Raw genomic sequence first — 72,089 nt, forward strand, 5'->3', positions numbered from 1 at the left:
AGAATGTGATGCTTTTGGTGTTGGGATTTGTTGTAGTATTGAGGCAAGATAAGAGACCTTTAGCATATTTTAGTGAGAAACTTCATGGGGCCTAACTCAACTATTCAACTTATGATAAGGAATTTTGGTTCGAGCTCTCGAGGTATAGCTGCTGGAAAAAATCTTATGTAAAAAACGATTTTCTTACACAGTAGAAAATAAAAAATTTAAAAACCAGATCAATTTGTGATCTTTATAGCAATAGACTCTAGACCGAAACAATTGCTCAACCAATAAAAAGAAACAAGAAACTGAAAAAGTGATTTGAATATATCATTTTTTGAGCATTGGAAATGGCATAATATAAGGTCTGGTTAAGCTCCTCTTTTACTATTCCTCACTTTCACAGTCTCAAATGCAAACACATATACACATGATCTGTAAGCAAGAAGTGAACTCTAGTTTTGTGTCTTAATCTAAATGGTACATATTAGGGAAGTCGAAGTTTGGGTTTTAGAATCTAGACGACTGCAAAGTCTACTTCTCTTCACCTAAATTCAAAACCCTAAAATTCACCCCATTAGCTTCCATTATAGAAAAAATCCTAATCTTTATCTCCCATTTCTCTCCCTATTAAATATTCAAACCCTAACACCAAAACCCCCCAAATTTACCCCCTTAACTTTCATTACATCACCTTGTAACAATACCCATGCCCAAACTTGGTCCCCACTTAATGATTCAATTCAAACCTTCAAAACCTTTTTTTGAAACAAATTAACCCTTTTTGAAACAAATTTCATGTTTACTTGAAACGAAATCTATCCTCATCCTCTATAAAGCCAAAATGACCCCTTTTCAAAATTATATTGAAAAGGGTTTTAATTAAATAGAAAAAGAAACATAGAAGAAACAAAATTTGGGGTTGAAGGAAGAAGAAGAAGAAGAATAAAAAAAAGGAACAACATTAATTGGGGAAAAAGTCAAAAAAAGAAAAAGTTTTTTCTTTAAAATATATATATTATGACATCACTATGACGTCATCTATACCATGTGTCACAATTATATTCTAGCACTTGTCCTAAACTTAACTACGCTAGGCTCAAGTAACGCTTTAAATGATAAGAAAAAAGTTCGGGTACCAATCTAAGATAAAAAAGACTATAAGTATCAATTTTGGAGAAGTGGATAAATTTTGATACTGATTTTATATTGAACCCATTTTTTAACAAATGACCATTTTTCTCTTTGATCTAATGAATAGGGATTAATTTACCTATTTTTGAGTAGAATGAACAAAATATAATCCGACTTCTAATATTTGAACCTCTATGATATTTTTACTGAATCCTACTCATTCTTTAATTTCATGTCACTTACATAAAAAAAAGTTTAAAAATAAGTCAAATCATCCCTTAGCAACAACTATGGATAAAATTTTTATTGAAATGACTAATTTACATGTTTTTTGTAACATATAATGACTAATTTATTAATTTTTAATATAAGGGGTAAAATACAATCTATCTTTCAATATAAAGGGTTGATAGTACTTTTACATGTAGATATCTAAAATTGTTTCTATGACACTTTAAATTCAAAAGGCTATAACAAATAATATCTTATGTTTATGAATAGCCTATAATGTTGACGTAAAGACTTCTCTTTAAAAAATAATAATATTTGTACAAAAAAAATATTGAACCAATAAGAGATTAATTTTTTAAAATAAAATCTTGATTTAAGCAGAGAAAATGTTGCAATTTTACCTCTTAAATACGATTGTTATGTTAAGTCTTTTATGAATGGTCATTTAAATAATCATAGCTACAGTCGAACAAAAATAATAATAACAATCATAGCTACAAATTTTCAAAACCGAAAAGGTACTCGCTTTGCTAGTTGCTTCACTCGGTATATAGATGATGGCCCTCTTTTCTCTAGCAAGAAGGCTCCAAAGAATTCACTCTCAGATCCTATCCCCATTTTTCCTTCAGTATCCTGCCACTGTTCCCTCACCTTTTCCTTCTCCCTCAGTTCAACAACTTTATTTGTTCTCTTTGGCATTTCATCAAACATTCTTCATATCCTCTCAAACCCCAGTAGTGACCTCTAATTTCTCCACGCTCCAATCCCTTTCAAGCCAGACTCTAAACTACCCATTCGAGACCACTCCACAACCAAACCATGATCCTGGTCCGCAGGAACCAGCTCTTCTTCATTTGCTCAAACGGGTTGCCCATTTTAGCTCTGAAACTGAGGCCATGGCTTCCCTTGACGAGTCTGGGATCAAGGCAACTCTAGGCTTGGTGTGTTCAGTGATTTGGACATTGAGAGAAGAGTGGAGACTGGCGTTTTTGGCTTTTAAGTGGGGTGAAAAATGGGGAAGTAGCGGTGAAAAAACATATGAGTTGATGATATGGGTGTTGGGAAATCATAGGAAGTTTAACACGGCCTGGTGTTTGATTCGCGACTTATATCGTTCTTCTATGGATACAAGACGGGCAATGTTTATTATGATTGATAGGTGAGCCTCAGCTTGCTTTTCCTTTCATTGACTAGACTTGGTTTTGTGGCTATGTTTGTTTAGCATGCAAGTGGTTGTAAATATTCCTCTGTTCTTTGGATACACAAGATTTTTCTTTACAATATTACATGTATGACACAAATACTACATCAAGGTGAAAGAGCAAAACTATGACAAAGCCCTGTATTAAGTCAAGAATAACCATCTAAAGTTGAACTTACTTGAGACTGAAAGGTCCCAAGCCTCCATCTTACTGCTTAAGGCCTCATTCGCACATTTAGGATCTTCATCAATGTGAATTAAGTTGCGAACTTAGTTATAACTTTGCTAATAAGCATAGTGATTGTACTTGTATATTATAAATATCTCGGTAACTCTATGTTGCAACGCTTTCTAAAAATGTGCGCTTTTCAGGTCAATAAATCTATAATTATAAGCTTGTTGTTGGTACTAAATTCCTTGTGATCTATCCGGAGTCATTAAGGGCGCAAGGTGCACTCAAGGCACTAGAAACCTTATGTTTCTTCCGAGACAGAAGGCACAGCAAAAAAACTCTTGTTTGAGTGAATACTATGCATATTTATATTTAAAATTCCTTTTTCCTTTATTTTAGCCAGTGTGCACCTTACCACATAGTCTTAAAGTTATTGTTGAAATCACTAGAGAACTAGAGAATTTAATATTGTCCAGTTTTTACTATTAGACCTAAGAGTTTTAAGGGTCAAAGATGAAAATAAAAGAAATGCAAGTGAAATTCCATCAGACCAGCTTCTTCTTCATTTTTTTTTTTGCCTATTGCCTTAAAGAAATGCACACCTAGGTGCACCAGACATACATATGATCAAGTGTGCCTTGCCTGAAAAGGACAGGCACTTTTGTTGTGTAGCTATGGAACAGCGCTGTGACTAACACATGCCTTAACAACACTGGATCTATTTTGTTGCATTCATTCCCTCCTTCCATCCCCGTTTCTTCGCTTTTTGGTCATGTTCCCCTTTGTATTCATTTCAGTTAATTTAGTAATAGGTTGCATTGATAACAGTGTTCCAATTGATTGTTTCTGTTATAGTTTCTAAACTTCATAATTTGTTTATTTTTCTCCTTTCAAGTTCTGATTTTTAACCACTTGAGTCCTCTGCAGTTTGTCTAGTGAATTCTCCTGTATTGATGTCCTATCTTGGTGGACTGAGATCCTTGCTTCTTTTTTCTCCCACACTTTTCAGTGTGCATTTGCAATATTTTAAAACTGTTGTAAGTTAGATATCCAAAGGAATCAAGGCTTCCTAGGGTTTCCACAGGACTTAACATTTTACTCTCCATGATATCATTTCACAAACATTCATGCAAGGCATATAATTTGTTAACATTTTGTTCTTATATACTGTTTGTTCCTTTTTCATTTCATTTGGCGTCAATTAGATATGCAGCTGCAAGTGATCCATGCATGGCTATTCAAACTTTTCATACTATGGAGAAGTTCAGAATGAGTCCGGACGAAGAAGCGTTCAGTACCCTCCTAAAGGCTCTATGTAGATATGGCAACATTGAAGAGGCTGAAGAGATAATGCTTGTAAATAAGAAGCTCTTCCCACTGGATGCTGATGGCTTCAACATTATTCTCAATGGTTGGTGTAATGTTTTGGTTGATGTAGTTGAAGCAAAGAGAGTTTGGAGAGAAATGTCAGAATACTGCATTATACCAAATGCTACCTCTTATACTTACATGATTTCTTGTTTCTCAAAAGTTGGAGATCTATTTAACTCACTGCGGCTCTATGATGAAATGAAGAAAAGGGGCTGGGATCCAGGCATTGAGGTGTACAATTCACTGGTGTATGTCCTGGCTCGCGAAAATTGCTTAAATGAAGCTTATAACATCCTCAAGAAAATGAAAAAATCTGGGTTGCCGCCAGATTCTGCCACTTACAATGCAATGATACGTCCTCTTTGTGAATCAGAGAAGGTAGAAGAGGCAAGAAATATTTTGTCCATCATGAAAGAAGAGAATCTTAGCCCAACCATGGAAACCTACCATGCATTTCTTCATGGTGTAGGTTTTGAAGGAACTTTGGAAATTCTTGACTGTATGAAGGCTGGCAGTGTAGGTCCTACTGGTGATACCTTCCTCTTTATTCTTGGGAAGTTTCTCAAAGTGGAGCAACCTGAGCATGGGTTGAAGATTTGGGCAGAAATGAAGCGTTTTGAGGTACTCCCTGATTCACGTCATTATGTAATATTAGTGAAAGGGCTAGCAACATCTGGATGGCTAGTTAAAGCCAGGGAATACTATGATGAGATGAGATCTTGTGGATTTTTGGACGACCCCAAGATTAAGAAGCTATTGGAGGAACCAAAGCAACATAGTGGCAATATGAGACAGAGAGGTCGAATAGAGATTAAGAGAAGTAAACAATTAAATGAAAGGAAAGGCAAGAAATCAGGCCAGAAGAAAAAGGTCAATGCTGATAAAAGATGAAGAAGACGTGAGGAAATGGTACTATTTGAAAGTCTAAATGTGTGAAAGTGAAAATTTCTTCCATGCTCTTAATATGTTTTAAATCTGAAGGTTGACCATTCGTGGATAGCGATTGCTTCTTTGAAATAGATGGAATCTGTAAAAGGGATACTGGGGCTATTTCAGATGTAGAGAGTGAGGACTGACAGTGGTAGATGTGTGGTACAGCTTGAGGTCTAAGGATGATATAGGAAGATCTTTAATCCACCATGAGCTCCACCAAATCTTGGTGAAGCCTAAAAGAAAAGAGTTCCAGGGCGGGTGGCTAAAAACAGCATCATAGCAGGTGAACTCACATAATTTGTGTTGATCTGTCTGCTTTAAGAATCGTTTTTTTTTTTTTGACAGAATTGGGTTTAATACATAATAACCATTTTGGACTTGAGAAACAAACTATTAAAACCGAGGTGATGAGGTTGCTCAAAGCGCTTGATTATAGAATGTTCCCAACATTTGAAAGATGCGTTTGAGATATTTATGGAGATGGCTTAGTCTCAAAGGTGTAGAATATTTGGGACTACCTGTTCAATCAGTGTGGCTTATACAATGGATGCTAGGGAAAACTGAATGCTTTTTAGCACTGACCTTATAGGCCTCCTATGCAGTTTTGTACATTTATTACCTAGCTAAACTTCATAACAGAATTACATGGTAATTGACACTTGGGATTTCTTTATATATTTAGTCACCTAGAAAAAATGGAAAAAAAGGAATTGCATCCCTAGGTTCCCCTGGATTGGATTTTTTCTTTTCTTGGACGAGAGCAAGCTCAACTTCAAATAAACAAGACATTGTAAATCATAATAGATAATTTGAGACTTGAGGTTACCAATAATATACCTGCTGCTTCTAACTGAAACCTGTTTTTCCTTTTTTTTTTTGGGGGATGATTTCTTTTAACTTCCCAACTATATTAAATTTGTGAAGAATATTTTGAAAACTTTTCAAGATTATTACACCATAATGTGGGAAAAACTATTTGTGTAATAAAATTGAAATGTATAAAAATATTCAAATAGAACTTTGGTTAAAAGAAAAGATTTTATAGATGTTCGTAGCATAGTGTAACTTTTTTTCAAATAAGAAAGCGACAAAAGTACTATTGTAATCATATAACTTATTTAAAATATGTAAGGTTATTTTAGTAATTTTTTAATTGAGTTGGTGTTAAGTTAACTCGTAACATCAATTTAGTCACACACTTAAATAATAGTATAATATATTTAACGTGTTAAAATAATAAATAATGAATATTTAAGAAGTGAATCAAATTTTGATATTTATCATTTAAATTTTTAAATCTATACATATTATTTTTAATAAATGTAATAAGGTATATGTCATATATACATGTGAATATATCTATATATATATATATAAAAGAGTTTACGAGAGCAAATATATATTTATAAAATTATAAAATTTAATATTCAAAGTTTTAAATATTAAATAAATAAAATAAATATAAAAACCAGTAGCAACATAATTTTTAATAATGCTCAATAGTATAATTTAATAAACATATTTTTTTGAAAAGAAAAAAATCATGATAGAAATGTTAAAATGTTAAATACACCTCGTCGCATTTGCTAAAAAGTACTTTTGGCGATTATAACTCATGGATTTATATATGAGAAGCAAAATTGGGTTGAGAAAGGTTGAAAATATACCTTAAACGATCTAGAAAATATTGGCATGGAGTTGGTGTTGAAATACGTGTTGAAGCCCCATATATTTTGGCATAATTTTTAAAAGTTATTTAGGTAGCTAAATATTAGAATAATCAATTAAGATTTAAGATATTTTAAGAATATTTTATTTTATCTTTTATTAGTTCACTAGAATAAGGAATTATTTCCCAGTTATTTTATGAGACTTTTCTTTATTTATATTCAATTTTTTACTTAATAAAATGAGAACAATTTGATTATACTCTCTTAAAAATTTTCATGGCATCTGAGTTATGTTAAATCTCCAGTAACACCATGGCTAAACAAACTTAACTGGAGATAATAGATCCAGTAACCAAACAGAGATAGAAAGTTTTGCCATCAAAACAACTACCGAGAGTGGAAATTGTGAACAGCAAAGTTCTCTGGAAGGGTATTCATTCATTAAGGAACAACTAGAGCATCTATACAACCTTTTTCAGTCACCACGGTTTCGGATGAATTCTTCTATTCCTAATTCATCCAATAGTCCTTCTTGCTCCTTTGCTAAATCAGGCACTGATTCTTCTGTTTTTTTCAGTGTTAAGCCTTGTAAAACAAACACGTGGATCGTTAATTCTAGAGCTAGTGATCACATGACTAATAGTCATTTCCTTGTTTCAACTTACACACCTTGTGCAGGAAACAAAAAGGTCAAAGTAGCAGATGGGTCATGTAACACCCCTCATTCGTATTCAACGTCGGAATAGGGGTACGGAGCATTACTGGACTTACAAAAAAATTAAATATCCATTTAACATACATTTTATCAATTCAAGCATTCATCATTTAATGTCAATCAATTTTTTCCTAAAATGAGCCTACGAGGCCCTAAACATGCTTTGGAAATGATTCGGGACTAAACTGATAACTTAAGAAAATTTCATGAAACTTTGAAAATTTTCTCAAAACAGGGGACACACGTCCGTGTGACCAGGCCATGTGTTTCACACGGCCACCAGATATGCCCGTGTCGCAGGCCGTGTGAACATTCGAAATGGGAGCACATGGCCGTGTCCCAGCCCATGCCCAACCCTGTGTAACTGTAACAGCCCTAATTTGACCCTAGTCGGGATGTGGTTTCGAGACCACAAAACCGAGTCATAAAATTTAGTTAAAATTTTATTTGCATACCTTATATGTGTGGTAGTACTTGTATAAAAATTTGATGATTCAATTTTTATCTTAGGAATGTGAATCTTGCTCGAAAGGATTTAGTTGAGAGACTTAGAAAATTTGATAGGTAAATAAGTGAGGACCAAATAGTATGGATGTAACACCCCTTACCCGTTACCGTCGCCGGAACAGGATACAAGGTATTACCAGAACATAACATATACCAAGATAGAAATATGTCATCCCATTTGATAATGCATCGTATAACATATATCTTGAACAATATTAGCCAACTTTTATGGCTTGTACAAAAGTAACCGGTCGAAATCTTGTAACTAATATTTTAAACCTAGACAAATATGACACATAACAAAATAATTTTTGCCTACTATACATGCCATAATTCAAAACATTTAGTTCAAATACCCCAAAGTATGATAGTGCGGGTAGATCTTCACGATCCTTGACTCTGAGCAAGCTGGAGAACACTATAAGACAAAAGAGAGAAAGCGAAGTAAGCTTATAGCTTAGTAAGTAGTATGTAAATACTAATTTAAGAATCTAACATCTTTACACAACAATTCAAGTATGTCTACTTTAACTTCACTACTTATTCCACTTGATTAAGCTGTCTCTGCTGTGTCATATTCACTAAATAAATCATAACTCGAGTTACAAAACTCGAAATTCATATCCGTAAAATTTCCTGAATCTAGACTCATAAAGCTTCTTGCTAAATTTTTTTATAATTTTGGTTCAGCAGATTAGTACAGTTTATTAGTTAAAGTTTCCCCTGTTACACAGCTCGACTGGCCTGACCTCTGTCCACTACGAATTGAATTTCTCTCAGTACATAACTCAAACAACCCTGAAGTCTGTTGTATTTAAAACTAGTCTCAATAAGGAATTTAGGCATGTAAACTATATTTCTTAGTTTGCTTTGTACAATTTTTAATGATTTTTCAAAGTGGAAACAGGGATCACGTATTCATCCTGAGCAAGTCAGTTACAATTGTAAATATCTCAAAATATAGAATTCCTTTGCTTGCCCTGCTTCTTTTATATGAAAGTAGACTCATTAAGCTTTAATTTCACATCTCATTCAACCTCTAATTATATTCCTCCTATTTTTGGTGATTTTTCAAAATCACGTCACTGCTGCCATCTAAAAACAGTTTTAATACTAATTTCACTCTTTCACACATTCTTTATGCTAACCTCATTTTATCGTATATATGTATATGCCACAATTCATTTTCACCACATTTCATTCACTATAAGTGTAGGTCCAAACCACAATGTCACCACAAAACCATCCCGTTGAACAATTCGGATCAATCCTCGATATTTAACGGTTTCAGCACACGGCCCCACCATCATACTTCATTTAGTTCGGCTCTCTTGTACACATGGGGAACACTTAGTACCACTCATGCGACCTAGCCGATTTGTCTCGTAGCTCTCTTGTCTACATGGTGTCCTTCACTTGGAATCACGCATGCGACCTAGCTACATTTATCTTTCACGTAGCTCTCTTGTCTACATGGTGTCCTTCACTTGGAATCACGCATGCGACCTAGCTACATTTATCTTTCACGTAGCTCTCTTGTCTACATGGGATACATCTCGTATCACGCATGTGACCTAGCTACTACAGGGTGTCTCGTAGCTTTCTTGTACACATGATGTGCACTCAGCATCATACATGTGACCTAGCTACGCTCTCTCTATTTCATTCGATCTCTCCGAATGTTCAACCGGGATCTCTCTCTCTGTATTTATTTCCATTCTTCCCATAGTCAATTTATATTTTAACATCAGCTAGTATATTTATATAATAGGCTGAAATATAAGAATGTACATAAAATTATTGTAATATTTACATACAACTTACCTTGGTGCAAAATATGGAAATTTTGCAATTTAGTCCAAAACTTTTTCTTTCCCCCGTTCGAGGTCAGTTCCGCGCCTTTCTTGATCTATAATAACACATTTAGCTCATTTAATACTCATACTATTTATTTCAATCCAAAAATCACATTGTAGAAAAATTACATTTTGCCCCTAACTTTTACAAAATTACAATTTTGCCCCTAGGCTCGGAATTTAATTTCAGCCCTTATTCTTATGTTTTATGATATGCTGAACATTTTCTCTTCTACAACAACATCAAATTCCCACTCTATCATATAGTTATGAACATTAGGTATTTTACTGATTATGCCATTTTACTCGTTTTCACTTAAAACCGAGTAGCACAAATTATTTAACACAATTTAAAACCTCATATTCTATCATAAAACATCAAAATACACAAATTTCACTTATGGGTATTTTTCCAAATATGAACCCTAGGTTAAATTATTACTAGCATAAGCTTAATCGAGCTTCCGGATTCCAAAAGCGTAAAGAACATTAAAAGCGGGCTTAGAATCACTTACTATGGAGCTTGAAAGTTGAAGAATCCTAGCTATGGAGAGAGTGAAGTTTGGCAGCAACTAAATGGGGAAGATGACTATTTTGTGTTATTTTTCCCATTTTATTTCATTTAATATCAAAATGACTAAAATACCCTTACTACTAAACTTTCCAAAAATTCCTTCCATGTCCTAAATTTGTCCATGAACTTAAAATTGGTAGAATTGCTATTTAAGACCTCCTAATAAATATTTCAAAACAATTTCATACTAAAATTTCTAGTATGCAAATTTTGCAACTTATTCGATTTAGTCCCTACTTTCAATTTAAACACTTTAGGCATAGAATTTCATCACGAAATTTTCACACAATCATGCAATCATATCATAAACCCCAAAATATTTATAAAACAATTATTTCTATCTCGGATTTGTGGTCACGAAACCACTATTCCGATTAGGCCCTAATTCGGGTTGTCACAATTCTCCCCCTTTAGAGATTTTCGTCCCGAAAATCTTACCCAGAAAGAGGTTTGGGTCTTGTTTCCTCATAGCTTCCTCGGGTTCCCACGTAGCCTCTTCTATCCCATGTCGTGCCACAATACTTTCACTAAGGCTATACTTTTGTTTCTTAAGCTGTTTAACTTCTCGAGCCAAAATCTTTATTGGTTCCTCCTCATAGGTCATATCCGATCGAATCTCAATTTCATTGGGAAATCACATGTGAAGGATCGAACGATAACGTCATAACATTGATACATGAAACACGTTATGAATCTTTTCTAACTCTGCGGTAAGGCCAACCTATATGCCACTGGTCCAATTCTCTCGATAATCTCGTGACGCCCAATAAAACGCGGACTCAACTTGCCTTTTCGACTAAATCTCGAATCTTTTCCATGGTGACACCTTCAAGAACACTTTATCACCCACTTGAAATTCAATCTCTTTTCTTTTAAATTTGCATATGACTTTTGTCGATCTGAAGCGACTTTCAAGCAATCCCGAATTACTTTTATTTTCTCTTGGTTTCTTTAACTAGATCAACTCCGTGAATCTGTTTCTCACTAAGCTCGGTCCAATATAAAGGAGTCCGACACTTACGACCATATAAGGCTTCAGACGGTGCCATTTGTATACTTGATTGATAAGCTGTTATTGTAGGCAAACTCAATCAAAGATAGATATTTCTCCCAACTACCTCCAAATTCTAAAACACAAACATCTAAGCATATCTTGAGTACGGATTACTCTTTCCGTTTGACCATCTGTTTGTGGATGAAATGCGGTACTAAAGTTCAATTTTGTACCCAAAGCTTCTTGTAACTTTTTCCAAAATCTCGAGGTAAATCTTGGATCTCTATCGATATTATAGACATAGGTACTCGTGCAACTTCACAATTTCAGCAATATATAATTGGCTAATTTATCAAGTGAGTAATCGGTGCGTCTTGGTATAAAGTGGGCTGACTTTGTTAATCTATCAACCACTACCCAAACAGTATCCTTCTTTTAGGAGTTAAAGGCAAACCGGTTACAAAATCCATGGTAATCTTGTCCCATTTCCACTCGAGCACCATTACCGGTTGAAGTAATCACGAAGGTACTTGATGTTCAAACTTTTACTTGTTTGAGATCAAACACTTAGTTACAAATTGAAATGTCCCTTTTCATACCGCCACCAATCTGACTTCTTTAAATCATTATACATTTTGTGCTACCGGTGAACGATAAATGACCATTGTGCGCCTCATGTAATATTTTACGAATCAATTTATCATTTTTGGCACACATATTACGTCTCGAAACATCAAGCAGTCATCTGGTCCAACTCGAAAATCGAGTCATAACCTAATTCGCATTGAGTTCTCTTGATCCGCAACTCACTATCATTCTTTTGAGCATCACAAATCAAGCTGGAGAAATAACGGTTTAGCTCATCTCTCGCTAAAATTGACCCGTCATCGACAATGCTAACCCGTGTTCATGGCTCTCAAAGTGAAAAGAAATTTTACGCTCAGGCGTCAAGCAACTACATTTGCTTTTCTCGGATGATAATCAATCACTAGATCATAATCCTTTAATAATTCAAGCCATCTTATTTGTCGCAAATTTAGGTCCTTTTGATTCATCAAGTACTTCAAACTTTTGTGATCGGTAAAAATTCGGCATTTTTCACCGTATAAATAATGTCGCCAAATCTTCAAGGCAAAAACAACAATGACGGTTCCAAATCATGTGTAGGATAGTTCTTCTCATGCGGTTTTAAGCGCCTCGAAGCATAAGCTACTACTTTGCCCTCTTGCATCAACACACATCCAAGGCACATCAATGATGCATCACTATAAATTACGAACTCCTTTCGACTCGGCTGTACTAAAATTGGTGCTTGGTCAATCGTGCTTTCAACTTTTCAAAACTCTGTTGACATTTATCAGTCCATTCAAACTTAACATTCTTCTCGCAACAATTTAGTCATAGGAGAGGCAATTATCGAAAATCCTTCAACAAAACGCCTATCATACCGGCCAAGCCTAAAAGCTTCTAACCTCAGATACATTCTTGGCGGTTTCCAATCAACGATCGCGAAATCTTGCTTGGATCCACGAATACCATCACGAGACTATATGCCCCAAAAATCCGACTTCACGAAGCGAACTCACTTTTACTAAACTTGGCAAACAGTTTCTTTTCTCTCAAGATCGCAATATAGTTCTCAAGTGTTCGGCATGTTCAAACTCATCTCGAGAATAAATTAAAATGTCATCTATAAACACTACTACAAACTTATCCAAATATGGCGGAAAATCCGATTCATTAAGTCCATAAATATGGTGGAGCATTTGTTAAGCCAAAAGGCATCACCGAAACTCATAATGTCCATACCTTGTCCTAAAGGCGGTTTTTTCGGCACATCGACTCCTTAACTCTCGGTGATAGTAACCGGACCTCAAATCAATCTTTGAAAACACTGTGGCCCCTTTAAGCGATCGAATAAATCATCAATCCTCGGCAATGGGTACTTGTTCTTTATAGTCACCTTATTAAGTCGGCGGTAATCAATGCAAAGTCTCATTGAACCATCCTTCTTCTTCTGAATAATCTGAGAGCACCCGGGAGAGAAACTCGGTCTCACAAATCCCTTGTCATTAACTCCTACAAGCGAGCCTTCAATTCTTTTAATTCATTGAGCCATTCTATATGGAGCAATCGAGATCGGTGCGATGCCGGCAACAAATCAATGGCAAAATCTATCTCTCTGTTTGGAGGCAACCTGCAATTCCTCGGAAATACATCCGAAACTCACAGACTATAGGTCTTGATTCAAATTTCAGTTGAGACATCTCAACATTCATTACATAAGCTAGATAAGCTTCACACCCTTTTCTCATGTATTTACGTGCGGACATGTGCGAAATCACCATAGGCAATTTATTTGATTAAATCTGTTTCAACCCACGAATTTCTCCATTTTCACATTTTAACTCTAGTGTCTTTTGTTTACAATCTACCTTAGCATCATACAATGTTAACGGTCCATTCCCAAGATAACGTCAAACTCACCAAATGGTAACTTGACATCAAGTTGGCGGAAAGCAGTGACCTTGAATCATTAATGGGCAATTCTTGCAAACCTTGTCAACTAGCACATATTGGCCTAAGGGTTCGACACTTTAATCGTAAACTCGATAAATTCAACAGCAACTTTTTATTGGATACTAAATTCATGCAAATATAGGAATGGGTGGACCGGGATCAATCAATGCAATAACAATAGTATCATAAAGAGAAAATGTACCGATAATGACATCGGAGATGATGCATCTTCTCGACACGTATAGCATAAGCTCTAGCAGGTGCTCTAGCTTACGATCTTGCCGTTAAATCTTTCATCACAGTTCTACTACTAGTCCCACCTCCAGTATTTCTCGGTGGTCTACCTCTACTAGCGGTGGTATTACATCTAACACTCTGAAATCTTTCTTCTTTAACCTTCTCCGGACAGTCTCTAATAAAATGCTCATGAGAACACTTTGAAACAAGCTCGCTCGGTCCCCAACACTCACCATAATGTTGCTGCCACATTCTTGACACTCGGGCTTTCTAGGTCGCACATTACCCACACTTGCCACCAAGTAGCTTGAGCTTTAGACCCGAATATGCTCTACCACGATCTCTGTAAATCCCCAATTGAAGCTGTCATTCGAGGGTTTGTCTCTTTGGACCTCTTTGGTTGAGATTGAAATGGCTTACTTATCTGTCTTTTTCGACATCTCGAGCCTCAATAGCGACTTTTCTTCTTTCTTTGTTCAATTCTTGACTTTAAGAGCTCGATCAACCAATACTACAAATTCTTTCAACTCCAAAATCCTACAAACACTTTAATGTCCTCATTCAGCCCATCTTCAAATCTTCTACACATAATGGCCTCGGTGGACACACATTCACAGGCATACTTTTGAGTCTTACAAATTCGCGTTCATACTCTGCGACAGACATTTTCCTTGCTTCAATTCAAGGAACTCCTTCCGTTTTGATCAATAAATCGTGACTTATGTATTTCTTTCTAAATTCTTCTGGAAGAAATCCCAAGTAACTTTTCTTTTGGCACCATGCAACCAAAGTCTTCCACCGGTGGTAGGCGAATCTCTCAAAAGTGATCTGACACTTTAAGCATTCCTCAAGTGTACATGAGAGCTCATCAAATACGGGTAGAATTTTCAAGCGAATTCCGCTTTCTCGGGATCATCATCAACCTTTGCTCTAAACTCTTGCCCCTTGTTTTGAATCTTGTCAACCGGAGGCTTGTTCATTCTTACCAAATTTATACCTTGGCTGACTCTGAGAATCGTCGAGGTATAGGAGGGGTGGAGGAGGTTGAGCATTTGGATTTGCTCGAATAAATTCAAGATATACCAATTGTTCATCATTTGGAGAAAGGCGTCCGAGCCTCATCTCCTTGTCCCAATGTCTCAGTCTACTTTCCCAGTAGCGGTCCCTTGTGCGGAGCGGCGCATTACTAAACATCATCACCGCAGTTCCTTGAGGATCCATTACTATATTAAAACAAAACACGTTTAGAATAATCGAGTCACCACACTATCACAATATTTTTATGGCATGTATAGCTAGACTTTTACACACACTTTATTAGTCCGAGAACCGACTAAACCATAGCTCGATACCACTAATTGTAACACCCTTACCCGTTATTCGTCGTAGGAGCAGATACAAGGTATTACGAACATAACATATACCAAGATAGAAATATGTCATCCCATTTGATAATGCATCGTATAACATATATCTTGAACAATATTAGCCAACTTTTATGGCTTGTACAAAGTGCTTGGTCAAATCTTGTAACTAATATTTTAAACCTAGACAAATATGACACATAACAAAATAATTTTTGCCTACTATACATGCCATAATTCAAAACATTTAGTTCAAATACCCCAAAGTATGATAGTGCGGGTAGATCTTCACGATCCTTGACTCTGAGCAAGTGGAGAACACTATAAGACAAAAGAGAGAAAGCGAAGTAAGCTTATAGCTTAGTAAGTAGTATGTAAATACTAATTTAAGAATCTAACATCTTTACACAACAATTCAAGTATGTCTACTTTAACTTCACTACTTATTCCACTTGATTAAGCTGTCTCTGCTGTGTCATATTCACTAAATAAATCATAACTCGAGTTACAAAACTCGAAATTCATATCCGTAAAATTTCCTGAATCTAGACTCATAAAGCTTCTTGCTAAATTTTTTTATAATTTTTGGTTCAGCAGATTAGTACAGTTTATTATTTAAAGTTTCCCCTGTTACACAGCTCGACTGGCCTGACCTCTGTCCACTACGAATTGAATTTCTCTCAGTACATAACTCAAACAACCCTGAAGTCTGTTGTATTTAAAACTAGTCTCAATAAGGAATTTAGGCATGTAAACTATATTTCTTAGTTTGCTTTGTACAATTTTAATGATTTTTCAAAGTGGAAACAGGGATCACGTATTCATCCTGAGCAAGTCAGTTACAATTGTAAATATCTCAAAATATAGAATTCCTTTGCTTGCCCTGCTTCTTTTATATGAAAGTAGACTCATTAAGCTTTAATTTCACATCTCATTCAACCTCTAATTATATTCCTCCTATTTTTGGTGATTTTTCAAAATCACGTCACTGCTGCCATCTAAAACAGTTTTAATACTAATTTCACTCTTTCACACATTCTTTATGCTAACCTCATTTTATCGTATATATGTATATGCCACAATTCATTTTCACCACATTTCATTCACTATAAGTGTAGGTCCAAACCACAATGTCACCACAAAACCATCCCGTTGAACAATTCGGATCAATCCTCGATATTTAACGGTTTTGACACTGACCCCACCATCATACTTCATTTAGTTCGGCTCTCTTGTACACATGGGGAACACTTAGTACCACTCATGCGACCTAGCCGATTTGTCTCGTAGCTCTCTTGTCTACATGGTGTCCTTCACTTGGAATCACGCATGCGACCTAGCTACATTTATCTTTCACGTAGCTCTCTTGTCTACATGGTGTCCTTCACTTGGAATCACGCATGCGACCTAGCTACATTTATCTTTCACGTAGCTCTCTTGTCTACATGGGATACATCTCGTATCACGCATGTGACCTAGCTACTCTGGGTGTCTCGTAGCTTTCTTGTACACATGATGTGCACTCAGCATCATACATGTGACCTAGCTACGCTCTCTATTTCATTCGATCTCTCAGAATGTTCAGCAGGATCTCTCTCTCTGTATTTATTTCCATTCTTCCCATAGTCAATTTATATTTTAACATCAGCTAGTATATTTATATAATAGGCTGAAATATAAGAATGTACATAAAATTATTGTAATATTTACATACAACTTACCTTGGTGCAAAATATGGAAATTTTGCAATTTAGTCCAAAACTTTTTCTTTCCCAGATTCGAGGTCGGGTTCGCGCCTTTCTTGATCTATAATAACACATTTAGCTCATTTAATACTCATACTATTTATTTCAATCCAAAATCACATTGTAGAAAAATTACATTTTGCCCCTAACTTTTACAAAATTACAATTTTGCCCCTAGGCTCGGAATTTAATTTCAGCCCTTATTCTTATGTTTTATGATATGCTGAACATTTTCTCTTCTACAACAACATCAAATTCCCACTCTATCATATAGTTATGAACATTAGGTATTTTTACCGATTATGCCATTTTACTCGTTTTCACTTAAAACCGAGTAGCACAAATTATTTAACACAATTTAAAACCTCATATTCTATCATAAAACATCAAAATACACAAATTTCACTTATGGGTATTTTTCCAAATATGAACCCTAGGTTAAATTATTACTAGCATAAGCTTAATCGAGCTTCCGGATTCCAAAAGCGTAAAGAACATTAAAAGCGGGCTTAGAATCACTTACTATGGAGCTTGAAAGTTGAAGAATCCCTAGCTATGGAGAGAGTGAAGTTTGGCAGCAACTAAATGGGGAAGATGACTATTTTGTGTTATTTTTCCCATTTTATTTCATTTAATATCAAAATGACTAAAATACCCTTACTACTAAACTTTCCAAAAATTCCTTCCATGTCCTAAATTTGTCCATGAACTTAAAATTGGTAGAATTGCTATTTAAGACCTCCTAATAAATATTTCAAAACAATTTCATACTAAAATTTCTAGTATGCAAATTTTGCAACTTATTCGATTTAGTCCCTACTTTCAATTTAAACACTTTAGGCATAGAATTTCATCACGAAATTTTCACACAATCATGCAATCATATCATAAACCCCAAAATATTTATAAAACAATTATTTCTATCTCGGATTTGTGGTCACGAAACCACTATTCGATTAGGCCCTAATTCGGGTTGTCACAATTCTCCCCCCTTTAGAGATTTTCGTCCCGAAAATCTTACCATAAAGAGGTTTGGGTCTTGTTTCCTCATAGCTTCCTCGGGTTCCCACGTAGCCTCTTCTATCCCATGTCGTGCCACAATACTTTCACTAAGGCTATACTTTTGTTTCTTAACTGTTTAACTTCTCGAGCCAAAATCTTTATTGGTTCCTCCTCATAGGTCATATCCGATCGAATCTCAATTTCGTTGGGAAATCACATGTGAAGGATCGAGCGATAACGTCATAACATTGATACATGAAACACGTTATGAATCTTTTCTAACTCTGCCGGTAAGGCCAACCTATATGCCATGGTCCAATTCTCTCAAGAATCTAAATGACGGCCCAATAAAACGCGGACTCAACTTGCCTTTTCGACTAAATCTCGAATCTTTTCCATGGTGACACCTTCAAGAACACTTTATCACCCACTTGAAATTCAATCTCTTTTCTTTTTAAATTTGCATATGACTTTTGTCGATCTGAAGCGACTTTCAAGCAATCCGAATTACTTTTATTTTCTCTTGGTTTCTTTAACTAGATCAACTCCGTGAATCTGTTTCTCACTAAGCTCGGTCCAATATAAAGGAGTCCGACACTTACGACCATATAAGGCTTCAGATGCGGTGCCATTTGTATACTTGATTGATAAGCTGTTATTGTAGGCAAACTCAATCAAAGATAGATATTTCTCCCAACTACCTCCAAATTCTAAAACACAACATCTAAGCATATCTTGAGTACCGGATTACTCTTTCCGTTTGACCATCTGTTTGTGGATGAAATGCGGTACTAAAGTTCAATTTTGTACCCAAAGCTTCTTGTAACTTTTTCCAAAATCTCGAGGTAAATCTTGGATCTCTATCGATATTATAGACATAGGTACTCCGTGCAACTTCACAATTTCAGCAATATATAATTCGCTAATTTATCAAGTGAGTAATCAGTGCGTCTTGGTATAAAGTGGGTGACTTTGTTAATCTATCAACCACTACCCAAACAAAGCATCCTTCTTTTTAGGAGTTAAAGGCAAACCGGTTACAAAATCCATGGTAATCTTGTCCCATTTCCACTCGGGCACCATTTAGGTTGAAGTAATCCCGAAGGTACTTGATGTTCACTTTTACTTGTTGATGATCAAACACTTAGTTACAAATTCGAAATGTCCCTTTTCATACCGCCACCAATACTGACTTCTTTAAATCATTATACATTTTGTGCTACCGGTGAACTGATAAATGACCATTATGCGCCTCATGTAATATTTTCGAATCAATTTATCATTTTTCGGCACACATATTACGTCTCGAAACATCAAGCAGTCATCTGGTCCAACTCAAAATCGAGTCATAACCTAATTCGCATTGAGTTCTCTTGATCCGCAACTCACTATCATTCTTTTGAGCATCACAAATCAACTGGAGAAATAACGGTTTAGCTCTCATCTCGCTAAAATTGACCCGTCATCGAGACAATGCTAACCCGTGTTCATGGCTCTCAAAGTGAAAAGAAATTTTACGCTCAAGGCGTCAAGAACTACATTTGCTTTTCTCGGATGATAATCAATCACTAGATCATAATCCTTTAATAATTCAAGCCATCTTATTGTCGCAAATTTAGGTCCTTTTGATTCATCAAGTACTTCAAACTTTTGTGACCGGTAAAAATTCGGCATTTTCACCAGTATAAATAATGTCGCCAAATCTTCAAGGCAAAAACAACAATGCCGGTTCCAAATCATGTGTAGGATAGTTCTTCTCATGCGGTTTTAAGCGCCTCAAGCATAAGCTACTACTTTGCCCTCTTGCATCAACACACATCCAAGGCACATCAATGATGCATCACTATAAATTACGAACTCCTTTCGACTCGGTACGTACTAAAATTGGTGCTTCATCAATCGTGCTTTCAACTTTTCAAAACTCTGTTGACATTTATCAGTCCATTCAAACTTAACATTCTTACGCAACAATTTAGTCATAGGAGAGGCAATTATCGAAAATCCTTCAACAAAACGCCTATCATACCCGGCCAAGCCTAAAAGCTTCTAACCTCAGATACATTCTTGGCGGTTTCCAATCAACGATCGCAGAAATCTTGCTTGGATCCACCGAATACCATCACCGAGACTATATGCCCCAAAATCCGACTTCACGAAGCGAACTCACTTTTACTAAACTTGGCAAGCAGTTTCTTTTCTCTCAAGATCTCGCAATATAGTTCTCAAGTGTTCGGCATGTTCAAACTCATCTCGAGAATAAATTAAAATGTCATCTATAAACACTACTACAAACTTATCCAAATATGGCGGAAAATCCGATTCATTAAGTCCATAAATATGGTGGAGCATTTGTTAAGCCAAAAGGCATCACCGAAACTCATAATGTCCATACCTTGTCCTAAAGGCGGTTTTGCACATCGACTCCTTAACTCTCGGTGATAGTAACCGGACCTCAAATCAATCTTTGAAAACACTGTGGCCCCTTTAAGCGATCGAATAAATCATCAATCCTCGGCAATGGGTACTTGTTCTTTATAGTCACCTTATTGTCGGCGGTAATCAATGCAAAGTCTCATTGAACCATCCTTCTTCTTCTGAATAATACAGAGCACCCGGGAGAGAAACTCGGTCTCACAAATCCCTTGTCTCATTAACTCCTACAACCGAGCCTTCAATTCTTTTAATTCGATGAGCCATTCTATATGGAGCAATCGAGATTGGTGCGATGCCGCAACAAATCAATGGCAAAATCTATCTCTCTGTTTGGAGGCAACCTGGCAATTCCTCCGAAATACATCCGAAACTCACGGACTATAGGTATTGATTCAAATTTCAGTTGAGACATCTCAACATTCATTACATAAGCTAGATAAGCTTCACACCCTTTTCTCATGTATTTACGTGCGGACATGTGCGAAATCACCATAGGCAATTTATTTGATTAAATGCATTTCAACCCACGAATTTCTCCATTTTCACATTTTAACTCTAGTGTCTTTTGTTTACAATCTACCTTAGCATCATACAATGTTAACCGGTCCATTCCCAAGATAACGTCAAACTCACCAAATGGTAATGACATCAAGTTGACCGGAAAAGCAGTGACCTTGAATCATTAATGGGCAATTCTTGCAAACCTTGTCAACTAGCACATATTGGCCTAAGGGTTCGACACTTTAATCGTAAACTCAGTAAATTCAACAGCAACTTTTTATTGGATACTAAATTCATGCAAATATAGGAATGGGTGGACCCGGATCAATCAATGCAATAACAATAGTATCATAAAGAGAAAATGTACCAAGAATGACATCGGAGATGATGCATCTTCTCGACACGTATAGCATAAGCTCTAGCAGTGCTCTAGCTTCGATCTTGCCGTTAAATCTTTCATCACAGTTCTACTACTAGTCCCACCTCCGGTATTTCTCGGTGGTCTACCTCTACTAGCGGTGGTATTACATCTAACACTCAAATCTTTCTTCTTTAACCTTCTCCGGACAGTCTCTAATAAAATGCTCATGAGAATCGCACTGAAACAAGCTCGCTTCGGTCCCCAACACTCACCATAATGTTGCTCGCCACATTGTCGACACTCGGGCTTTCTAGGTCGCACATTACCCACACTTGCCACCAAGTAGCTTGAGCTTTAGACCCGAATATGCTCTACGATCTCTCTGTAAATCCCCAATTGAAACTGTCATTCGAGGGTTTGTCTCTTTGGACCTCTTTGGTTGAGATTGAAATGGCTTACTTATCTCTTTTTCGACATCTCGAGCCTCAATAGCGACTTTTCTTCTTTCTTTGTTCAATTCTTGGCTTTAAGAGCTCGATCAACCAATACTACAAATTCTTTCAACTCCAAAATCCTACAAACACTTTAATGTCCTCATTCAGCCCATCTTCAAATCTTCTACACATAATGGCCTCGGTGGACACACATTCACAGGCATACTTGTTGAGTCTTACAAATTCGCGTTCATACTCTGCGATGACATTTTTCCTTGCTTCAATTCAAGGAACTCCTTCCGTTTTGATCAATAAATCGCTGACTTATGTATTTCTTTCTAAATTCTTCTGGAAGAAATCCCAAGTAACTTTTCTTTTGGCACCATGCAACCAAAGTCTTCCACCGGTGGTAGGTCGAATCTCTCAAAAGTGATACAGCACACTTTAAGCATTCCTCAGGTGTACATGAGAGCTCATCAAATACACGGGTAGAATTTTCAAGCCAGAATTCCGCTTTCTCAGGATCATCATCAACCTTTGCTCTAAACTCTTCGGCCCCTTGTTTTCGAATCTTGTCAACCGGAGGCTTGTTCATTCTTACCAAATTTATACCTTGAGCATTCCAGAGAATCGCCCGAGGTATAGGAGGGGGTGGAGGAGGTTGAGCATTTGGATTTGCTCGAATAAATTCAGTATACCAATTGTTCATCATTTGGAGAAAGGCGTCCCGAGCCTCATCTCCTTGTCCCAATGTCTCAGGTCTACTTTCCACAGGCGCGGTCCCTTGTGCGGGAGCCGGCGCATTACTAGCAGCATCATCAGCCGCAGTTCCTTCAGGATCCATTACTATATTAAAACAAAACACAGCTTTAGAATAATCGAGTCACCACACTATCACAATATTTTTATGGCATGTATAGCTAGACTTTTACACACACTTTATTAGTCCGAGAACCGACTAAACCATAGCTCGATACCACTAATTGTAACACCCTTACCCGCTACTGTCGGCGGAACAGATACAAGGTATTACGAACATAACATATACCAAGATAGAAATATGTCATCCCATTTGATAATGCATCGTATAACATATATCTTGAACAATATTAGCCAACTTTTATGGCTTGTACAAAGTAATCGGTCAAATCAGTAACTAATATTTTAAACCTAGACAAATATGACACATAACAAAATAATTTTTGCCTACTATACATGCCATAATTTAAAACATTTAGTTCAAATACCCCAAAGTATGATAGTGCGGGTAGATCTTCACGATCCTTGACTCGAGCAAGTGGAGAACACTATAAGAAAAAGAGAGAAAACGAAGTAAGCTTATAGCTTAGTAAGTAGTATGTAAATACTAATTTAAGAATCTAACATCTTTACACAACAATTCAAGTATGTCTACTTTAACTTCACTACTTATTCCACTTCGATTAAGCTGTCTCTGCTGTGTCATATTCACTAAATAAATCATAACTCGAGTTACAAAACTCGAAATTCATATCCGTAAAATTTCCCTGAATCTAGACTCATAAAGCTTCTTGCTAAATTTTTTTTTATAATTTTTGGTTCAGCAGATTAGTACAGTTTATTAGTTAAAGTTTCCCCTGTTACACAGCTCGACTGGCCTGACCTCTGTCCACTACGAATTGAATTTCTCTCAGTACATAACTCAAACAACCCTGAAGTCTGTTGTATTTAAAACTAGTCTCAATAAGGAATTTAGGCATGTAAACTATATTTCTTAGTTTGCTTTGTACAATTTTTAATGATTTTCAAAGTGGAAACAGGGGATCACGTATTCATCCTGAGCAAGTCAGTTACAATTGTAAATATCTCAAAATATAGAATTCCTTTGCTTGCCCTGCTTCTTTTATATGAAAGTAGACTCATTAAGCTTTAATTTCACATCTCATTCAACCTCTAATTATATTCCTCCTATTTTTGGTGATTTTTCAAAATCACGTCACTGCTGCCATCTAAAAACAGTTTTAATACTAATTTCACTCTTTCACACATTCTTTATGCTAACCTCATTTTATCGTATATATGTATATGCCACAATTCATTTTCACCACATTTCATTCACTATAAGTGTAGGTCCAAACCACAATGTCACCACAAAACCATCCCGTTGAACAATTGGATCAATCCTCTATATTTAACGGTTTCAAAGACACGTACCCCACCATCATACTTCATTTAGTTCGGCTCTCTTGTACACATGGGGAACACTTAGTACCACTCATGCGACCTAGCCGATTTGTCTCGTAGCTCTCTTGTCTACATGGTGTCCTTCACTTGGAATCACGCATGCGACCTAGCTACATTTATCTTTCACGTAGCTCTCTTGTCTACATGGTGTCCTTCACTTGGAATCACGCATGCGACCTAGCTACATTTATCTTTCACGTAGCTCTCTTGTCTACATGGGATACATCTCGTATCACGCATGTGACCTAGCTACTACAGGGTGTCTCGTAGCTTTCTTGTACACATGATGTGCACTCAGCATCATACATGTGACCTAGCTACGCCTCTCTATTTCATTCGATCTCTCCAGAATGTTCAACCGGATCTCTCTCTCGTATTTATTTCCATTCTTCCCATAGTCAATTTATATTTTAACATCAGCTAGTATATTTATATAATAGGCTGAAATATAAGAATGTATATAAAATTATTGTAATATTTACATACAACTTACCTTGGTGCAAAATATGGAAATTTTGCAATTTAGTCCAAAACTTTTCTTTCCCCGCTCGAGGTCGGTTCAGCGCCTTTCTTGATCTATAATAACACATTTAGCTCATTTAATACTCATACTATTTATTTCAATCCAAAATCACATTGTAGAAAAATTACATTTTGCCCCTAACTTTTACAAAATTACAATTTTGCCCCTAGGCTCGGAATTTAATTTCAGCCCTTATTCTTATGTTTTATGATATGCTGAACATTTTCTCTTCTACAACAACATCAAATTCCCACTCTATCATATAGTTATGAACATTAGGTATTTTTCTGGATTATCTTGCTTTTACTCGTTTTCACTTGAAACCGAGTAGCACAAATTATTTAACACAATTTAAAACCTCATATTCTATCATAAAACATCAAAATACACAAATTTCACTTATGGGTATTTTTCCAAATATGAACCCTAGGTTAAATTATTACTAGCATAAGCTTAATCGAGCTTAAGGATTCCAAAACGTAAAGAACATTAAAAGCGGGCTTAGAATCACTTACTATGGAGCTTGAAAGTTGAAGAATCCCTAGATATGGAGAGAGTGAAGTTTCGCAGCAACTAAATGGGAAGATGACTATTTTGTGTTATTTTTCCCATTTTATTTCATTTAATATCAAAATGACTAAAATACCCTTACTACTAAACTTTCCAAAATTCCTTCCATGTCCTAAATTTGTCCATGAACTTAAAATTGGTAGAATTGCTATTTAAGACCTCCTAATAAATATTTCAAAACAATTTCATACTAAAATTTCTAGTATGCAAATTTTGCAACTTATTCGATTTAGTCCCTACTTTCAATTTAAACACTTTAGGCATAGAATTTCATCACGAAATTTTCACACAATCATGCAATCATATCATAAACCCCAAAATATTTATAAAACAATTATTTCTATCTCGGATTTGTGGTCACGAAACCACTATTCCGATTAGGCCCTAATTCGGGTTGTCACAATGGAATTATGAAAAGTTGGGTTTGCATGTCAAAATGCCCCAAACTAAGTTGAGTGGCCGGCCAAGCATGGCTTCATCTTTCCAAGATCATGTTGTTATTATTATTTAATGTTGGTAAGATATTAAAATAGAGGAAATAAAGATTAATGATAAGAAAATGAACAAAAAAAAAAAATAGGTGTTCATCCTTGCTACCCCTTAGCCGAAAAACCAAGTGAAAGAAAAAGAGAAAAGCTTTGGAGAAGTCGGCCATACTAGTATCTAAGTTGAGGTATGTTGAAGTTATTCCTTTAAATTCATGTGTATTGTTGGTTGTTAGTTTGAATTCTATCTATCCCATGGTGGGATTTGGGGTTGTTGGAGAGTTGGAATTTGACAAGAAGCTTAAAAAAAATTTTAGTAGATACCTTGATGCTATTGACATGTTAGTTGTGTGGATGAACTAAGTTGCTTGTTATGTTAGCATGAAAGTGAAGATGTTAAGTCATTTTGTTGGAGGTGCCGAAGTTGGGACTAAGAAGGGGAGGAGTATTCGGCTAACATAGTTGAAAGGGGATGTTGCCGATATTTAGAATTGGGTTAGGGGAGTGGCTATAATGGGCATAGAGATGTTGAACCTAAGAAATGTAGCAACATGCAAATTTATATGATATCACAAATGGAGGTGAAGCTATGCTAGATTGGGAAAAAGGTTGGTCAAGTGTGCATTAGAAGAATTTAGGTGTTTAGATGATGTTATAGATGACACTATACATATATATATATTCGGCCATCAAAGGGAGTATGTAGGTGATGTTGAGTCAAATTTTTGGTGCACAATCGGGTATATATATATATATAAGTATGCCCATTCATGATGTTACCTTTAATCATGTGTATAATCGACTAAATGAGTAATTAGTAAGAGGGTTGCGAATATACAAATATACATATGCATGTGTAATTGAACTATAAATGTATAGCAAGATGATTGAACTAGTTTATTTATCTATTAAGCCCGAGAAGTTAAAGAAGGAGAAACAAGCAAGGGCAAAGCCAAGGACATCGAGTAGCCGGGTCGGAACCGTTATACTCAACGCAAGGTAAGTCCTTAAGCACTTGTTGTGAGAACTCCTTGGATAGATATTTTTCGGAGTGATTCTCCTATTTATTAATATGACCATATGTACAATTTGAATTTAGTAAATTGCTTTACCATGATGAATTGACATAGGACACAATGTGTGCAAAGATTATGTGGCACTATGTGTGCCGATTGGGAGGTTGAGGCATGAGGCTATCTCAAATGCACTATGTGTGCGATTTACTATGGCACTATGTGTGCGATTTGCTATGGCACTATGTGTGTGAACATAATAAGCACTATGTGTGCCACATTCGGTTATTGAAATAAATTGTGCATGAACGAGGTAAGTGATTGAGCTACTAACTAAATATCGAAATTGAGATTGTGCGGTGTATGCATAAAATTATCTAGTGCATCGTTGTTCCAACTTGAGGAAACGGATCCAAATCGATTGGGCTGACTTGGCATTTGATTTGGTTGAAGGACTTGGCATGAGATCGAACCAAAAATTTAAGAAATTGCAGCATAGTTTGTTATGGTTGGAAACATCGATTTTGTATCATTTGTTTATTCACTTATGATTGTTATTGTTGGATGGTAGAGTAGTGCTTACGACTTACTGAGTTATGTACTCATTTGGTGTGCTTATTTGTTGTTTATTTAGGTTCTTGATCCATTTTGCGTGCTCGGGACCGTCGTCGAAGTCATCACACCGACTAGCGACTTTTTGGTATCTTCTTCTTAGATGGTCTAAGAAAACATTTCGGCATGTATAGGCTATTATGTTTTGTTTGAACTTGGTATGTAAAATTTTGAATAGCCATGCGAAAATGGCTTATAAATGTTTTGAGCATAATGTTATAATCATTTGGTATGTATATGCTCATTAAGAGGCATGGAAATGTTTGGCAATGACCAGCCATTAGAATGGGTCATCATGATTATATTTTGGACTATATATGAAAAAGGGGTGGTTGAATCATAGAAACTATGTGTTAGAGAAAGTCTACCCTAGAAATAGATGCTGGCAGCAACAGTGACGTGGATGTCAAAAGTCACTAAAAATAGTAGGAATGGAATTAAATAGTTAATAAATTATGTAAATGAACCTTGATGAATCTATTTTCATATGGAAGAAACGAAACGGTCATATGAGTTGTATGTTAAGAGATATTTGGGTTTTCGTGAAACAGGGCCAGAACGGTTTCTGGATTCCCTGTTCCGACTTTGAAAATTCATTATAGATTAACCAGAGATAATTAGGAGTCATACCATATATGTATAAATTCCTCTTTGAGTCTAGTTTCTATAGAAACAAACGGCATCAGTATTGAAGCCCTGCACAGGGAGTTATTCGAGTTGTAACGCATGAAGGTCAGTGTAGTCGGCCCCTGTAACATGGGAGCCTTTAACTAATAAACTGTACTAATTGGCTTGACCAAAAATTCTAGAAAAAAATCTGTAGATGGAAATATGAGTCTAGTTTCAGGTAAAAATTACAAAACTGATTTTCGAGTTGTAAAACTCAAGTTATGATTTTTGAAGCGACTAGTACACAGATTGGCAGCTTGTCTGGAATTTCTCAATAAGTGGTTTGAAGTCTGTTAACACCTCGTGTTCGACTCCGGCGACGGTCTCGGGTTCGGGGTGTTACAGTAACTCTCTGACTTGGGTTACATGGCCAACACACAAGCCCGTGTGCCCTAAAGATGGCCATACACGCCTGTGTACCAGGCCGTGTGCTAGGCCGTGCCAATCTTGTAGGGTATATTGACTTATGCCACACGGCCAAGTCACACGCCTGTCTGTGAGGTCGTGTGGAGAATACTAACTTGATTTCAAATTCAACACCAGGGGACACACGGCCGTGTAACATGACCGTGTGTCACACATGGTTGAGACACACGTCCGTGTCTCTGCCCATATGGACAAAAATAAGCTATTTAATAAGCCAAATTGTCACCCAAATTTTGCATGTACCAACATAACTCAAATGATACCATTTCAAGACACAAATATGCAGCCAAAAGTCATCGACCAATAAACAAATCATACTATATCTATTTCAACCATTTCAATACTCAATTCAATACCTATCAACTCAACTTGCTTTACTAGACATAACTCACATATATATATCATGTACCATAATTCATCATCCAAAACGAATCCACAACAAATATATCTCAACCAAATAAATATCTCATACCATAATAAACATTTGAGTATCATAATTCAACATCAACCTTATCACATGGCAATATTTATAACAAACTACATAACTTTCATAAGCTACCTCTAATGGCCAAAATACATTTCCATCAAACACACGAAAATGACCAAAGCCTATATATGCCATATACCATAAATACACAACTCAAAAGTAGCAAAATAGATATTCGATAGTCTGATAAAGTCTCTAACGATCCCCGAATCCGAGCTAGCTTCGCAATACTATAAAACATAGAAAAATAAACCAAGTAAGCTTTAAAGCTTAGTAAGTTCGTATTTAATTATGAAATAATCTCATCATTCATTAGCATTTCAAAATAGATAACATAAATTGCATTTTAAACATCAATCAATGAGTTAACGCAAAGTTTAACCACACAATAACTCATAAGTTCTCAACTTCTTTTATCTCGTTACATGAACAGTTTTCCGTACATACCTGTATAAATATGTATCTATTTTTCACCAATTCTACTACCAAATCACTCTGGGATTATAAATGCTTATGGTACGAGTACATCGATTTTCTGAAGCCATAGTCCAACTATGGTCTTACACGTACATTGCCATGGCCCTGCCGTGGTCTTACATTTACATACCATAACCCAGTTATGGTCTTCTTTTCTGATTGCCATAGTCCAGCTATGGTCTTTATTCAACAACTCGTCTTATTTAACAGTACATTTAATTTAAGACCTCCAGATTAACTAATAGGATAAATACAATCTCAATTCCATCCATCAATTAAATAAATACACATTTAAATTCAATTATATGAACTTACCTTGTGTACGAAATGACGAAACAAATCGACTATTCAATTACTCTGCTTTTTCCCCGATCTAAGTCCGAATTCCTCTTTTCTTGATCTATAAATAATCAAAATCAACTTATTTATTCCTCTATTTATTCAATTCAATCCAAAATATGCATTTAGGCTATTTTACTCATTAGCCCCTAAACTTTCATATTTTTACAATTTAGTCATTATTACACAAAATTACAAATTCATGAAATTTAAGACTAACCCATGCTAGCTGAATTACCATTATACCCCTAGCAGTCCATATTTTTCATTTATTTCACATTTCTAGCACCCAATTTACACATTTCTCAATTTAATCCCTAATTTGCATTTTTCTCAAAAATCACTTAACAAAACTTGATATCTATCACCAAGCATTCATAATCTATCAAGAACTTAAAAATACACATGTGTTCATCAATAGCATCATTCAAAATCTTTAACAGTTTTACAAAATAGTCCCTGGGCTAGCTAGTACTAGTTGCAATGATCACAAAAACATAGAAATAATTAAAAATCGAGCTAAACACATACCTAATTGCTTGAATTTAACTTGGCCGAATGAAAGGAATAACAATGGCTTTCTCTAGCCCTAATTTTTGGTTCTAATCACTTAAGGAAGATGATGATATTATGTTACTTTATTTTTAACTTATTAATTAACCAAATTACTAAATTAACCTTGGTTATAATTCATTAAAACCATATAATACATGCCCATCTATAACAACCCAATTTTGGGCCTAGTCAGAACAGTGGTTTTATAATCACTAACCCGAGGTGGGAGAAATTATTTTTAATATTATTTTATGTGTTGTAGCATGATTATATGTGTAACATCCCAAAATAAGGCCTAAATGGAATAGTGGTTGCGAAACCATGAATCCGAGATAGAAAAGTTTATTTCGATTAATTTTTATAATTTACCAAGTGATTAGATGCATGTGTTAGAGTATCGATGGAAAATTTTATAGATAACATGCTTAATTTGCCTACTAGGGCTTAATTGCAAAAGTTGATAAATATGAGTTTTAGATGCTAAAGGATTAAATTGAAAAGTATAATTGAAGTAGAGGTCCTTAAATGGTAATTAGACCATTAGGTTTTCATGGAAAAAAATGGATATACATAGATAAAAATAACTAAAGTTTTAATGAAGGGTATTTTAGTCATTTGGTAATTAAAAGATTAAAAAAGGGAAAAAGATGGCAAAAAGTGCCCATCTTCTTCATTAGGCCTAAATTTCAAGGGTTCTTCATAGCTAGGGTTTTTTCAAGCTTCCAAGCTTCATAGTAAGTGATTTCAAGCCCCGTTTTTAATGTTCTTTATGTTTTTGAAGTCCCGGTAACTTGACTTAGCTTATTCTAGCAATAATTTAACCTAGGGTTCATATTTAGAAAAATACCCATAGGTGAAATGTGTTTATTTTGATGTTTTATGATAGAATATGAAGCTTTAAATTATGTTAAATGACTTGAGCTAAGCGATTTTAAGCGAAAACGAGTAAAACGACATAATTGGTAAAAATACCTAATGGTCATAAGTACATGTTAGAGTGGGAATTTGATGTTGCCGTAGGTAAATAAATGATCAGCATGTCATAAAACATAAGAATTAGGGATAAAGTTTCATTTTCGAGCCTTGGGGAAAAAGTTGTAAATATGCAAAAATTTAGAGGCAAAATCATAATTTTTCTAAAGTTAGAGTTAAGGACTGTTTTGATAAATGTGAATATTAAATAAGTTAAATTTTCTATTATAGATCAAGAAGAACGAAATTCGGGGTTAGACCGAGGAAAGAAAAAGGTTGAGGACTAAATCAAAATATTTGATTGTATTTTGTATCGAGGTAAGTTTGTAGTAAATAAATGCAATGTTTTATTATTTATAATTAATGATGTTATTTTTCAGCATCTATATATTTATTTTGTAAATTTATTCTTTGATGATTCAAGCAAGAATTGACGGAGAAATGATATTTAAAAGTCCCAGTTGAACCTTAGGAATGTGTAGGATACAAATGTCATGGCCTTAGGGTTTAAGGATACCAAGTAAGACCATGCCAAGGCATGGCATTGGTAAGTTTTACAAGGCAAGGAAATCATGTAAGACCATGTCTAGACATGGCATTGATAAACTACTATAAGGCAAAGATCCCATGTAAGACCATGCCAAGGCATGGCAATGGTGAGTTCATAAGGTAAGGATACCACGTAAGACCATATCAAGACATGGCAATGGTAAGTTTAAAAAGGAAAGGTACCCGTGCATCCTTAGTATTCCAAATGGTTCAACGAAAAATTCAAAGAGTGTACCAAAGGGAAGGTAAGATAAGTCCATGTTCGAAAGGTTCAGGTTATCTTGATAATTCATTTAGAATGTTGTTATTTATTTACATGCAAACTTACTAAGCTTTATGCTTACTCCCTTTATTTTCTCTCTTTTTTTATAGTATCGCAAAGCCAACTCGAAAAATCGTAAGGACGTCGGAGATCGCCTCACACTATCAATGAGCTATCTCGGTATTTTGTGACTAGAAATACTTTAAGTTATGGCATGTATAGGGACTTGGCTATTGTGTGTGTATGTCCTTATGATATGATTAAAGAATGGCATGTGAATACTTGGTAATGATTAGCTTATGATATACTAAATAAGAACATGTTTTGGTATTATGTATGCCTAAATGAGGTTTGATGCAAAGAAATTATGAAAGAGTAAGAGTTGGCCATGGAACAGTTAGGAAACAACAGTAGTGATGTGGTTTTGAAAAATAACTAAAAATTGTATAAATGGAAATATATAATTAAATCTTATTGAGTTTATTTTCATAGGAAAGAAACAAAGCAAGCAAAAGAAGTCTATATTCTGAGATATTTAAATTTCTGTAAGACTGGTTCAGAGTGACTTCGTGATCCCCTGTTCCAAATTTGGAAAATCACTAGAAATTGTAAAAAAATAATTATAAGTCATAGTTTATATTTCTAGGTTCCTTAGTGAGATTATTTTCATTAGAAACAAACAGAAACATTATCAGATTTCTGTATAATAAGATAACTGATTTTTAGTGAAGAGAGGTCAGGTCCACTGAACTGAAAAATAGGGGAAAATTTAATGAATAAACTGTACTAATTGGCCAAACTAAAAATTCTAAAAACATTATGGTAAGAAGATATATGAGTCTAGTTTCAGGAAAATTTTACGGATTTAAATTTCGAGTTTCGTAACTCGAGTTATAATTAATTTAGTGACTATTACGCAAATGGACAATTTTATTATGAATAGTGAAATAAATTGTTTTGATTTGTGTAAGTAATCGAAAATTTTTTAACGTTCCCAGTTTCGTCCCGAACCATTCCAATTGCATGTTTTAAGGCCTCGAGGGCCCTTTTTAGGGATTTATTGGATGAATGTGAGCAAATTATTATTTTTTTAAAGTAATTTTTTTTATGCCCCGAACAGGTAAGATAAGTCTAGTAACGCCTCGTGCTCGACTCCAACGATGGTCTCAGGTAAGGGGTGTTACAATATGAATGCATGAAAATTTTGGTGAAATAATTTTAGCGATTGAATGTCAATTGTGAAAAAGGACTAAGTCGCATAAAGGGAAAAAGTATTGTTTTTCTAACAAATGGTGTTAAATAACTAAAGAATCATAATTAGGGGTCTTTAAGGGGCAAATAGACCCATTTCAATAGGGTGGCCGGCCATAGAGACAAGAGGAGTCAAAAAGTAAAAAAATTAGTAGGGTTGGTATTTGATGACATTAGCTAATTGAATAAAAATATAATAAAAATCAAAAGGGATCATATTTCTTCTCCATATTTTCCATCGAAAATTCAAGTGAAAAACCCTCAAGGGAGCTTGAAAATTTTCAGCACAATAAACCCTTACATGTAAGTCATTTTGATGGTTATTTTTGTTGAATTTTGTACTTTTGGGACTCTTGTAGGTTAATTTAGCTAATGGAGGGGCTATTTTGCAAAATGGTTGAAAGTATAGGGTTTTTCCATGAGAATGTTCATTTTTTTGCTGAATTTTTATGGAAGAAAATGAATCATGGTTGTTAAACAAACAACTTTTGTGAAGTAGTTTTCATGAAAACCCTAACTAAGGGCCATTTTGCATAAGTTATAAATTATGTGGTAAATGTGTGAAATAATGGGAATTGTGGGCTGCTTCTGGTATAAAAAGAATTTGGCTAGTCTTGGATAGTGATAAAATTTGATAAAAATCGATTTACGAGCCTAGGGGTAAAATAGTAATTTTGTGAAAGTCTAGGGGTAAAATGGTCATTTTGCCAAAATATGAATTATGAAATTCATTGATTAATATGATGATTAAATTAGTGAATTTTTATCATTCTAGACCAAGAAATACGAAATCCAGACCTAGACTGGGGAAAGGCCAAACAAGTAGACTAAATCCAACTAGTCACCCACTTTTTGTATACCGAGGTAAGTTGTACGTAAGTAAGGTAACTTTATCTTTATTATGTGTTTAATGATTTATTTTGTATAATATGGTTGAATATGATTATGAATAAGGCATGATGAAATTAATGCGGTAAATTCCCAGTTGAACCTAGAAATAGATTGGATATCCATGCCATGACATTTGGGTGATATGTGTACCAGTGTAAGACCATGTTTGGGACATGACATCGGCCATGACTAGAGCTAGTGTAAGACCATGTTTGGAACATGGCATCGACGATGTTGTGAGAGCCAGTGTAAGACCATGGCGATATTGTGAGAGCCAGTGTAAGACCATGTCTAGGACATGGCATCGGCATTGATATGTACGCTAGTGTAAGACCATGTTTGGAACATGGCATCAGCCACATCATGAGGGCCAGTGTAAGACCGTGTCTGGGACATGGCATCGACAATGAGACGAGAGCTAGAGTAAGACCATGTCTGGGACATGGCATCGACCTCGACATGTGAGCCAGTGTAAGACCATGTTTGGAACATAGCATCGGCAATTCACCCTTTTGTGTAATCTTGTCTGATATCCTTTAGTATTCCAAATGGTTTCATGGGTTATTTTAAAAGCTTATGAAAATGATATGGAATGATATAATCATGTTGTAAGTGGTACAGGTTCTTATTCAAAACTCTTGAGATATGAGTCTAGTTATGTTGCCTTGATGATAAGAATGACATAAGTAAGTTCTAGCTATTAAAATGATTTTGGGACGATATTGAAATCTTTGGTTTATACTTACGATATATATAAGCATGTAGTGATATTTACCCATGTTCACTCAAGAATTTTGTGTGGATTTATAATATGCATGGTTGATGTAGTTACTTATTTATATGCAACTTACTAAGCTTTATGCTTACTCCCTCTCCTTTCCATTTTCTTATAGTGCCATCAAGCTAGTATCGAGGATCAAGGGACGTCGGAGGCATCAATCACACTATCACCTGAAGCTTTGGTATGGCTAGTTTAACATGAGATTTTGGCATGTATAGGGACTTGAATCTTTTTTTTAGTGTCCTGTTAGTTTAGCCACAAGGGTTGGCTCATATGATGGATGTGATATTCATTTTTTATAGGCCATTAATGTTGGCTAATATTGATTATTATTAAATGCATTTGATGCTAATTTCTCATGGTTGTGGTTGATTTGGTTATATGTGTTATGCTTAGATTGGTTTTGGTTGATATTGCATAGGTTAGTGCAAGTAAGGGTGGCAAAAAGGCTTGGTAAATTGCCTTATTTTTGTCCACACGGGCAGACACACGGGCGTGTGTCTAGGCTGCGTATGACACATGGGCAGCCCTACGAGCATGTAGTCCGACCGTGTTTCCCCTGCACCTCAATTTTACAAGTCAGTATGCATGGTAGTAAACACACGGGCAGAGACACAGCCATGTGTCTCAGTCGTGTGGAGGACACAGCCTAACACATAGGCGTGTGCCTTGGCCTTGTGCCCTTAATTGGTTGATGAATTTAAAAATAGAATGTTAAGGTTTTTGTACACGGGCTGAGACACCGCCGTGTCATGGCCGTGTGAAGGACATGGACCATGGACACGGGCATGTGCTAGGCCGTGTGAAAACCCCTGTAGGTTCAAATCAAAAAATAAATTCACACGGGCTAAGGACACTGGTGTATCCCGATATGTTTAGGCCGTGTGAGTCATACGGGTCTTCAACATGGCCATGTTAAGAAGACAAACGGGCGTGTCACCCTTCCATACAGGCGTGTGCCTCTGTCAGCTTGAAATTTGACAAAGTTTTCTGGAGTGCACAGATTAGTCTGAAATAAATTCCAAAGTGTGTTCGGGGCCTCGTAAGCTTATAGTAGGGACATTAAGGTATTATGAAAAGTTTTAATTTGGAGCTAAATTTCATATCTAGGAAATATATGTTTGCATGTGTTTAAGTCCTCCAGTGTCGAACTCGAGTAAGGGGTGTTACATTTAGTGGTATCAGAGCTATGGTTTAGTCGATTCTTAGACTAACCTGCATGAGTACGAGTCTAGCTATACATACCATAAGTATATTGTGGTAGTGTGACGACTCCTAAAAAACTTAAATTGTATTTTTATATAGTAAATGGATCTTGACGGAGCTATGGTGGATGACGTGGAAAGTAATGCGCTAGCTCCCGTTGAAGGGACCGCGCCAGTCAAAAGTGGGCCCGTGACATTGAGTTAGGGCGGAGGGGCTAGAGAAGCCTACCTCCATATGATAGATGCTTGGTACTCGGAGTTCATTCGTGCAAATCTGAACACTCCGCCTCCCCCTCCTCTTCCGATTCCTCAACTTGCTCATATGGCTCCCCAAGGAGTAGAAGTGGTTAGGAGAGAAAAACCTCTGGTAGATAAAATTCGTAAGCACAGGGTCGAGGAATTTTGGGCTAAAATTGATGATGACCCAGAGAGAGCAGAGTTCTGGTTGGAAAATACCATTAGGGTATTCGATGAATTATCTTGCAACCCTGAGAGTGCATGAAGTGTGTTGTGTCACTCCTGCGAGACTCGGCCTGCTAATGGTGGAACACCCTTGTGTCGGTTGTACCAAGGGAAAGGATTACATAGGAGTTTTTCCAGGAAGAATTTCGAAAGAAGTATATTAGTCAGAGGTTTATAGATAAGAAGAGGAAAGAATTTCTAGAATTGAAGCAAGGTTGAATAATGGTAACAGAGTATGAGCATGAGTTTGTGAGACTCAACAAATACGCTAGGGAGTACGTATCTACTGAAGCTACTATGTGCAAGAGGTTTGAGGATGGTTTGAACAAAGACATCCGATTGTTGGTTGGTATTTTAGAGTTAAGAGAATTTGGAGTACTTGTTGAGAGAGCGTGTAAGGCCGAAGAATTGGCCAAAGAGAAGAGGAGAGCTGATATTGAGTCACGTGGCTCGAAGAAAAGACAAATGGGAAGATCATTTCAGACCTCATCTAAGAAATCGAGGGAGTTTCCTACTCGAACAAATGCGTCGAGAGGATTCTCAAGCAGAAACAAGAATAAGCAATATGTAGCGTCTAAAGCTCAGACCACCTTCATTACGAGCGTTGGTAGTGCTCGATCGAATAGACTGGAGTGTTCGCAGTGTGGTAGATGACACATCGGTGAGTGCCGAGGTAATGATAGAGGCTTGCTTCAAGTGTGGTTCACTAGACCACTTTATTCGAAACTGTCCTGAGATGGAGGAGAAAGACAAAAAGGAAGATGTGAGAGCGAGTAATGCTCCCTCGAGGGGTAGACCATAGAAGAACCCTGGGAGTGGGGCTGACAGCAGAGGTACGCTTAAAGATCCTACTGTGAGGTTTGAGGGTAGAGCACCTGCAAGGACATACGGCATTCGCACCCGCGAAGATGCAATGTCTCCCGATGTGATTACGGGTACCTTTTCTATAACGCCCCGTACCCGAGACCATCGCCGGAGTCAAACACGAGGTGTTAACAGGCTTAATTCATTACTTAAACAGCTCAAACAATTTACTTTTAAAATTTTCAGTTAAACTAGCAATCTGCGTCACAGTCGCTTAAAAATTCATATCTCGAGTTACAAAATTCAAAATCCAATTCCGTAAATTTTCCCTGAAAATAGACTCATTTATATATTTACTAATTTTTTATAGAATTTTTTGTCTAGCCAATTAGTACAGTTTATTAGTTAAAGTCTCCCCTGTTTCAGGGTTTGACTGCTCTGACCTCTGTGTATTACGAATCAGATATCTCTCTGTACAGAATTTCAATGACTATGAAGTTTGTTTCTCTTAAAACTAGACTCAATAAGGAATCTGTAAATATAAAAAATGACTTCTAATTATATTTGTACAATTTATGATAAATTTTTAAAATCAGAACAGGGGATCCAGAAATCACTCTGGCCCTATTTCAAAAAAATTCAAATATCTCATAAAATATAATTCATATACCTGTTTTGTTCAATCCATATGAAAATAGACTCATAATTCTTCAATTCCATATATTATTCATCATCTAATTGTATCTCTATTATTTTTAGTGAATTTTCAAACTCACGTCACTGCTACTGCCTGAATCTATTTTATGGTAAATTTTACCTATTTCATGGTTTCCATGGATTAGCTAGTAATTTAGCATACATAACACCAAATATGATCATGATTAGCCATTCCAATGGCTAATCATTACCAAGCATTTCCATACCACTCAATAACCATATCATAAGACCATATACACAAAATGGTTATAATGCTATACATGCCATACTCAAAATATACAAGCCATTATGCCAAGATGGTATACGGATAGTGTGAGCGTGCCTCCGACCGTTTTCGATTTCCGAGCTGGCTTGTCAACACTACAAGGAATGAAAAGGAGGGAGTAAGCATAAATGCTTAGTAAGTTCACATGCAAATAGCAAGTAACATAACTATATAAGCAAACATAAAATACCATTTGCATAATCATCACCGAGACATTCATATCACATTTTAATTTATCATCTTACCATATTGTTGTTATATCGAGTTTTCAACGCGAGGGTTAAGTACATACCTGTTCAAAGTATTCATTTCACAACACTTACCAATACGTCCCTTTCATCTCGAGTATTCCTCCGCTTGAGTAGAATTTTACCCGTTGAACACATCGGAATATAATTCGGATACATGGAAAGTTTGCACATAAGTGCTACATATGTAGCCAAGCTACCATGTAACCCGCCCATAAGTGAACTCGGACTCAACTCAATGAGCTCGGGCGTTCGCATCCATAAGTGAACTCGGACTCAACTCAACGAGCTCGGATGCCTAGTTATATCTCTCGAACTCGGACTCAACTCAACGAGTTCGAACATTCGCATCCATAAGTGAACTCGGACTCAACTCAACGAGTTCGGATGCCCAAACATCCTAGTGACATGTCACTTGTATCCTTATCCATTCCTAAGGTTCAACGGGACCTTTTTCCCAATCATGTGTCTCAACCATCTTCTACGGAATGCCAATACCGATACTCGGTAGTATTTCACATTTTCCAAGTATATCACACAATTTGACATATTATCAAACAATTATCACAGTATAATATTTCATAATAATTATCATATCATTTAAATAACATAAAAACATTTAAAATAATAACTATGTTACCAACATTTACATATGAACTTACCTCGTATCCGAAAATGGCTACTTTTACCATTTCGTCCACAACTTGGTATTTTTCCATTTTAGCCCGAATTTTAGTTTTCCTTGCTCTATCATTTAAAATATAGTCTAATTAGGACTCACATTATTCAAATTGACCCAAAATCATATTTTGGAAAAATTACGCTTTTGCCCTAAACTTTTGCATATTTACACTTTTGCCCCAAAGCTTGTAAATTAAACTTCAGCCTATTTTCTTATGTTTTATGACATGCTGATCATTTTTCCCTCCTATGGCAACATCAAATTCTCACTCTAACATGAACTTATGACTATTAGGTATTTTTACCGATTAAGCCCTTTTGCTCGTTTTCACTTAAAACCGAGTAGCACAAGTTGTCTAACATAATTTAAAACCTCATATTCTATCATAACACACCAAAATACACAAATTTCACCTATGGGTATTTTTCCAAATATAAAACCTAGGTTAAATTATAGCTAAAATAAGCTAAATCAAGTTACCGGGACTCCAAAAATGTAAAAATCATTAAAAACGAGGCTAGAATGGACTTACAATCGAGCTTGGAAGCTTGAAAAACCCTATCCATGGTTTCTCCTTGCTATATTCGGCCATGGGGTTGAAGATGAGCAAAATTGGCTTTTAATTTTGTATTTTAATTCATTTTACCCCTAAATGACCAAAATGCCCTTACTACTAAACTTTCCAAAAATTCCATCCATGTCCAATTTTTGTCCATAGACTTATAAATTGGTAAAATTGCTATTTAAGACCTCCTAATTAATATTTCAAAACAATTTCATACTAGAAACTTCTAGAATGCAAGTTTTGCAAATTATTCGATTTAGTCCCTAATTTCAATTTAAGCACTTTATGCATAAAATTTCTTCACGAAATTTTCACACAATCATGAAATCATATCATAGACCTTAAAATAATCATAAAATAATTATTTCTATCTCGGATTTTGTGGTCACGAGACCACTATTCTGACTAGGCCCAAAATCAGGATATTACATTTTCTATCTATGATATATCTGTAGTTGTTTTGATTGACCCGTGTCTACCCACTCTTATATTTGCATGAAATTGGTACCTAGTACGAATATGCTAGTGGAGTCTATTGAATTTGTGATAAAAGTGTCCAACCCGTTAGGCAAATATTTAATAGTTGACAAAGTGTGTATAAATTGTCCTTTAATGATTAGAAGCCACTATTTTTCGGCTAACCTCATGCTACTACCGTTTGATGAATTTGACCTAATTCTTGGATGGATTGGCTGACTGTTCATAATGTGTTAGTAAACCGTGGTAGTAAATTTATTGAATTGAGATGTGAAAATGGGAATATCATTCGGGTTGAATCCGGTGAATCGGACAGTTTACCAATACTGATTTCTTCTATGACTGCTGAGAAATACATGCGAAAAGGGTATGAGTCCTATCTTGCATTTTTGTTGAACACCCAAGAGTCGGGAGTAAAGATTGAGTCAGTGCCAGTGGTATGTGGGTACCCAGATGTGTTTCCGAAAGAATTTCCCGAATTACCTCCAACTAGGAAAGTTGAGTTTGGTATCGAGTTAGTCCCTGGTACGGCACCTATCTTGATTGCTCCGTATAGGATGGCTTTGACGGATTTAAAGGAGTTAAAAGTACAGTTATAAGAATTAACAGATAAGGGTTTTACGAGACTGAGCTTTTTCTCGTAGGGTGCTCTGGTACTTTTTGTGAAAAAGAAAGATGGGTCGATGAGATTATGTTTAGACTACATACAGCTCAACAAGGTGACGGTGAAGAACAAGTATCCCTTGCCGAGGATCGATGATTTGTTTGATCAATTAAAGAGAGCCATGGTGTTTTCTAAGATAGACTTGAGATCTGGCTATTACCAGCTAAGAGTTAAGGAGCAAGATGTGTTGAAAACTGCATTTCGGATGAGATACGGGCACTATGAGTTCCTTATCATGCCCTTTGGCTTAACAAATGCTCCCGTCGTGCTTATGGACTTGATGAATCGTATTTTCTAGCCGTACTTGGATAAGTTCGTGGTTGTTTTTATCGACAATATATTAATTTATTCTCGTGATGAGATTGAGCACACAGAGCATTTAAGAACCTTTTTGAAGACATTACGAGATAAGCAGCTATATGCCAAGTTTAGTAAAAGTGAGTTTTGGCTCCGAGAGGTTAGATTCTTGGGACACATCGTGTCGGGTGATAGGATTAAAGTTGATCCGAGTAAGATCTCGGCTATTGTTGAGTGGAAACCAACGAGGAATGTATCAGAGATTAGAAGCTTTCTAGGCTTAGCGGGTTACTATAGAAGATTCGTTAAAGGATTATCCACGAGTACTACTCCGATGACAAGGTTGCTACAGAAGAATGTCAAGTTCGAGTGGACGAAAAAATACCAACAGAGTTTTGAGAAACTGTAGGCGTTGTTGACTGAAACCCCAATTTTAGTGCAACCAGAACCGGGAAAATAATTCATAGTGTATAGTGATGCATCCTTGACTGGATCAGGATACGTACTCATGCAAGAAGGCAAGGTGATAGCATATGCCCCGAGACAACTGAAACCATATGAGAAAAATTATCTGACTCACGACTTAGAGTTAGCAGCCATAGTGTTCGCACTGAAGATTTGGAGACACCATTTGTATGGTGAGAAATGTTAATTATTCATTAACCATAAAAGCTTAAAATATTTGATGACTCAAAAGGACTTGAATCTACGGCAACGAAGGTGGATGGAGTTGATTAAAGATTACGAGTTAGTAATTGACTATCACCCGGGAAAGGCAAACGTGGTCCCTGATACATTAAGTAGGAAGTCGTTGTTTACCTTGAGATCTATGAATACTCAGTTGTCTGTAATCGAGGATGGTTCGATTCTAGCGGAGTTAAGAGCTAGACCTATGTTTCTCCAAGAAATTTGTGAGGCTCAGAAGAGTGATAAAGATTTGCAAGCCAAGATGACTCAGTGTGAGACAGTTGACATATTTGATTTTTGGATTAGTATCGACTGTTGTTTGATGTTTCGAGATAGGGTCTGTGTACCTAGAGATGATGAGCTTATTGGGAAAATTCTTTACGAGGCACATAGTAGTTGTATGTCAATCCATCCGAGTACTAAGATGTATAATGACTTGAAGAGATTGTATTGGTGGCCGGGCATGAAAAAGAGACCTCTCAGAGTTTGTGTCAAAATGTTTAATTTGTCAGCAAGTGAAAGCCCAACACCAAGTACCTTCGGGTTGATTTCAGCCTGTGATAGTTCCCGAGTCAAAATGGGATTGAATTACCATGGATTTTGTGACAGGATTGCTGTTGTCACCAAGAAAGAAAGATGCAGTTTTGGTCGTAGTCTACGGATTAACAAAGTCGACTCACTTTATCCTGGTATGTACTGACTACTCGCTTGATAAACTAGCCGAGTTGTATGTTTCTGAAATTGTGAGACTTCACAAAGTGGCCTTGTCGATTATTTCAAATAGGGATCTAAGGTTTACTTCACGATTTTGGAAAAAGTTACAAGAAGCTTTGGGGATAAAGTTGAATTTTAGCACGGCTTTCCATCTGCAAACCGACGGCCAGTCAGAGAGAGTAATTTAGATTCTTGAGGACATGTTGCGGTGTTGTGTTCTTGAATTCCAAGGTAGTTGGGAAAAAGTATTTACCACTGGTAGAGTTTGCCTACAACAATAGCTATCAGTTGAGTTTGAAAATGGTGCCTTATGAGGCTTTCTATGGGTGTAAGTGCCGAACGCCCTTGTTTTTGACTGAACTCATATAAGATTAGATTCACGGGGTTGATTTAGTCAAAAAGACTGAAGAGAAAGTTAAGGTAATTCATGATTGTCTAAAGGTTGCTTCAGATAGACAGAAATCCTACGCGGATTTGAAACGAAAGGAAACTAAGTTTCAAGTCGGTGATAAGGTGTTTTTAAAAGTATCCCCGTGGAAGAAAGTCCTCAGATTTGGTAAGAAAGGAAAATTAAGTCCATGTTTTATTGGACCTTATGAGGTGACAGAGAGAATAGGACCGATAGCTTATCGACCAGCCTTTCCATCTGAGTTAGAGAAGATCCACGATGTTTTCCATGTGTCAATGTTGTGCCGTTACTGTTCTGACCCTTCACATGTTCTTTCACCAACAGAGGTTGAGATTCGATCAAACATGACTTATGGAGAAGAACCGGTTAAGATCTTAGCCCGAGAGGTTAAGCAATTGAGTAATAAAAGTATAGCACTGATGAAAGTATTGTCACATCGACATGGGGTTGAAGAGGCCACATGGGAACCCGAGGAGACTATGAGAAATCAATACCCTAACCTTTTCACTGGTAAAATTTTCGGGGACGAAAATCCCTAAGGAGGGAGAATTGTAACAACCCGATTTTGGGCCTAATCGAAACTTTGGTTTTGAAACCACTAACCTGGGGTCAGAGAAATTATTTTTAATATTATTTTATGTGTTGTGGCATGATTATATGAGTGCATGAAAATTTTGGTGAAATAATTTTAGCGATTGCATGCTCAATTGCGAAAAAGGACTAAATTGCATAAAGGGAAGATTTTTTTTTCTAACAAATGATGTTAAATAGCTAAAGAATCATCATTAGGGGTCTTTAAGGGGCAAATAGACCCATTTCAATAAGGTGGCTGACCATAGAGACAAGAGGAGTCAAAAAGTCAAAATTTAGTAGGGTTGGTATTCGATGACATTAGCTAATTGAATAAAAAATAATAAAATCAAAAGGGTCATTTTTGTTCTCCATTTTTTCCACCAAAAATTCAAGTGAAAAACCTCCATGAGAGCTTGAAAATTTTCAGCACAATAAACCCTTACATGTAAGTCATTTTGATAGTTATTTTTGTTTATTTTTGTACTTTTGGGACTCTTGTAGCTTAATTTAGCTAATGGAAGGACTATTTTGCAAAATGGTTAAAAGTATAGGGTTTTTCCATGAGAGTGTTCATGTTGTTTGCTGAATTTTTATGGAAGAAAATGAATCATGGTTGTTAAACAAACAACTTTTGTGAAGTAGTTTTCATGAAAACCCTAACTAAGGACCATTTTGCATAAGTTATAAATTATGTGGTAAATGTGTGAAATAATGGAAATTGTGTGCTTCTCCTAGTATTAAAATAAATTTTCTAGGCTTGGTTAGTGAGAAAATTCGATAAAAATTGATTTACGAGCTTAGGGGTAAAATAGTAATTTTGTGAAAGTTTAAGGCAAAATAGTCATTTTGCCAAAATATGAATTATGAAATGCATTGATTAATATGATGACTACATTAGTGAATTTTTATCATTCTAGATCAAGAAATATGAAATCCGGACCTAGACCAGGGAAAGGCCAAGCAAGTAGACTAAATCCAACTAGTCGCCCACTTTTTGTGTACCGAGGTAAGTTGTACGTAAGTAAGGTAACTTTATTGTTATTATGTGTTGAATGATTTATTTTGCATAATATGGTTGAGTATGATTATAAATAAGGCATGATGAAATTAATGCAGTAAATTCCCAGTTGAACCTAAGAATAGATTGGATACCCATGCCATGACATTTGGGTGATATGTGTGCCAGTGTAAGACCATATCTGGGACATGGCATCGGCCACGATATGAGAGCTAGTGTAAGACCATGTTTGGAACATGGCATTGGCAATGTTGTGAGAGCCAGTGTAAGACCATGTCTGGGATATGGCATCGACCACATCATGAGAGCCAGTGTAAGACTGTGTCTGGGACATGGCATCAGCAATGAGACGAGAGCTAGTGTAAGACCATGTCTAGGACATAGCATCGGCCTCGACATGTGAGCCAGTGTAAAACCATGTTTGGAACATAGCATCGACAATTCACCCTCTTGTGTAAAGCTTGTTAGCTATCCTTTAGTATTCCAAATGGTTTCATGGGTTATTTTAAAAGCTTATGACAATAATATGGAATGATATAATCATGTTGTGAGTGGTACAGGTTCTTATTCAAAACTCTTGAGATATGAGTCTAGTTATGTTGCCTTGATGATAAGAATGACATAAGTAAGTTCTAGCTATTAAAATGATTTTGGGACGATATTGAAATCTTTGGTTTATACTTACGATATATATAAGCATGTAGTGATATTTACCCATGTTCACTCAAGAATTTTGTGTGGATTTATAATATGCATGGTTGATGTAGTTACTTATTTATATGCAACTTACTAAGCTTTATGCTTACTCCCTCTCCTTTCCATTTTCTTATAGTGCCATCAAGCTAGTATCGAGGATCAAGGGACGTCGGAGGCATCAATCACACTATCACCTGAAGCTTTGGTATAGCTAGTTTAACATGAGATTTTGGCATGTATAGGGACTTGAATCTTTTTTTTAGTGTCCTGTTAGTTTAGCCACAAGGGTTGGCTCATATGATGGATGTGATATTCATTTTTTATAGGCCATTAATGTTGGCTAATATTGATTATTATTAAATGCATTTGATGCTAATTTCTCATGGTTGTGGTTGATTTGGTTATATGTGTTATGCTTAGATTGGTTTTGGTTGATATTGCATAGGTTAGTGCAAGTAAGGGTGGCAAAAAGGCTTGGTAAATTGCCTTATTTTTGTCCACACGGGCAGACACACGGGCGTGTGTCTAGGCTGCGTATGACACATGGGCAGCCCTACGAGCATGTAGTCCGACCGTGTTTCCCCTGCACCTCAATTTTACAAGTCAGTATGCATGGTAGTAAACACACAGGCAGAGACACGGCCGTGTGTCTCATCCTTGTTGAGGACACGGCCTAACACACATGCTTGTGCCTTGGCCTTCTACCCTTAATTGGTTGATGACGTTAGAAATAGAATGTCAAGGTTTTTGTACACGGGGTGAGACACGGGCGTGTCATGGCCGTGTGAAGGACACGGGCATGGACATGGGCCATGGACACGAGCGTGTGCCAGGCCATGTGAAACCCCTTGTAGGTTCAAATCAAAAAATAAATTTGCACAGGCTAAAGACACGGGCATGTCCCGATATGTTTAGGCCGTGTGAGTCACATGGGCCTTCAACATGGCCATGTTAAGAAGACACATGGACGTGTCGCCCTTCCACACGGGCGTGTGCCTCTGTCAGCTTGAAATTTTATAATGTTTTCTAGAATGCACAGATTAGTCCCGAATAAATTCCAAAGTGTGTTCGGGGCCTCGTAAGCTTATAGTAGGGACATTAGGGTATTATAAAAAGTTTTAATTTGGAGCGAAATTTCATATCTAGGAAATATATGTTTGTATGTGTTTAAGTCCGGTAAGACCTTGTATCCTATTCTGACGTAGAACTCGGGTAAGGGGTGTTACACCATATTTGTCTAGTCATAATTAAAATGGTCCAATTACAGCATAAGGACCTTAACTTTAATGTTCTATAACTATTAGACACCTTTAGCTAATAGAAATCACTTTTGCATTTTACGCGATTTAGTCTTTTTTATCAAATTCACCAATCAAATGATGAAATTTCTTAATGAAATTTTCACACCAACATAATATCATTCTGTGAACATTAAAATAATAATAAAATAATTATTCTGGTTTGAGATTTGTGGTCCCAAAACTACTATTCCGATTTGACTAAAATTGGGCTGTTACATGTCATTCTCGGTAATAGCCAGGAAAGACACTATTAAAATTTCACCTTCCTTGGTTTTACATGTGCCAAATCTAGCTTGTAATCTCATATCTATCACAAAATTATCCCAGTCCTCGAATTGTTGTGTTATATTTGACTCCTCTATGTGTAAATTTTAGGACATGATTTCGAGGAGGATTATTGACAGTGCTAAAGAATCTAGTGGAATTTACTTTCTTTATGACGACCATCTAAGTCGACTAAAAAATACTCTATGTTTGAACTTCGTTTCTGATTTTGATAAGGTTATGATTTGGCATTATAGGCTTGGACATCCTAATTTTTACTATTTAAGGCATTTGATACCTCATCTGTTTAAAAAGAAAAGTCTTTCATATCGTTGTGAATTTTTTGAATTGGCTAAACATCATCGGTCATTTTTTCCACTTCAAAAATATAAATGTAACACCCCTAGCCCATATCCGTCGTCTGACCAGGGTTACAGAGTATTATCAAAATTTAGAGAAGAAATACAATTAATTCATGTCATTTACTATTCATATCTGAAACAAATCATAATTCAATTATGTTTTCCCTTAAATGGACCCTCGAGGTCCAATTTATACATTAGAAACAAGTCTGGACCAAATCAGAAACTCAAAGAATTTTTCACGAAATTTCAAAAATTTTCCTAGATGTAGGGGACACACGCCCGTGTCTCAGGCCGTGTGGGCATTCGATGTGAGGCACACGGTCGTGTCCCAGCCTGTGTCCATTCCCATTTAATTCTCTGACTTATGTCACACAGTTAGCCACACGCCCATGTGCTAGGTCGTGTGGACAATCTAATTTTTGAAAATTAGGTGCAGGGACACACGGGCAAACCACACGTGTGACACCCCGAATGTGACCCTAGTCGGAGAGTGGTTTCGGGACCACGAAACCGAGTCACAAGAATAATTAAGTGTTATATTCCGTACTTATTGTATGTGGAATTGGTATGCATAAATATTTCGTGTCTCGATTTTTATTAATTAGGTGCTAAATTATAAGAAAGGACTTAGTAGTGAACTTTGAAAGTACGATAGGGAAATAGGTGATGACTAATTAAAGCATGCATGCAAAATAATGGACTTGCATGTCAAATTCCCCTTTCTACAAGTAATGGCCGCCATGACAAAGAATATGGGTCAAACATGTCATGAAACATGTTTTGTTGGGCATTAGGGAGAAATAGTAAACAAATAAGCATGGGTAAGAAAAGAATGAAAAAAAAATGTGTGTGAGAGAGTGGCATACCCCATTGCCGTGAGTTGTAGAGAAGGAAAGAAAAAATTTTGTTCATCCTTTCTTTGAGCCAAAACTAAGGAAGAAGGAGGATTTTTGCTTCATGCTTGGTTTGGAAGAGATCTAGAAGGAGATTTGGCTAAGTTTGCATCAAGATTAAGGTATGTATGAGGTTGTGTTGGGAGTTTCATGCATGTTTTGGTTGCTAACTTGATGTGCATGTTAGCCATGGCTCAAATCTTTGGTATGCCATGGAAATGGTATTTGGCCAAAGTTGTTATAGTGATAAAGCCATTGCATGCTAAGTGTGAAGCTTGATGATGATGCATGCAATGATGGATTTTCTACTCATGAGTAAGATTTTGAGTTTCTCTTTGTTTTATCATGATTAAAGTTGAAAAGGAGCATGATTGTCATACTTGGCCATGATGCATTCTTGAGCATGATTCATGCTTCTTGCATGTTAGTTAAAAGTTTGTGTTTTGGATGGCTATGGACACCTTGAAAATTCGCCATGCTCATATATGCATATATATGATTGCACATTATGTTTGGTTATGAACTAAGTGCTGAATATATTGATTTAAAGAAGAAAATGTGGAAGAATGCTTGTGAAATTGCAAGCACAATTGCCTAGCACACATATAAGTGCTTGATGCTATATTATAAGTTTTGGGCCACAATGTGCAAAGCATAAATTAGTAGATTGCATGCTGTTTTGTGAGGTATTAAGTGCAAAATTGACCTCAACATGTACATGAATATTCGGCCTTGGGTAGCCTATTGAAGGCCTTAGCATTTCCTTGATGCTCAAATAAATTGTATTGAATTGCTTGATGTAGTATAAAATGTGCATGACCATTGTGTATTCAAGCTAAAGAGTGGCCATATGACCATTTAAAATCCTTGTCATATTCGCCATAAGCAAGCACAATGAGGTTTTAATAAATTGAATTTGTTTGAATTAGCTCAAGAGCTAAGAGGGCCACAATTGGACAAGGGAAGGAAAAGGTGATCGAATAGCCGAAAAAGCCGTTCGACAACATCCGAGGTAAGTCCTCAAGAAGTGACCTTACTTGAATTATGTGAGATGAAATATGGATGTGTATGATTATTGATTATGTGTGTATGAGTATTTGAATTCCACCGGGCTAAGTCCCGGCGAATATGCTAATGATATTAATTGTGTTTGAGCCTTAGTAACGAAAATGAAATATGTATGTCCAATGATTATTGATGTATGTGTGCATGAGAAATTGAATGATATCCGGCTAAGCCCAAGACAATTATGCTGGAAATTATATCCGGTTAAGACCAAGGCAATTGTGCTAGTGGTTATATCCGGCTAAGGCCCAAGGCATTCGTATGAAGTTATTCTATCCGGCTAAGACCAAGGCATTTGTGCACGTGATTATATCCGGTTATATTCAAGAATCTTGGGCTGGAGGTGAGTGTTGGTTGCTGAAATGAATTTAATTAGTACACTCGGACAGCCCAAAGGATAAGGTACGTTATATGTGCATTGGAAAGTCGACGTGTTTGAGCAACATTCGCTCAATCGACTAATGAATTTCAGTTATTGAATTGATTGATGCTTTGCGAACTTATACAATGATGAAGTATGAAGTAAGAATGTGTATTAATGAAATGATGCATTTGGCTATGTGAATGTATTGCTGTAAATTATAGTTCATTATATTCCTTGAGACTTACTAAGCATAAAAATGCTTACCCGCTGCTTTGGCTCTTAGTTTTCTAGATTTCGCTCGAGGCAATCGGATTTGGGATCGTTGAAGTCAAGTCATCCACACTATCAAGCCTCCATTTTGGTATAAATTTTGGTTGAACTTGAGATGGCATGTATAGGACTACCTCTTGTTTGTTAAATACGTTGTAATGTAAGTATGTATGGCCATGCTAAAATGGCTCAAAAAGGGAGCATGAACTTAGACTTATTGTGGGTTGTATGTATATATATTTGGGGTCATGATGTGGCTATTGTTTGGAAATGGGAATGTTGGTCATATGATCAGCCATTGGCATGGTTAAAATGATCATATATGAACCTATGTATGGCAAGATTAGTTGAATCATGGAGACTACCAAATAGGTAAGTCCTACCTTAAAACAGATGCTGCCAGCTGCAGTGGCGTGAATGTGAAAAATCACCATAATTCATAGGAATGGAATCAAATAGTGAATAAGCTATGTAAATGAACCTTGATGAGTCTATTTTCATATGGAAGAAACGAAGCGGTCATAGGAGTTACAGGTTAAGAGATATTAAAGCTATTGTGAGACAGGGCCAGAATGGTTTCTGGGTTCCTGTCGCAACTTTAAAATTCACTATAAATTATCCAAAAGAATTAGGAGATATACCTTATATGTACAGATTCCATTTTGAGTCTAGTTTCATTAGAAACAAACGACACCAGCATTAAAGCCCTGTGCAGAGAGATATTCAAGTTATACCGCGCGAAGGTCAGAGCAGTCGATCCCTGTAACTTGGGTAACTTTAACTAATAAACTGTACCAATTGGCCCGACCAAAAATCCTAGAAATAAATCCATGGATGTATATATGAGTCTAAATTCAGGGAAAATTTACGAAACCAGTTTCCGAGTTTTGAAACTCGAGATATGATTTTTAAGGCGACAGTGACGCAGTTTTCCAGCCTGACTGGAAATGTCAAATTGGTGGGCAAAAACATGTGAACTTGGTTTGTTAACCCTCGGTCCGACACGGCGATGGTCTCGGGTTTGGGGTGTTACAATTTTATTGGTATCAGAGCCATGGTTTAGTCGATTCTAGGACTACCGTGATGTGTTTGGGGTCTAGCTATACATGCCATTAAATGATGAATCGATAGTGTGATGAATTCTGACAATTTGACTTCATGTTTGTTTATAGCAATGGATCCCGATCCCAACCGAAGCGATAGCTGATGATGTGGAGAGTGTGGCGCTGCTCGCGCAAGGGACAGCGCCGGACTCTCAACCTATGGCCAGCAATCCTAATGACGAGGCTAAGCAAGCCTTTTATAGTGTGATGAACGAATGGTTTAATCAATACATTCAACCAACACTACTGTTCCACCACCTCCATTCCCGATTTAATGCAACCCAAGACCTACAATACCTCCGGTGGACTGACCCAATAAGGTCGTAAGCCCCAATCGATAGGATTCGAAAACATGGGGCCACTGAATTTAAGGCTACGGATGATGATGATGCCGAAGCGAGCTGAATTATGGTTAGATAACACTATCCGGTGCTTGATGAGCTATCCTGTACACCGATGAGTGCTTAAAGTGTACCATCTCCTTGTTACGCGAGTCCGCCTACTATTGGTGGAGTACTCGACTTCGTGGTGCCTAGAGAGCAAGTGACTTGGGAATTCTTTCTAACCGAGTTCAAAAAGTATATCACCGAGATTCATCGACCAAAAGCGGAGGAGTTCCTTGATCTTAAGCAAGGTTCTATGTCCGCTATCGACACGAACGAAAGTTTGTGAGGCTTAGCCAGACGCTGCGAGAATGCATTTCGTCCGAAGCTATTATGTGCAAACGCTCGAGGATGGGTTGAACGATGATATAAGGATGTTTGTTGGCATTCTCGAGATACGAGAGTTCGTAGTACTTGTTGAGCGAGCTTGTAAAGTCAAGAGCTTAGAAAGGAGAAACAAAAAGTGATGTGGGATTGAGAATTCGAAAGAGGTCCTCGGAAAGTCTCTTCAACAAGCATCAAGAGATTTCGAGATGATGCGAGCCGGTCTAGAGGCGTTTGGGATTTTCTAGACGAGGACGCGATCGACCCTCGTGACCACACGAGTCACCTCGATTGCCGGTGGCGGAAATGATCGCCGAGAGAGGACGGAGTGTCCACATTGTGGCAAATGGCATTCGGGAGCTGTTGGTTTCGTGATCGCCTCGCTATAAGTGTGGATCGGCCGACCATTTTATGAAGGATTGCCCGAGGATGCATGAGCAGAATGCAAGTCGAGTGCAAACCCGGTGCTACCATCGCCGAGGTAGGCCACCTAGAAATATGGGCAATGTCGGTGGCGGTCGAGAGGATCTAGAGATGCTACCATCGATCTCGAGGCTCGTGCTCTGCTAGGACTTATGCCATACGCCGCACGCGAGGATCCGCCTCTCGGATGTTATTACGGTACTTTCACTCTTTTCAATACAAATGTAATTGCTTTGATTGACCCCGGTTCTACTCATTCTTATATATGTGAAACCTTAGCATCCAAAGAAGACTTTGCCCATTGAGTCTCATCGAGTTTGTAATTCGGTGTCAAACCCTTGGGTCATTACGTGCTTGTTAACAAAGTGTGCAAGAAAAGTCCCTAGTGTTCCGAGGTTCTTGTTTTCCGCGGACTTAATGCTTTTGCCATTCGATGAGTTCGATGTTATTCTTGGTTTGGATTGGTTGACCATGCACGATGCGGTTGTAAATTGCAAGAGCAAGACTATCGATTTGAGGTGCGCGAATAATGAAATAATTGAGTTGAGTCCACGGACTTAAAGGGTTGCCACCGTAATATCGCGATGTTGGCCCGTAAATATGTAAGAAAAGGGTGCGAAGCGTACCTTGCGTATGTACTCGATGACAAGGAATCGAGAAGAAACCCGAATCTGTGCCCGTGGTTTGTGAATACCGGATGTTTTCCCAAGAATTGCGGGTTTACCACTGCTCGAGAAATAGAATTTGGCATCGAATTGGTACCGGTACCACCCCAATTTCGATAGCTCCGTATCGTATGGCACCAACGAATTGAAGGAGTTGAAAACTCGGTTGCAAGAATTGGTGGATAGAGGTTTTGCTCGCCGAGTTTTTCGCCTTTGGGTGCGCCGGTGTTGTTCGTGAAGAAGAAGGATGGAACCATGCGACTATGCATCGACTATCGCCGCCTTAACAAAGCGACGATAAAGAACAAATATCCGCTGCCACGTATTGATGACTTGTTCGATCAATCAAGGGAGCCTCGGTGTTCTCGAAAATAGATTTGAGATCGGGCTACTATCAATTGCGAATCCGAGATTCAGACGTGCCCAAGACTGCCTTCAGAACGAGATATGGTCACTATGAGTTCCTGGTGATGCCGTTTGGGCTCACTAATGCCCCTGCGGTATTTATGGATTTAATGAATCGAATCTTTAGACCATATTTGGATCGATTCGTAGTCGTGTTCATTGATGACATCTTGGTCTATTCAAGAAATGAGACCGAACATGCTGAACACCTGCGGTTAGTGCTGCAAATTTTACGGGACAAGCAATTATATGCTAAGTTCAGCAAGTGTGAGTTCTGGTTAAGAGAGGTAAGCTTCTTGGGTCATGTGGTATTCAGACGGGTATTCGAGTCGATTCAATAAAATTTCAGCCATACTAAATTGGAAGCCTCCTAGAAATATTAACGAGGTTCAAGCTTTTTGGGGCTTGGTTACTACCGACGATTTGTAAAGGCTTCTCAACGATAGCCACGCCGATGACGGTTACTCCAAAAGGATGTTAAGTTCGAATGGACGGAGAAATGCCAAAAAGCTTCGATCAATCGAAAACTTATTTGATGAAGCCCCAATTCTAGTGCAACCCGAGTCCGTAAGGAGTTTGTCATCTATAGCGACGCCTCTCTACTTGGGTTAGGTTGCGTATTAATGCAAGAAGGTCGAGTTGTGGCCTATGCGCCGAGGCAATTAAAGCCACATGAGAAAAATTATCCGACTCATGATCTCGAATTGGCCGCCATCGTATTCGCCTTTAAAGATTTGGCGACATTACTTATTTGGTGAAAGGTGCCATGTATACTCGGATCACAAAAGTCTCAGTATTTGATGACCCAACGAGACTTAAATCTGCGACAAAGACGTTGGCTCGAGTGTTAAAGGATTATGAGCTGATCATTGACTATCACCGGGAAAGGCGAATGTAGTTGCGGATGCCTTGAGTCGTAAATCGTTATTCACTTTACGAGCGATGAATGTGCACTTGTCTATCCGATCCGACAAGGTGTTAGTGGCTGAAATGAAAGCCAAACCATTATTGACACACCAAATTCGAGAAGCTCGAAAGTCGATGACGAGTTGGTTGCAAAACGGGCTGCGTGTGTTCGAACAAGGACTCGGAGTTTCAAATCGACGATGACGATTGTTTGAGGTTCAAAAGTCGTCTGTGTGTCCCAAAGAATTGAACTCATTTCGATAATTTCAATGAAGCCCATTGTAGCCGAATGGCAATCCACCCGGAGTACGAAGATGTACAATGATTTGAAACGTCAATTTTGGTGGCATGGTATGAAGCGAGACATCTCCGACTTTGTTTCAAGATGTTTAATATGTCAACAAGTGAAAGCGGAACATCAGTGCCTTGAGGATTACTTCACCAATCACGATACCCGAGTGGAAATGGGATCGAGTCACAATGGACTTTGTATCCGGACTGCCATTGTCAGCAAGTAAGAAGGATGCGGTTTGGGTCGTGGTAGATCGATTGACTAAGTCGGCCCACTTTGTCCCCGTACGTACGGATTTTTCAATGGACAAATTAGCGGAATTGTACGTTTCGAGTTGTGAAATTACACGGGTGCCTATTTCTATCGTGTCGGATAGAGATCCGAGATTTACCTCGCGGTTTTGGAAAAAGTTGCAAGAAGCTTTGGGTACCAAGTTGCATTTCAAAGACCGCCTTCCACCCCCAAACCGATGGTCAATCCGAGCGGGTAATTCAGATACTTGAGGATATGTTAAGATGTTGCGTCCTCGAGTTTAGTGGTTCATGGGAACGGTATTTGCCGTTGATTGAATTCGCTTACAACAACAGCTTTCAATCGAGTATTAAGATGGCACCTACGAGGCTTTGTACGGCGTAAATGCCGTACACCATTGTTTTGACCGAGCTTGGTGAAAGCAAGATTTTCGGTGGATTTGATTAGGGATGCCGAATGAAAGTGAAAGTAATCCGTGAAAGTTTGAAGATAGCCTTCGATCGTCGAAGTCGACGCGGATATGAAGCGTAAGGATATCGAGTATCGTGGGTGATAAAGTGTTCCTCAAGGTATCGCCTTGGAAAAAATACTCGTGTTCGGTAGTAAGGGCAAGTTGAGCCCGAGGTTCATTGGGCCATACGAGATATCGAGCGAGTCGGTCCGGTGGCATATCGCTTGATTTTGCCCCCGAACTCAAAAGGTTCACGATGTCTTCCACGCTTCGATGCTTCGACGTTATAGATCCGATCCATCGCACGTGATTAGTCCATCGAAATTGAAATTCAAGCTAATATGAGTTATGAGGAAGAACCAATTCGTATCCTATCACGAGAAGTGAAAGAGTTATGAAACAAGCGGGTTCCGCTAGTGAAAGTGTTATGGCTCAAGCACGGGATAGAAGAAGCTACTTGGGAGACCGAGAACTCAATGAGAGAGCGATATCCGAACCTATTTACGGTAAGCTTTTCGGGACGAAAATCTCTTGAGTGGGGAGAGTTGTGACACCCGAATGTGACCCTAGTCGGAGAGTGGTTTCGGGACCACGAAACCGAGTCACAAGAATAATTAAGTGTTATATTCCGTACTTATTGTATGTGGAATTGGTATGCGTAAATATTTCGTGTCTCGATTTTTATTAATTAGGTGCTAAATTATAAGAAAGGACTTAGTAGTGAACTTTGAAAGTACGATAGGGAAATAGGTGATGACTAATTAAAGCATGCATGCAAAATAATGGACTTGCATGTCAAATTCCCCCTTTCTACAAGTAATGGCCGCCATGACAAAGAATATGGGTCAAACATGTCATGAAACATGTTTTGTTGGGCATTAGGGAGAAATAGTAAACAAATAAGCATGGGTAAGAAAAGAATGAAAAAAAAAATGTGTGTGAGAGAGTGGCATACCCCATTGCCGTGAGTTGTAGAGAAGGAAAGAAAAAAATTTTGTTCATCCTTTCTTTGAGCCAAAACTAAGGAAGAAGGAGGATTTTTGCTTCATGCTTGGTTTGGAAGAGATCTAGAAGGAGATTTGGCTAAGTTTGCATCAAGATTAAGGTATGTATGAGGTTGTGTTGGGAGTTTCATGCATGTTTTGGTTGCTAACTTGATGTGCATGTTAGCCATGGCTCAAATCTTTGGTATGCCATGGAAATGGTATTTGGCCAAAGTTGTTATAGTGATAAAGCCATTGCATGCTAAGTGTGAAGCTTGATGATGATGCATGCAATGATGGATTTTCTACTCATGAGTAAGATTTTGAGTTTTCTCTTTGTTTTATCATGATTAAAGTTGAAAAGGAGCATGATTGTCATACTTGGCCATGATGCATTCTTGAGCATGATTCATGCTTCTTGCATGTTAGTTAAAAGTTTGTGTTTTGGATGGCTATGGACACCTTGAAAATTCGCCATGCTCATATATGCATATATATGATTGCACATTATGTTTGGTTATGAACTAAGTGCTGAATATATTGATTTAAAGAAGAAAATGTGGAAGAATGCTTGTGAAATTGCAAGCACAATTCGCCTAGCACACATATAAGTGCTTGATGCTATATTATAAGTTTTGGGCCACAATGTGCAAAGCATAAATTAGTAGATTGCATGCTGTTTTTGTGAGGTATTAAGTGCAAAATTGACCTCAACATGTACATGAATATTCGGCCTTGGGTAGCCTATTGAAGGCCTTAGCATTTCCTTGATGCTCAAATAAATTGTATTGAATTGCTTGATGTAGTATAAAATGTGCATGACCATTGTGTATTCAAGCTAAAGAGTGGCCATATGACCATTTAAAATCCTTGTCATATTCGGCCATAAGCAAGCACAATGAGGTTTTAATAAATTGAATTTGTTTGAATTAGCTCAAGAGCTAAGAGGGCCACAATTGGACAAGGGAAGGAAAAGGTGATCGAATAGCGAAAAAGCCGTTCGACAACATCCGAGGTAAGTCCTCAAGAAGTGACCTTACTTGAATTATGTGAGATGAAATATGGATGTGTATGATTATTGATTATGTGTGTATGAGTATTTGAATTCCACCGGGCTAAGTCCCGGCGAATATGCTAATGATATTAATTGTGTTTGAGCCTTAGTAACTGAAAATGAAATATGTATGTCCAATGATTATTGATGTATGTGTGCATGAGAAATTGAATGATATCCGGCTAAGCCCAAGACAATTATGCTGGAAATTATATCCGGTTAAGACCAAGGCAATTGTGCTAGTGGTTATATCCGGCTAAGGCCCAAGGCATTCGTGCGAGTTATTCTATCCGGGCTAAGACCAAGGCATTTGTGCACGTGATTATATCCGGTTATATTCAAGAATCTTGGGCTGGAGGTGAGTGTTGGTTGCTGAAATGAATTTAATTAGTACACTCGGACAGCCCAAAGGATAAGGTACGTTATATGTGCATTGGAAAGTCGACGTGTTTGAGCAACATTCGCTCAATCGACTAATGAATTTCAGTTATTGAATTGATTGATGCTTTGCGAACTTATACAATGATGAAGTATGAAGTAAGAATGTGTATTAATGAAATGATGCATTTGGCTATGTGAATGTATTGCTGTAAATTATAGTTCATTATATTCCTTGAGACTTACTAAGCATAAAATGCTTACCCGTTGCTTTGGCTCTTAGTTTTCTAGATTTCGCTCGAGGCAATCGGATTTGGGATCGTTGAAGTCGAAGTCATCCACACTATCAAGCCTCCATTTTGGTATAAATTTTGGTTGAACTTGAGATGGCATGTATAGGACTACCTCTTGTTTGTTAAATACGTTGTAATGTAAGTATGTATGGCCATGCGAAAATGGCTCGAAAAAGGAGCATGAACTTAGACTTATTGTGGGTTGTATGTATATATATTTGGGGTCATGATGTGGCTATTGTTTGGAAATGGGAATGTTGGTCATATGATCAGCCATTGGCATGGTTAAAATGATCATATATGAACCTATGTATGGCAAGATTAGTTGAATCATGGAGACTACCAAATAGGTAAGTCCTACCTTAAAACAGATGCTGCCAGCTGCAGTGGCGTGAATGTGAAAAATCACCATAATTCATAGGAATGGAATCAAATAGTGAATAAGCTATGTAAATGAACCTTGATGAGTCTATTTTCATATGGAAGAAACGAAGCGGTCATAGGAGTTACAGGTTAAGAGATATTAAAGCTATTGTGAGACAGGGCCAGAATGGTTTCTGGGTTCCCTGTCGCAACTTTAAAATTCACTATAAATTATCCAAAAGAATTAGGAGATATACCTTATATGTACAGATTCCATTTTGAGTCTAGTTTCATTAGAAACAAACGACACCAGCATTAAAGCCCTGTGCAGAGAGATATTCAAGTTATACCGCGCGAAGGTCAGAGCAGTCGATCCCTGTAACTTGGGTAACTTTAACTAATAAACTGTACCAATTGGCCCGACCAAAAATCCTAGAAATAAATCCATGGATGTATATATGAGTCTAAATTCAGGGAAAATTTACGAAACCAGTTTCCGAGTTTTGAAACTCGAGATATGATTTTTAAGGCGACAGTGACGCAGTTTTCCAGCCTGACTGGAAATGTCAAATTGGTGGGCAAAAACATGTGAACTTGGTTTGTTAACCCTCGGGTCCGACACCGGCGATGGTCTCGGGTTTGGGGTGTTACAACACGCCAGTGCGCATGGCCATGTGTCAGACACGACAGAGACACACGCCTGTGTCTCTGCTGTGTGGACAAAATAGGACCATTTTTAAGCCTTATTTCTCACCCATACTTGTCTTCCACCTACATAAATATTTCAATATATTCACCAACCAATTTAAGGCATATGAATCAAGTCAATGATCAAGTTTTATGCATGACATATTTGCTCATGCTTTCAAGTATTCATCTTACCTTTTTAATAATATACTTTCCTAAGCATAATTATACCTAAAATACTCATCCAAGCATAATCACGTACCGAACATAATATAATCTCATGCATATCTACATTAAATATACTATCACTAGCAATTCCAATAGCTAATTACAACTAGAACATTTACTTATCCTCATTAGTCAACATTAGCCTATACATGTCATTATACTAAATAAGTATTCTATTTATACCAAAATGAGCTGGAGGATTGTGTGATGATGCTCTGACTGATTTCCCAACTTTTATGAGATTCCGAACACTATAAAACAGAGAAAAGAAAACCAAGTAAGCATTTAATGCTTAGTAAGTTTGTACAACAAGAATTTAACTTACCAATTATGTTCAATTTAAGTAATCATGTAAATAACATGTATCCCAACAAATTGACCAATTGCCTAATCACATATACTCAATCAAGCAAGTTAGTCATGAATTTCTAAATACTTTTCAATTAATAAAGATGAGCTCATCATATAACACTCCATGTATTTCCCGTTGAACTTTATGAAATATCGATGGATATCGGGTTGTGTAGTACACTTTTCTATAACCCGTTAATTCATATTTAGGAGTGTTCATAAGAACACTTAAACTGAAAGCACTCTTTCGAGCCTTGTAATAGGATGCTCATGTGAGCCATGTAACAGGAAGCTTATCTGGGCTAAATCAGGAAGCTTATAAGAGCTATAAACAGAAAGTTCACAAAGAACTTTTAATCGGGAAGCTCACGAAGAGCCTTTTAGCAAGCTCACAAAGAGCCGTATAATAGGAGCTCTGAATAGCCATATATCAGGAAGTTTAAGGAAGCTATATTAGGACGCTCACAAAGAGCGCGTTTGTGTCTGTAACATATACAGGATCACAACCGATCATAAACAAGACACTCACAAAGAGCTGTGGTAGTCCACAACACATGCAGAATTACTATCGATCAGGATGCTCGTAAAACTATATAACGGGAAGCTCGAGAGGACTAATAACATGATGCTCGTAAGAGCTATGGTGTGTCTGCAACATATGCAGGACTACAACCAATTCAGGAAATCCTATATCCATCGAATTTCATTTATTCAAACGGGACTTAACATTTATCAAAATTTGTCATATATGTAATCCATTTCATGTACATAGAAAATTACACAATTCATATATATACTACATTCAATTCAAACATATAAATATACCGGATTTAGTTACACGAACTTACCTCGACACTTGTTTGTATTAAAAAATCTACTAATCCGATACTTTTTATTTTCCTCGATCTAACTCCTTATTTGATCTTTCCGGATCTATATAAATGAATTTAACATCTATTTAACATATTTCATATTCAATTTAATTCAATTCACATCTTAGGAAAAATTACTATTTTGCCCCTATACTTTTGATTAATTTCAATTTCGTCCCTAGGCTCGAAAACTGAAATTCATGCAATTTAACCCTTATTCCAAGCCTAAAAAAATTTTCATATAACATTTATAGCCTATGTATTTCAAAAAAATCAGAAATTTTCTATGAATTTTACATCTTTACAATTTAGTCCATAAATCACAATTTCATAAAAATTTCCTTTACAAAAGTTGTTTATCTATCAATAATCTTTCGTTTTCTACCATAAATTTCAAAATTTCAGCATATTCATCCATGAATTTTTTTAATACTTTGATAACTTATTGGTCCCTAAAATAGCTAGATTAGGCTATTCCAATCTCAAAAATATAAAAATTACTAAAAACGGGACAAGATTACTTACCCAATTATGCTTGCTTGATTTTATTTCTCTTTCCTTGGGTTTCCATAGAAATTTAGGGAAGAAGATGATAATAATATGATATTCTTGTCTTTTAATTTAATTATCATCTTTAATTTTCAACTTTCCAATTTAGTCCTTTTATTTTCTTTAATTTCCATGGATGGATCATCATAAATATCTACTAACTTTTTTTTAATGGTCTAATTACCATATAAGGACTTCAAGTTTTGAATTCCATAGCTATTTAATACCTATAGCTACTAGAATTCAAACTTTGCACTCTATACAATTTGGTCATTTCTTCCTAATTAAACATAAAATCAGTAAAATTTTCTTATCTAAATTTTCATACGTCTTTCAGGAATACCTTGTCTTTAACTTGAAATTATATCTCTTTTCGTTTAAGATCGGCATAAGACTTCTGATGATCAGAAGCTGCTTTGAAACTATCCCGAATCACTTTCACCTTTTCTTCAGTTTCACGGATCAAATCAACTCTGTGTATCTTTTTCTCACTGGCTCAGTCTAATACAATGGAGTTCTACATTTACGACCATACAGAGTCTCGTACGGTGCCATTTTAATGTTTGACTGATAACTATTTTTGTATGCAAATTCAACTAAAGGTAGATACTTATCCCAGTTACTTTCAAATTCTAGTACACAGCATCGAAACATATATTCTAAAATCTGTATCACACGTTCGAATTTTCCATCAGTCTGAGGATGGAATGTGGTATTAAAATGTAATTGTGTACCTAGAGCTTCTTGCAACTTATTCTAGAATCAAGATGTAAACCAAGGATCCCTTTCTGAAATAATAGAGACCGACACTCCATGTAGTCGGACAGTCTCAAAAACATATAACTCTATTAATTTATCCAGGAAGAAATCCATACGTATCGGAATAAAGTGTGCAGACTTTATTAAACGATCTACTATTATCCAAATAGCATCTTTCTATTTCGGAGATAGGGGTAATCCTGATATAAAATCTATGTTAACTCTTTCCCATTTCCATTCCAGTATCGTCACTAGCTATAATAATCCTGAAGGTACCTGATGTTCAGCTTTACCTTGCTGACATATCAAACACTTAGATACAAATTCAAAAATATCCCGTTTCAATCCCGGCCACCAGTACATCTTTTCCAAATCATGATACATTTTGTTACTTCTCGGATGAACAAACATAGTGCCATTATGAGCTTCGTTCAAAATCTTCTGTACAAGTTCTGAATTCCTCAGTAAACATATTCTGTCTCTGAATAATAGGCAATCATCAGACCCAACCTGAAATTTTGAATTAGAAATTGACTCACATTGTACCCGTTTAGCTTGTAACTCATCATTATTTTTTTGAGCTTCACAAATCTGTTGTAGAAATGTCAGTTTAACTTTTAACTCAGCTATGATTGAACCATCATTAGATAACAACAACTAGGTATTCATTGCTTGCAAAACAAATAGAGACTTTCTGTTTAAAGCATCTGCAACCACATTGGCTTTTTCTGGATGATAATCGATAACCAGATCATAATTTTTCAATAATTCAAGCCACCTACGCTGTCTTAAATTTAAATCCTCTTACAACATTAGATACTTTAAACTTTTATGATTAGTGAATATATGAAAATTTTCACCAAACATATAGTGCCAAATTTTCAGTGCAAAAACAATGGCTGCCAATTCTAAATCATGTATCGGATAATTCTTTTTATGTGGTTTAAGCTACCTAGAAGCATAGGCTATTACTTTACCTTCTTGCATCAAAACACAGCGCAAACCATTTAATGACGCATCACTTTAAATTACAAATTCCTTACCCGATTCAAGTTAAACTAGAACTGGTGCTTTAGTCAACAAAGCTTTCAATCTATTAAAATTCTGCTGACATTTATCAGTCCATTCAAACTTCACATCTTTCTATAAAAAATGAGTCATCGAAGAAGCTATCATAGAAAATCCTTTTACAAACCTCCGATAATATCCAGCTAGTTCTAGAAAACTTCTGACTTCAGACACATTTTTCGGTGGTTTCCTGTAACAACCATTTTCAGTGAAATCAGAATAGTGGTTTTGGGACCATAAATCCGAGTCAGAAAGAAAATTTATTTTAATATTATTGCATGATTTACATTATTATAGGAATGTTATATGAAAATTTCGATAAGAAAATTTTACCGGTTACATGTTAAATTATAGAAATGACCAAATTGTATAAAATGTAAAAGTTGAGTTCTAGTAGCTATAAGTATCAAATAGTTATGGAATTCAAAACTTGAGGTCCTTATACGATAATTAGGCCATTAAGAGAAGTAAGTAGATATTTTTTATGATTCTTCCATGGAAAATTAGAAAAGAAAATGACTAAATTGGAATAAGAAATAAATAAAGATGATAATGACTTAATATTATCTTATTTCATCATCTTCCCCAAATATTTTCTATAGAAACCCTAACAAAGAGAGAGAGATTCAATCAAGCCTAATTAGGTAAGTAATCATGTCCCATTTTTAGTAATTTTCATATTTAGAGATTGTAATAACTTAATCTATCTATTTTGAGTATCAATTTGTAAAGATATTAAAGTATTAAAATTTTAATATGGAGGAATATGCTAAAATTTTGAAATTTATGGTAGAAAATGAAAGGTTGTTGATAGATAAACAACTTTTGTAAAGTGAATTTTGATGAAATTGTGATTTAGGGACTAAATTGTGAAGATGTAAAAGTCATAATTTTTTTTGATTTTTGTGAAATACATGAGCTTTAAATGTTATATGAAAAAATTCAACTAGGCTTGGATTAAGGATTAAATTGAATGAATTTCATTTTTCGAGCCTAGGGACGAAATTGAAACTAATGAAAAGTATATGAGCAAAATGGTACTTTTTCCTAATATGTGAATTAGATTGATTTGAACGTGAAATGTAAGAAATTGATGATTAAATTCATTTATATATATCCAGAAACACCAAATAAGGAGTTAGATTGAGGAAAAGAAAAAGTATCGGATTAGTAGACTTTTATACACGAGCAAGTGTTGAGGTAAGTTCGTGTAACTAAATTGTGTATATTTATATACTTGAATTGAATGTTGAGTATGTTATTGTATTGTTACTATGAATATGAAATTAATATTATATCCGACATACCCAAGAATTGTTAAGTCCCGTTTGAATAGATGAAATTCGATGGATACAAGTTCTCCCGAACTAGTTGTGGTCCTGCATATGTTGTGGACACACCATAGCTCGAAAGAGCATCATGTTATTAACCCTTTCGATCTTCCCGTTATATGGATCTTATAGCTTCTCATTATATGGTTCTTGTGAGCTTCCTGTTATAGCTTTTCGAAGCGTCCCGATAGGTTGGGATCCTACATGTGTTGTGGACACACCTTAGCTCTTATGAGTATCCCGATATATGGCTCTTCGTGAGCTTCCCGATAAATTGGCTCTTTGTGAGCTTTCTGTTATGGCTCACTTGAACTTCTTGATATATGGCTATCCGGAGCTTCCCGTTAATGGCTCTTTGGAGCTACCCTTTATTGGCTCGCATGAGCTTCCCGATTATGCTCTTATGAGCTTCCCAATATACAGCTCAGATAAGCTTCCCGTTACATGGATTACATGAGCTTCCTGATTATGTGTTCTAATGAGCACCCCGTATATGAATTGATAGATTATTGATATGTGCACCTTATGTGTACTACCCGTGTGACAACCCGAATTAGGGCCTAATCGGAATAGTGGTTTCGTGACCACAAATCTGAGATAGAAATAATCGTTTTATAATTATTTTGGGGTTTATGATATGATTTTATGATTTCATGAAAATTTCGTGATGAAATTCTGTACATTTCGCGCTTAAGTTGAGAATAGGGACTAAATCGAATAAATTGTAAAACTTGTGTTTTAGAAGTTTTTAGTATGAAATTGCTTTGGGATATTAATTAGGAGGTCTTAAATAGCAATTTGACCCATTCTTAAGTTATGGACAAAAGTTGGACATGGATGGAATTTTTTTGAAAGTTTAGTAGTAAGGCCATTTTGGTCATTTGTATATTAAATGAAATAAAATGGGAAAAATAACACAAAATTGGTTATCATCCTCATTAGTTGCTGCCGAAAATTGCTCTCCTCCATAGCTAGGGTTTCTTCAACTTTCAAGCTTCATAGTAAGTGAATTCAAGCCCCGTTTTTAATGTTCTTCATATTTTTGAAATCCTCGTAGCTCGGTTTACTTATTTCTACCATTAGTTCGAGTTAGGGTTTATGTTTAAAAATTTACCCATGAATGATAGGCATGTATTTTGTTGTTTTATGGTAGAATATGAATGTTTGAAGTTAGGGAACGATCTTTTCTAGCGATTTTAACGAAAACGAACAAAAGCGGCATAATCGATAAAAATACCTATTGTTCATAACTATGTGTTAGAGTGAGAATTTGATGTTTCCATAGAAGATAAAAATGATCAGTAGGTCATTAAACATAAGAATAAGGGCTGAAATTAAATTTCCGGCCTTGGGGAAAAATCGTAATTTTGTAAAGTTAGGGGCAAAATGTAATTTTGTATAATGTGATTTTTGGATTAAAATAAATAGTTTGAGTGTTAAATGAGCTAAATATGTTGTTATAGATCAAGAAAGGCGTGGAATCGACCTCGAACGGGGAAAGGAGAAAGTTTTGGACTAAATTGCAAAATTCCCATATTTTGCACCGAGGTAAGTTTGTATGTAAATAATACATTAATTTCATTTACATTCTTATATTTCAGCCTATTATATGTTATACTAGCTGATGTTGAAGTATAAATTGACTATTGGAAGAATGGAAATAAATAATAGAGAGAGAGATCCCGGTTGAACATTCGGAAAATTCGAATAAAATAGAGGGAGCGTAGCTAGGTCACATGTATGATGCCGAGTGCACATCATGTGTACAAGAAAGCTACGAGATACTATGTAGTAGCTAGGTCACATGTGTGATACGGGATGTATCCCATGTAGACAAGAGAGCTACGTGAGAGATAAATGTAGCTAGGTCGCATGCGTGATTCCAAGTGAAGGACACCATGTAGACAAGAGAGCTAAGAGACAAATCGACTAGGTCGCATGAGTGGTACTAAGTGTTCACCATGTGTACAAGAGAGCCGAATTAAATGAAATATGATGGTGGGGCTGTGTGCTGAAACCATCAAGTATCGAGGATTAATCCGAATTGTTCAACGGGATGGTTTTGTGGAAACATTGTAGTCATGGACCTACACTTGTGATGTATGAAATATGGTGAATATGATTTGTGGTATATATATATGTAAGTTAAAATGAGGTTAGTATAAAGAATGTGTGAAAGAATGAAATTAGCATTAAAACTGTTTTGGACAGTAGCAGTGACGTGATTTTGAAAATTCACTAAAAATAGAAGGAACTTAATTAGACGTTGAATGAGATGTAAAATTAAACCTTAATGAGTCTATTTTCATATAAAAGAAACAGAGAAAGCAAAGAAATTCTATATTTTAGGATATTTACAATTGTGTGAGACTTGCTCAGGATGACTATGTAATCCCCTATTTCAAATTTGAAAAATCATTACAAATAGTAAAAAACAAATTAAGAAATATAGTTTATATTAATAAATTCCTTATTGAGTCTAGTTTTAAATGAAACAGGTTTCATGGTTATTTGAATTGTATACTGAGAGAAATTTAATTCGTAGTGAACAGAGGTCAGATCAGTTGAGCTGTGTAACAGGGGAAACTTTAACTAATAAACTGTACTAATTGGCTGAACCAAAAATTCTATAAAAACATTAGTAAGAAGTTTAATGAGTCTAGATTCATGGAAATTTTACGGATTTTAATTTTGAGTTTCGTAACTCGAGTTATGATTTATTTAGTGATCATGATGCAGGAGGGACAGCTTGATCAATTTGGAGTAAACAATAAAATTAAAAATATGACATAATTGAGTTATGTTGTAAACATATTAGATTTCTTATTTGTTATTTATATACCTACTTACTAAGCTATAAGCTTACTTTATTTTCTCTCCTTTGTCTTATAGTGTCATTCAGCTAGCACAGGAGTCAAAGATCGTAGAAGATCCGCCCGCACTATCAATACTCTTGGTATCTGAACTCAAAATTTTGAATTATGGCATGTATAGCAGACTTAGTTTTTTTGTTACATGTCGTAATTGTCTAGATTCAAATTACTACTTATAGTATCAAACTAATCATTTTGTACGAAGCCTTTGAAGTTGGTTTGTATTGTTAATGGAATATGTTATAATGATCAAATTGCACACCATATTTTTGTTGGGTTTTATTTAATAGCATATACTATAATTTGTTAATACCTCGTACCCTGTTTCGGCGACGGATACGGGTAAGGGGTGTTACATTTAGTGGTATCAGAGCTATGGTTTAGTCGGTTCTCGGACTAATAAAGTGTGTGTAAAAGTCTAGTTATACATGCCATAAAAATATTGTGATAGTGTGGTGACTCCTGATTATTCTAAACTGTGTTTTGTTTTAATATAGTAATGGATCCTGAAGGAACTGCTGCGATGATGATCTTTAGTAATGCGCCGGCTCCCGTACAAGGGACCGCGCCTGTGGAAAGTAAACCTGAGACATTGAGACAGGGAGATGAGGCTCGGGATGCCTTTCTCCAAATGATGAACAATTGGTAAACTGAATTTATTCGAGCAAATCCAAATGCTCAACCTCCTCCACCCCCTCCTATACCTTAGGCGATTCCTGTAGCTGCTCAAGGCATAGATTTGGTAAGAATGAACAAGCCTCCGGTTGACAAGATTCGAAAACAAGGGGCCGAAGAGTTTAGAGCAAAGGTCGATGATGATCTGAGAAAGCGACGGCTTGAAAATTCTACCCGTGTATTTGATGAGCTCTCATGTACACCCGAGGAGTGCTTAAAGTGTGTTGTATCACTTTTGAGGGATTCGGCCTACCACTGGTGGAAGACTTTGGTAGCAGTGGTGCCAAAAGAAAGAGTTACTTGGGATTTCTTCCAGGAAGAATTTAGAAAGAAATACATAAGTTAGCGATTTATTGATCAAAAACGGAAGGAGTTCCTTGAATTGAAGCTGTGACAGCCCAAAATTGACCCTAGTCGGGAAGTGGTTTCGGGACCACTAAACCGAGTCACCGAAATGTTTGAACGTAATATTTATTGTCTAGAATATGTATTTGAATGTGTAAAAATTTCAAGCTTGGTTTAGTCGATTGCATGTGAATTCGATTAGTAGGACTTGTATGTCACTTTTGAAAATGATAGGCTAATCTATAAGGACCTAATAGTACATGTAGTCAAATGGGAGGACTTGCATGTCAAAATCCCCCAAGTGCTAGTGGCGGCCATGACAAGGAAGCATGGGCAAGACATGTCATGAAACATGTTGGGTGAGTGTTTTATGTTGAAATAAATAAAATAAGGTGCATGAGTAAAAAAAAAAAGTGTGTGTGTGAAGGATTTCCCTCCCTCCCCATTGCCGTGCAAGTGAGAAAGAAAAACAAAAAAAAAAGCTTTGTTCATCTTTTTTCCATCCTTTTGGCCGAAAATCTCAAGGGAGAAGAAAGGGTCCTTGCTCATGGTTGGTTTGGAATAGGTTGGCCATCCTTGTAGCTAGATTAAGGTATGTTTAATATGGTGCCATGAGATTCATGCATGTTCTTAGTTGCTAGTTTTAGTTCTAATTAGTCCATGATTCAAAACCTTGCTATGTCATGGGGATGATAGTATGAAATGAAAATTTGAGATAAGTAATGTTAAATTTGATTTGGTAAAATCGGCCATATGGGTGTATATGTTTGTAAAAATATATTTTCTTTGTTAACTCCTTACAATCGGTTGTAGGAGTAATATTGGCTTATAAGGTTGAGTTGATTCATGATGTTGTATGTTAGGATTAAAATACTTGAGACTAGATTAGCTTAATGGTGACCATGCATTCGGCCTTGAAGCATTAAACAAATGTTGGTTGAGATTTTGATATTTTGAACAAAGATAGTTGTGAAATGGGGTGAAAACCATTAAGTTATACACATAAAAATCCAGCAAGAAGATTAAACTACTAAATGTATTCATTTTAGATCAAGACATCAAAGAGGGAGAACCAAGCAAAGGCAAAGCAAAGATAATCGAGTAGTAGATTGGGAATCATTTCATCCGATATAAGGTAAGTCATTAAGCACTTATTTGTACTAATTTAAAGGGTCGTAATGTCCAAGTAATGATGCTGAATGGAATGGTAGAATATATATATAAACATGTATGTATGTGGTGATAAAAATATTGAATTGAAAGAAAAGAGGTGAGATGTATTGAATGATCGGTTTCGGCACTAAGTGTGCGGGTGTAAACATTTATAATCACAAATTGGCACTAAGTGTGCGGGTTCAAATTATACAGCACTAAGTGTGCAAGTTTGATTATATAGCACTAAGTGTGCGAGTTCGACTATTAAGCACTAAGTGTGCGGGCTTATTGCACATCCTCTAATAAACGTACATGTTCTATGTGCGGCCTTACCGAGTCAATCATGGACAGTGATGCGAGTAAACACCTTGAGCTCATGAGGAATGGACATTTTATTTATATTTGGAATTTTGGTTTGGTAAGTCTTGATCTATGTGGTGATTATGCTCGAAAATAAATGCATGCAATGTCATATGGCGTAATGTATGAAATATCAAGTAGGGCTTGGTATGTGACCAAACCGAAATGCCTAAAGAATTATAGTACCGTTTGGGGTGTGGATGGAGGATTTTAATCCGCATTAATTATTTTCTTTTATGGTATATTATTACTGAACGGCAATATAATGCTTATGGCTTACTGAGTTATATACTCACCCGGTGTTTGCTTGTCGCCATTTTAGGTTTCTCGGACTCGTCCTTTTTGCGTGCTCGTGATCGTCATCGAGTCATCACACGGCTATCAACTTTTGGTATTTTTTGTGTAGTCGGTTTAGGAGAACATTTTGGCATGTATAGGCTAATATGCTTTGTTGAACTTTGGTATGTAAACTTTTAGCCATGCGAAAATGGCATAAATGCTCGGTTGGATTTAGTTCTCCAATGTTAAGTCACAAGTCTTGGTAATTCGATTTCCATGCCTTATGCCATGGTTGATTATTTTGGTGTTAAAATGCATGTTATGGCAATAGTGTAGTAGGGAGATGTTGGATAATGATTAGCCTCTGGTATGGCTAGTCATGATCATGATTTGTGACATGTATGATGAATCACTAGTTAGATCAAAGGAAATCATGAAATAGGCATAGTTGCTTTAGTGACAGGTGCTGGCAGCAGCAGTAACGTGAGATTGAAAAATCACTAAAAATAGTAGGAATGGTATTAAATAGTAAATAAATTATGTAAATGTACCTTGATGAATCTAATTTTATATAGAAGAAACGAAATGGTCATATGAGTTATAAGTTAACAGATATTAAAGTTCTTGTGAAATAGGGCCAGAACGGTTTCTGGATCCCCTGTCCCGACTTTGGAAAATCATTGTAAATTAACCAGAGATAATTAGGAGTCATGCCATATATGTGTAGATTCCTCTCTGAGTCTAGTTTCTATAGAAATAAATGGCATCAGTATTGAAGCCCTGTACAGGGAGATATCCAATTCGTAATGCACAAAGGTCAGTGTTGTTGATCCCTGCAACAGGGGAGACTTTAACTAATAAACTGTACTAATTGGCTTGACCAAAAATTCTAAAAAAAAATATGTAGATGGAAATATGAGTCTAGTTTCATGGAAAAATTGCGAAACTGATTTTAGAGTTGTAAAACTCAAGTTATGAATTTTGGAGCGACTAGTACACAGATTGGCAGCTTGTCTGGAAACTCTCAATAAGTGGGTTGAAGTCTGTTAACACCTCGTGTTCGACTCCGGCGACGGTCTCGGGTTCGGGGTGTTACAGAAGCAGGGCAAGATGTCTGTAGCAGAGTATGAACGCGAATTTGTAAGACTCAGCAAGTATGCCTAGGAATGTGTGTCCACCGAGGCCATTATGTGTAGAAGGTTTGAAGATGGGCTAAATGAGGGCATTAAAGTGCTTGTAGGAATTTTGGAGTTGAAAGAATTTGTAGTATTGGTTGATCGAGCTCTTAAAGCCGAAGAATTAACAAAGAAAGAAGAAAAGCTGCTATTGAGGCTCGAGATGTCAGAAAAAGGCCGATAAGCAAGCCATTTCAATCTCAATCAAAGAGGTCCAAAGAGACAAACCCTCGAATGACAGTTTCAATTGGGGATTCACACAGAGATCGTGGTAGAGCATATTCGGGTTCTAAAGCTCAAGCTACTTCAGTGGCAAGTATGGGTAATGTGCGACCTAGAAAGCCCAAGTGTTAGCAATGTGGCAGGCAACATTATGGTGAGTGTTGGGGAACCGAGCGAGCTTGTTTCAGGTGTGGTTCTCGCGAGCATTTTATTAGAGATTGTCCGGAGAAAGTTAAAGAAGAAAGATTTCAAAGTGCTAGACAGAATACCACCGCTAGTAGAGGTAGACCACCGAGAAATACTGGAGGTGGGACTAGCAGTAAAACTGCGATGAAAGATTCAACGACAAGATCAGAAGCTAGAGCACCTGCTAGAGCTTATGCTATACGTGCCCGAGAAGATGCATCATCTCCCGATGTCATTACTGGTACATTTTCTCTTTATGATACTATTGTTATTGCATCGATTGACCCCGGGTCCACTCATTCCTATATTTGCATGAATTTAGTATCTAATAAAAAGTTGCCTATTGAGTTTACTGAGTTTACGATTAAAGTGTCGAACCCCTTAGGCCAATATGTGCTAGTTGACAAGGTTTGCAAGAATTGCCCATTAATGATTCAAGGTTACTGTTTTCCGGCTAATTTGATGCTGTTACCATTTGATGAATTTGACGTTATCTTGGGAATGGACTGGTTGACATTGTATGATGCCAAGGTAGATTGTAAACAAAAACACTAGAGTTGAAATGTGAAAATGGAGAAATTACGTGGGTTGAAACAGATGAATCAAATAAATTGCTTATGGTGATTTCGCACATGTCGTACAAAAATACATGAGAAAAGGTGTGAAGCTTAT

General features: G+C 36.6%; 1 protein-coding gene across 1 annotated transcript; it reads left to right on the plus strand.

Annotated features, from left to right (window-relative positions):
- Positions 1–1,780: 1,780 nt before the first annotated feature.
- LOC108465795 (pentatricopeptide repeat-containing protein At1g80880, mitochondrial) lies at positions 1,781–5,880 on the plus strand. The gene is made up of 2 exons (XM_017766176.2): positions 1,781–2,506; positions 3,926–5,880. Exons 1-2 carry the CDS (start codon positions 1,902–1,904, stop codon positions 4,980–4,982), a joined length of 1,662 nt encoding a protein of 553 aa, XP_017621665.1. The 5' UTR covers positions 1,781–1,901; the 3' UTR covers positions 4,983–5,880.
- The last annotated feature ends 66,209 nt before the right edge of the window (positions 5,881–72,089 follow it).

Source organism: Gossypium arboreum, chromosome 6 (assembly GCF_025698485.1).
Source record: "Gossypium arboreum isolate Shixiya-1 chromosome 6, ASM2569848v2, whole genome shotgun sequence".
Taxonomy (NCBI): domain Eukaryota; kingdom Viridiplantae; phylum Streptophyta; class Magnoliopsida; order Malvales; family Malvaceae; genus Gossypium; species Gossypium arboreum.

Excerpts from the sequence above, each read along its gene's own strand:
- LOC108465795 (XM_017766176.2), top strand. The coding sequence starts at position 1,902 with ATGATGGCCCTCTTTTCTCTAGCAAGAAGGCTCCAAAGAATTCACTCT. Across the intron at positions 2,507-3,925 it reads ATGTTTATTATGATTGATAG|ATATGCAGCTGCAAGTGATC; the intron begins GTGAGCCTCAGC and ends GGCGTCAATTAG.